This window comes from Nannospalax galili, unplaced genomic scaffold, assembly GCF_000622305.1.
Source record: "Nannospalax galili isolate Female #2095 unplaced genomic scaffold, S.galili_v1.0 scaffold833, whole genome shotgun sequence".
Classification (NCBI taxonomy): Eukaryota; Metazoa; Chordata; class Mammalia; order Rodentia; family Spalacidae; genus Nannospalax; species Nannospalax galili.
Window position 1 is genome coordinate 963,051 of NW_008333374.1, and position 64,446 is coordinate 1,027,496.

General features: G+C 49.4%; 6 protein-coding genes across 9 annotated transcripts in view; 2 read left to right on the forward strand and 4 right to left on the reverse strand.

Moving 5' to 3' along the window:
• The first annotated feature begins 62 nt into the window (after positions 1–62).
• On the forward strand, positions 63–1,099 carry Sdhaf1 (succinate dehydrogenase complex assembly factor 1). The gene has a single exon (XM_017796899.2). The coding sequence runs from the start codon at positions 151–153 to the stop codon at positions 505–507; it is 357 nt and encodes a 118-aa protein (XP_017652388.1). The 5' UTR covers positions 63–150; the 3' UTR covers positions 508–1,099.
• Positions 1,100–3,941: 2,842 nt separating this feature from the next.
• Positions 3,942–9,630, reverse strand: Syne4 (spectrin repeat containing nuclear envelope family member 4). Of its 2 annotated transcripts, none has more exons than XM_008828064.3 (8): positions 9,078–9,630; positions 8,777–8,915; positions 6,932–7,075; positions 6,553–6,747; positions 6,230–6,478; positions 5,153–5,230; positions 4,252–4,310; positions 3,942–4,159 (listed from the first exon to the last, which is right to left on the reverse strand). In XM_008828064.3, exons 1-8 carry the CDS (start codon positions 9,203–9,205, stop codon positions 3,982–3,984), a joined length of 1,170 nt encoding a protein of 389 aa, XP_008826286.1. In that variant the 5' UTR covers positions 9,206–9,630; the 3' UTR covers positions 3,942–3,981. The 2 variants fall into 2 exon arrangements, with proteins under 2 accessions (XP_008826286.1, XP_017652387.1); XM_017796898.2 differs by having other exon boundaries at positions 6,568–6,747; positions 9,078–9,627.
• Positions 9,631–10,160: 530 nt separating this feature from the next.
• Alkbh6 (alkB homolog 6) lies at positions 10,161–15,398 on the reverse strand. 2 transcript variants are annotated; one of them, XM_008828061.3, is made up of 7 exons: positions 15,291–15,398; positions 14,553–14,631; positions 14,189–14,257; positions 12,836–12,896; positions 12,346–12,497; positions 12,008–12,124; positions 10,161–10,577 (listed from the first exon to the last, which is right to left on the reverse strand). In XM_008828061.3, exons 2-7 carry the CDS (start codon positions 14,604–14,606, stop codon positions 10,314–10,316), a joined length of 717 nt encoding a protein of 238 aa, XP_008826283.1. In that variant the 5' UTR covers positions 14,607–14,631; positions 15,291–15,398; the 3' UTR covers positions 10,161–10,313. The 2 variants fall into 2 exon arrangements, with proteins under 2 accessions (XP_008826283.1, XP_029416953.1); XM_029561093.1 differs by lacking the exon at positions 12,346–12,497 and having other exon boundaries at positions 12,008–12,165.
• Positions 15,399–15,793: 395 nt separating this feature from the next.
• Positions 15,794–33,979, reverse strand: Clip3 (CAP-Gly domain containing linker protein 3). Its single transcript, XM_008828066.3, has 14 exons — positions 33,821–33,979; positions 33,296–33,517; positions 28,765–28,904; positions 28,588–28,681; positions 28,230–28,391; positions 27,733–27,851; positions 25,819–26,055; positions 20,998–21,133; positions 20,723–20,851; positions 19,541–19,684; positions 19,346–19,469; positions 19,143–19,207; positions 18,157–18,229; positions 15,794–17,371 (listed from the first exon to the last, which is right to left on the reverse strand). Exons 2-14 carry the CDS (start codon positions 33,459–33,461, stop codon positions 17,317–17,319), a joined length of 1,644 nt encoding a protein of 547 aa, XP_008826288.1. The 5' UTR covers positions 33,462–33,517; positions 33,821–33,979; the 3' UTR covers positions 15,794–17,316.
• Positions 33,980–35,450: 1,471 nt separating this feature from the next.
• Thap8 (THAP domain containing 8) lies at positions 35,451–38,346 on the reverse strand. The gene is given in 5 exon segments (XM_029561099.1): positions 35,451–36,000; positions 37,489–37,873; positions 37,875–37,960; positions 38,195–38,301; positions 38,304–38,346. Coding segments are annotated over 5 exon segments (882 nt in total). The 5' UTR covers positions 38,332–38,346; the 3' UTR covers positions 35,451–35,724.
• Positions 38,347–48,425: 10,079 nt separating this feature from the next.
• Wdr62 (WD repeat domain 62) overlaps positions 48,426–64,446 on the forward strand; it is a 44,169-nt gene continuing 28,148 nt past the window's right edge. For both annotated transcript variants that reach the window (XM_029561094.1, XM_029561095.1), the window contains exons 1-9: positions 48,426–48,605; positions 52,715–52,806; positions 54,286–54,348; positions 56,474–56,531; positions 56,737–56,907; positions 57,718–57,855; positions 58,779–58,961; positions 61,660–61,820; positions 63,814–64,003. In XM_029561094.1, the coding sequence (XP_029416954.1) occupies positions 48,426–48,605; positions 52,715–52,806; positions 54,286–54,348; positions 56,474–56,531; positions 56,737–56,907; positions 57,718–57,855; positions 58,779–58,961; positions 61,660–61,820; positions 63,814–64,003 (1,236 nt within the window). The remainder of the gene's footprint in view (positions 48,606–52,714; positions 52,807–54,285; positions 54,349–56,473; positions 56,532–56,736; positions 56,908–57,717; positions 57,856–58,778; positions 58,962–61,659; positions 61,821–63,813; positions 64,004–64,446) is intronic.

Below are 64,446 nucleotides of genomic sequence, written 5' to 3' on the forward strand. Positions count from 1 at the left end.
TTAAAAGAACCCTGATGTACTGCAGCACCAGCCAATCGGATGCAGCGGCACCGGATGGCAGGGGGCGGAAGCGGCTCTGGCTTCCCTGGTCTGAGCTCCCGGGGGTCCTCTTTCGGCAGGTTTGCTGAGGGTGCCGGTGGCCTCGGGGCCATGAGCAGACACAGCCGGCTACAGAAGCAAGTTCTGAACCTGTACCGTGACCTGCTGCGCGCCGGGCGCGGGAAGCCGGGCGCCGAGGCGCGGGTGCGAGCCGAGTTCCGGCAGCAGGCCAACCTTCCGCGCTCTGATGTGCTGCGCATTGAGTATCTGTACCGCCGGGGACGACGCCAACTGCAGCTGCTGCGTTCCGGCCACACCACGGCTCTGAGTTCCTTCGTGCACCTGCGGGGCCAGCTTGAGCAGCCGAGCGACGCGGCAGCTTCGACTACCCCCCTTGACGATGGGGATGGTCCAAGGAGTTCTCCTGAAGGCACAGGGGCACGCAAGACCCGACCCGTTGGACGGTGACCGAAGAGCCCGCGTGGTGGCTCAAGGGGTCCCACATGACAGTTTGGGGAGGAACAGGAACTCATATGCTAGAAGGTGAGATGTCCTGAGAAACTTGCTCCTTTGGTTAGGGCAATAGCCTTCCTGGAGCTGTGGGCCTGGAGGCGTGGTGAACTCGAGAGATAACTGACTGTTCTGGATATATGATGACAAGGTCAAACACTCCCTGTCTCCATGAGGGCGGCCTGGGGCAACAGCGGCCTGGACCATGCATGGTGTGATGTGCTTGCCCAAAGTCCAGGAGAGCACAGACGCACTTCCTCCTCCCTGTGGACAAATCCCTGCCGAGATACTCTTGACCTCTAAGAACACACTCTACGCCCTGCATTATGAGGGGTTGCCCTTTGCTGTTCGTAAAGCCGAGGAAAGCAGATTTTTTGCTGAGAACATTTAATAAAATGCCCTGCTGAACCCGAGAGAAACCCACAATCCTCTTTGGAAAACGTTTCGGGTCTCTGATCTCAGCTGACCACCTAGGACTCCTCAAGAATCCTACTCGATGGTTCTAGGGCCTTCCCCACACGATTGTTGAATAAAGGGAATAACTTTGAAAGTGTGCTTACATCTTTGTCAGTGGTCTTAAGGATTTTCTGTAGTCAGGATTTTTTGCTTTTTGTTTCCTTTGAGTCAGGGTCTTGCTATGTAGCCTAGGCTGGCCTCAGTGTTGGGATTCTGCCTCAGCCTCCAAACGCTATAGGCATGCACTACTATATCAAGCATGGATAGACTTTTAAATAGGAGGACCAGTATGGGTAAAGGCAGGGTGGAAACAAAAAGGAGGAATGTGGGGTCCCAGCTGAAGCTTGGTGTGCCCCGGAGCTCAAGTCTGTGACACTACTTACATGTGGCTTTTGCCTCTGCTCTCAGCAGGGACTTTAGTCATTTGTTCCTCTCTTGTCCTGTTTTGTTCATTAAGGTGACTTGTGGTTTTGATACTTTGTTGTCGTTTTGAGACATGGACTCAGGTAGCCCAAGCTGACCTCAACCTGGCCATGTAACTGATGCTGGCCTTGAACTGTGAATCCTCCTGCCTCCACTTCTCAAGTGCTATGATTTCAGGTATGGGCTACCATGACAGGACCTAGTTTGTTGTTTGCTACCTTCCTTTGTCTCTTGCAGTAGGGAATGAGCCTAGGGCCTTGTGCTTGCCAAGTAAGTGCTCTACTTACTAGGCTGCACTTCCAGCCCCAAAGTGACTGTTAATCCTGCTCTAGTGCCATCTCAAAAGCCATTGCTCTGAAAGTGGCTGATGAGGTTCTACCCATCCATAACCTTCCACAGCCTCATATCCCACCTCTTCCTCCTGGCTCCATAGATCTGTGCCCTAGTTAGTTCTAGGATGGGACCTTCAGGCAGGGCTGCAGGGAGTGAGTTCCCACGGGGAATGGGCCTTCTGCATCAGATGGGGAGGAGACAATCACACAGTTAGAAGAATGAGATTTACCAGGCAGGATGAGAGAAAGGAATGCTTGGTTTCAGCAAGGAAGTGTACAGACAGGTGGTACTTAAGATCTGCTTAGAGTAATTCACAACTATAATCTCAACATTTAGAAGACTGAGTGGGTTAATTGTGAGTTTGGGACCAGCCTGGGCTACACAGAAAGACTGTGTCTCAAAAAAGAAACTAAAAGAGGTGATGAAATGGTTCAGTGGGTAAAGGTGGTCGCCATCAGGCCCGATGACCTGACTTCAGTCCTCAGGATCCGCACAGTAGAAGAGAGCTGACCACTGCAAGCTGTCTCTGGTTTCCACATGTGTGCTGTTTGTGTTTGCACACAAATACACAAATAAATGTAACTGGAAAAAAAAAAGCCCATAGTGCTAGAATTGTTTTTCTGACGCATTCCCCCACTGCTGGTTTACAATTCTGATTTCCCTGAATGTAGAGTCTTCCAGAATCTACTTCACAGACCTCTTTAGCACCCCTTTCCCCAATTCAAGTAACAGTTTCAATTTCCTTTGGAGATAGTCCCTTCCCGGTGTTTAGTCTTCATGATTCCTGAAGAGCTGACTGTGGTCCCCAGTGAAGTTGGAAATGTGGTCCAAGCCATAGAAACCAGTCTTTGACTCTGGTTGGAACTATAAAGAAGAGTGACCCTAGTCACTGCTAGCTTGGAGGGACATGGGTCTGAGGGGCCATAGTCAAAGGATACTCTGGCCACTACTAGGACAAAAGACAAAAAAGAAAAAAGTGGGAGATGGAGACATCATTTGAGCCCCTGGATTGGGTTGTGCCTGAAGTCCTAGATTTCTGAGTTACCTACACAGTTAAGCTCACATTTCCATGAAAGTCAGTGAGGACTGGACTTGAGTCTCTTGCTCCTGTGTGGCCTCAGCCCTGATTTCCCATCTGTACCTAGTTACAGCAGGTCCTTGTCAGGTGCTTGTGGAAATTAAAGGTGAGTCTGTATTCAGGTTGCATACTGAAAACATTGTGCAGGACTACCTCTGATCGTCAGTCTTATTCTCTTCCCACCTCTTTCCCCACACCTTAGATTTGAGGAGACTAGACTCCAGCTTGGTATTGTCAAAACCCCAGAAATGGGGGGCTGGAGAGCTAGCTCGGCAATTAAGAGCACGTTCTGCTCTTCTAGAGGACCCAAGTTCAGTTCCTAGTACCTACATCAGGAGGCTCACAATTGCCTGATAACTCCAGGGGAATCTGGGGACACATACCCTTAAACCTAGCCTTCTGGAGGTTTGGGCAGAAGGATTTAGAGTTCAAGACTAGCCTGGGTTATACAGGCAGACTTTAGCAGTTAAAAAAAAAAAAAAAAGACAACCCTCAGGAAGGAGGGTCTCGCTGCCCTGAGCTACTGATGGCCCAGTCTGGGCCCCTCATGTAAAATATGGGAACAGCTCCTGAATGGATTAAAGTGGGCCTCGGTGTTGGCAGCTCACCCACAGCACCTGATCTGCCTCACACCTGCCTCTAGCTTCCTGAAGCAACCTGTGCTGTTTTCCTTCTGAGAGACAGTGTTTACAGGAAGGATGGGCTGGGGGTGCTGGGGAGACCACCTCCTGGGGAAATCCTACAACTTCTGCTCTGGGATGGAACAACTTCAAGTGTGTTCCACAAGGTTTCCCAGGATCCCTAGCCGTTTGGCACTCCATTGTACCAGTAGCAGCCACCAGCTCATTCAGTCACCCGGTGATAGCTTTCTTCCTTCCCTGGGTTGCATCCTTATCCCCCTACCACTCTTCCCAGGATCACCCACCCAATCAACACTTGAGCTTTAATCTTTGTATCAGGACCTGGGGCACCCCAACCAAGATGAACCCATTCAATTCTGTGTTCTGTGCTCAGGATAAAGAGGTCTAGAAGGGGCTGTCCAAACATCAGACCTGTTCCCCAGTTTCCAAGTTCCTGAACATACAATATTCTCATTTGTCTTTTGACAGCAGTTATTTATTACATACATTTGGGCTGTGCATTCAGATTGGAGGGAGACCATTGACATAGCTGAGCACCAAGTAGGGCGTCCTGGCCAGTCGGATGTGAGAACAGCAGGGGCCCCCTGATATGGGCAGCAGCAATGTGGCACCCACCAGAAGGAAGAGGAGGAGAAGGAGAAAGATGGTCAGGGGCCACCTGGATGCAGGCGCAGGGACCCTGAGGAAGGACATGCAGTGTTAAATATATGGTGGGCTGCCACCATGAGCCCTCTTTCCCACACCCCCAGCGCCATCTTCCAAGCTTCTCACCTATGATCGACCTCCAGCATCACATCTGGGAGACTGGGAGAATCTTGCCTCTTCTTGTCCTGAGGGTAAACAGCAGTCAGCAGCAGAATGAATGGAAAGGATACTTAGTGGGGACTAGTCTTATTTCTCCTCCTTTCCTGGCACTCCTGAACCCCACATGGATTTGGAATATCTCTAAGTGTGGTGCATGTCTGTGTCTATCCTGTCCTTCATTTATCCCATCCCCCTTTTCCTGATAACACTGAGTCGGGGAGGGGCAGATGGTTTCATTCCTCTTCACTCGACCTTCAGGGCCACGTGAAGCTGACTCCCAACTCCATGATGGAGCATGTGACCTGGACCTGACCAATCAAAGCACTCTAACTAGTAGTGCAGGGTGCAGTTCATGATCCAAGCTGGTCAGGTAGAGTCAAGCCTGGGACTTGGGCTACTTCTAATAGGTCAGGATGAGTAAACCAGAAGGAAGGGACTAGAGCATCTGGGGCTGCTACCTTAGGGAAGAAGAGTCCAACAAAGAGATGGACCTGGTACATTTTAGGTCCTGAATTTAGTGATGCCTAGACTTTTGCATTACAGAGAGAAAAAAACATTTCTTTTTAAAAAAAATAATTTAATTTTATGTGTATAAGTGTTATGCCTGCATGTACGTAAGTGCACCCTTGTTGTGCAATGCCCAAGGAGGACAGAAGAGGCTGTCGGATCCCCTGGAACCAGAGTTACGGACAGTTGTTAGCTGCCATGTGGGTGCTGGGATTTGAACCTGGGTCTTCTGCAAAAATAGTCAGTGTTCTTAACTGCTGAGCCATCTCTCAGCCCCAGAACATTCCTCTTATGTGTGTGTCAGTCAATATGGGTTGGACCTTTATTACTTGACATCAATACCCCACCAATCCTAGCTCACCTGAGGCTTCCGGAGCAAGGGGCGCCTTCTGTAACCCGCTAAATGTTTCCGGTGGCTGAGCCCCAAAGTAAACATGTCCTGTGGGGAGAGAGAAGTATGTGGTTCTTGGAAAACTGGCAGCATGGTTGTAGAAGGGCCTGGAAAGAGGTGCCACAGGGAAGAGATTCTGGGGGACACATTGGAGAGATAGCGAAGGGTAGAAACCAAGAAACCAAGAAGGGAGAGACGTTACTTATTCATTCACTCAACAAATATTTAATGAGTGTCTATTACATGCCAGGTGCAGGAGCAGGAACTGGGGGCATGGTGAGGATGGAAACAGGTAAGATTCTGGTCTCCATGGAGCTTACATAAAAATAACAAAAGTATCCTCTCGGCTGGGTGTGGTGGTGCACGCTTTTAATCCCAGCACTCGGGAGGCAGAGGCAGACTGATCTCTGTGAGTTCAAGCCCACTTGGTCTACATAGTGAGTTCCAGGACAGCTGGGGCTATAGGGTCTCCCTGTCTCAAAAAGACCCGCCCCCCCAAAAAAAGTATCCTCTCAAGTTGTGGTATGTCAGGAATGTGGTAGGAAATGCTTAGTTGGGGTCAGAGCAGCCTCTTGAAGAGATGACATGTAGGACTGGACTAAAGGGAAGAGGTGAGCTGGATTTGCATCTGGGGGCTTCGAGATGGGAGTGAGTGAGGGTGTGTTCGCAGAAGGGTCAGGATTGTGGCTGTGTTACAGAAGAGCAGAGTGTGAGGATAAAGAGAGACAGGAAGGAGTGAAATGGAGGGATTCACGGAGACAAGGAGAGACAGAAGGAGTGAGAGAATCATGGTGACACCTCTGATGGGTATAGCTGGGCATGGGGCTGCATGCCTGTAATCCTAGCATGCCGGAGACTCAGGCAGGAGGATCATGTGCTCAAGGTTCATAGCTTGAACCTGTCTGAAAAAAACAAAAAGAGCTAGACATAGAGGGAGAGACAGAGCTACCAAGGCCTCCTTGAAAGACAAAGACCATGCTAGAAGGCAGAGTGGTACCCTGTGGGTGCCCAGACAAATGAGGAGCACTTGAGGGGGACTGCTCTCACCTCAGGGCCCTGTCCGCTGCCTTGAAGCCCCCTGTGGCCACATAGCTCACAGGGAGATCCTGGTATCCGAGGTATCTTTTGCCTGGAGGGCCCAGGACCCCCAACATCCCCTGCTGGATCCCATTCCAACTCTGCAGGAGTGGGGAGGTTACTGGGTGCCCAAGGCCCCCAGACCCCACCAGGTGCTGGCCCGTCCAAGTCTCCCTCGACTTCCAAGTCCTGGTCCAGGAGGTTTGCCTTCTCAAGTACCTGGAGCAGAGGACAGATATCATGGGAAATAAGGGTTTAGGACCTGGGCTGGAGACTACCAGGGCAGGCCATACCAGGCTGTAGCTGACCAGCTGGGTCTGCAGTTGCCAGAGCCTTCTGAAAATGGTGTCTCGGTGGGTTCCAAGGGCCCTCAGGACCTGCTGCAGAGACGTCCAGGCCCTCGGCTCACTTCGCTGTGCCAGCCCCTCACCAAATGCCAGCAATGCATCCACGCGATCAGCTGCCCCTCGTAGCTCTGCCTGTAGGGCCTGGGACACATGGTTAGACACTTACACATGTGACTGAGATATCGGATCCCCAGAACCTGGAGTTATTCCTGCCTCCATTTCCTAACCAGAGATCAGAATGTGTAGTAAACTGAATTTCCACTCCAGGAAGTTTACACTCATGCCTAGGGCTCTCTGCCCACCCTCCCACATCCTGGCTTCCCACCTGCATCTGGACTATCCTGCTGTAAGCCAGTGTCCAAGGTCCAAGGCTTTGTTCTAGGTCCTGTAGCCGGAGACCTAGCCCCAACAGGCAAAGATGTAGGCTGTCCTGCTCAGCTTGCAGTACCTCCAGGCCAGAAACAGGGTGCTGGGGAATACAGGAGACCAAATCAGGGCCAGTGGGCCAGAATGACAATCTCTCTACTCCCATGCAGGCTTCTGCCTTCTGAATGCTTCTCTGAAGCAATGCACATCTCTGGGCTTGCATGGGGGGCGGTGTTCTACTTGGAGGTTGGAGAGATCAAATTCAAGGTCTTCAAGTTCTCAAGCCTCCTAGAAACCTGGTTAGATGGGTCTGGACAGGGAGGAGTGATGGACTGGGTACTTCAGACAGGAGTAGAGGAGCAGGACCAGTAATGAAATTCTGCTTTCCTCTTTGGTAAAATACTGAAATATGTCAAGCCTAATTGTGGTGATGCACACCTCAATCCCAGTATGGGGGGAGAATGAGGCAGGAAACTTGAAGATTCAAGGCTAGCCTGAGCTACATAGTAAGAGCCTGTCTCAAAAAAAGGGAGTGGGGTGCTGTGGAGATGGCTCCATCAGTAAATGTTTCAAGCAAACATGAGGATCTCAGTTTGGATCCCCAGCATCCGCACAAAAAGCCAAGGATGGTGGCACCTGCCCGTAATCCCAGTGCCAGAGAGGCTAAGGCAGGCAGATTACTGTAGTTCATTCACCAGCCAGTCTAGCCAAATCAGAGAGCCACGTTCAGTGAAAGGTGCTGCCTCAAAAAATAAGGTGGAGGGGATGGAGAGATGGCTCAGCGGTTAAGAGTACTGGCTGCTCATGCAGAGAACCAGGGATGGGTTCCCAGTACCCACATGGCAGCTCACACCATCTGTAACTCCAGTTCCAGAGGATCTGATGCCCTCTTCTGACATCTGCAGGCATTGCAAGACACAGGTGCACTTACATACATGCAGGCAATACACTCAGACACATAAAAACAAAATGTTTTTTAAAACTTAAAGTAATAAGGTGGAGCTGGGTATGATGGTGCTCACCTTTAGTTGGGCCAGCTGCAGCTACAGGGAGACCCTGTCTCAAAAGAAAAAGAGAAAGAAAGAAAAGAAAGGTGGAGGGCTAGAGAGATGGCTCAGTGGTTAAGAGCACTTGTAAGGGACCACATGATGGCTCACAACCTCTAAAACCCCAGTTCCGGGGGATCAGATGCCCTCTTCTGCTCCAAGGGCTCCTGTACACACATGGTGCACAAAAATTCACACATAAAAATTTTTTAAAACTTTTTTTTTGAGGACACTGGAGAGATGGCTCAGTGGTTAAGAGCGCTGTCTGCTCTTGCAGGTTTGACTCCCAGAGCCCACATGATGGCTACCAATTGTAACTCCTGTTCCAGGGGCTCAAACTCTTCTGACTTCCGTGGGCATTGCATGACAAGGTGCACTTAGATATGTGCAAGCAAAATGCTCATACACATAAAATTTTAAAAATAATATTTTTTTTTTATTTTTTTGAACAAAAATAAAGTGGAGAGTGACTGAGGAAGACAACAAACATTGACCTCTGGCCTTCACATGCATGAGCACACATGCATTTGCACCTGCATACACATACACATGCACATGCAAAGTAAAATAAATAATAAACAATAATTGAAACACTTCTATACTGATTAGCAAAGTATCTTTGTAGTGTCCCTCCCTCCAATGATACCCAACACCTTCCCCCAAACATCATGTCATTCCCAGTACTGGAATGAATCAGAAGGCAGATTCTGGGGGTTGGGGGTGGGGTGGGGGTAGCACAAAGGGTGTGGTCAGCTCACCTCACAGTGTTTGCCCACATCTGGGTGCTCATGGGTAGAGGCCACTGGTGGTCTTGGGGGGCTGTACGTAGGCTCAGTGTCCTTCAGCCCACTCTGGATGCACTCAGGAAGATCCAGGGAGACTTGGGCCTGCTGTGGCCTAGAGGTAAAAGATGTTGATGAGGCCCTGGAAGCCCTACCAGAACCCCATCCCAGCTATTTCTCATGTCTCTATGAGACCATACCACAGCACCTACAACACAAAAATAGCCACTGCCACTATCCCTCCTGTGGAACCAAGTTTTAAAGCCCCAGCCCCCACCTGCTTGTCTCTTCTCCAGGCATAGGGCAGATGGTGCGTCCAGCAATGTCCAGCTCCCTTGGAGCTCCAGGGGGATGGCTGAGGGGTTCTGAGGGGAGTCCAAGACTGAGAGGTAGGGACAGAGCCATGGCTGGGGGGCAGGGGACAGTCACATGAGGACGCCCAGTAAGAGCCTGTTTTGTAGCCAGTAGTGTCCCTTGGTCCTTCTCAGCGGGATTCAACCAGGCCTGAAGCTATAGAGAGGCCCAGGGGCCAGCCTAGCTCCACCCCTTCCCAGTGGAACCTGGACCTAGGTAATGTGATACCCTGCTGAGGTGACAGCAGAGACACTTAACTCCTTCCTCCCCAGCTGGACCAATACCTAAACCTCCCAAGTTCACCACATTCCATCTCAAAGATCAAAAACCCCACCCTCCATTCCCTCAAGAACCCTGGATCCTGTTTCCTTTAGGTAGCCATGTTCCTGACCACCAGGGCCTATCCCATTCATGTAGAGTCTCAGGTGCAGGGCTAGAGAGATGGCTCAGCAGTTAAGAACACTGACTGTTCTTGCAGAAGACCTGTTAGCTGTCTGTAACCCCACTTCCAGGGGATCTGACAGCTTCTTATGTTCTCAGTGGGCACTGCACAACTCGGGTGCACTTACCTACATGCAGGCATAACATACACATAAAATAAAAATAATAAAATATATTTTTAAAAACTATAGCCGGGCGTGGTCGCGCACACCTTTAATCCCAGCACTTGGGAGGCAGAGGCAGGTGGATCTTTGTGAGTTCGAGGCCAGCCTGGTCTACATAGTTCCAGGACAGCTGGGGCTACAAGGAGACCCTTTCTCAAAAAAAAAAAAAAAAAAAAAAAAAACAAAAACAAAAACTATAAAGTCTCGGGTGCAATCTGATCCTCCCAGGCAGGAGGATCTCAAGTTCAAGGCCAGTCTGGGTAACTTATGGAGACCTTCTCAACTTACAAAAATAATAAAATAAATAAATATAATAAGGTGGTGGTGGCTGGATATAGTTTAGTGGTACAGTACTGAGAGGGTGGGGGGAGGGGAAAAGGAAGCATCTTCTCGGTCTAATAAACATCTAAAACCAAAGAGATATTTTTGGTTTATTTGGAATGGTGTCCCTTCTCCCATGGTTTCCAGTTACTAAGAAAATCCTGGACAGCTGCCTCTACCCCAGGGTCCCAAGGCAGGAGCCAGGGAACTTGAGCAGGGCCGGGAGCCTGATGTCACTTGCTGAGCAGGAGGCCGGCTCGCAGCACGCGGGGCACGCGGCGGATGGTCAGTGAGACGCGGGTGTCGCGCACCAGGCGGGCTCCGGGCAGAGCAGATCTGCAGGCAGTGGCATTAGGTGGCAGGGAAGTGGCGGTCAGCTCATCCACGTGGGCTGCGGCGATGCCGTGGAGGAGGCGCGTGTAAGCAGTACCCCGGAGCACCAGTAGGCTACGTGGTTCCACCAGCAGGGAAGTGATGGGCTGTGGAGGCGGCCGGGGCTGTGGGGCCGGTGGATGGTCAGTGGACATCAGGAGGTTGGGAGTGGGTAAAAAGTCAGCAGGCTTTAGCAGTCAGGGAAAACAAGTTCTCAGGGACAAAAGAGTCCCTTTGCTTCCGGGGATGGAAACTTCTGATAACTGAGGAGTGGAAATCTACAGGTTCAATGGACAGGAGTGTTGGGAAGGGAAGCCCGGGAGTGGAGGGAGGGGGTCAAGGTCACTTTGGAGGAGGCAGGACTCGGTCACTTTGGAGGAGGCAGGGTCTGCTGGGCAGTCTGAGAGGCAGTCCCCAGGACACCTGTGTAATAGCAGGCTGGGAATCCAGGCCCAGGTACAGAAGGTAGAGGGAGTGGCCTATCACAGGCCTCAGGATGGGAGTGACTGCTAGTCTGAGGCATGCTGGAGCATCTCCTAGGTACATGTAAGGTTAAAGCAGAAACTATAGTCAAGCATGGGGGTGCAGGAAGTCGACTGGGGTGGGAGGGAAGGAAAGGGGGAAGAGAAGAGCTGGGCACAGTCAGGGCTACAAACAACAAACCAGGGGAGACTCTGAACATTGGGGTGTCAGGAATGCATCACTCAAGAGATAGAAGTCAGAGACCGGGCTGTCAGGTATCTGGGGGTGTCCCCAATCCAGTCATGTGATGATGAGTTAAGGAGAATCTGGGGGTCTCTTGCACTGCAGAGCACATGACTGGAGTGGCAGGACATCAGTGTTGGGGTGCCCTATGCTGTGTGAACAGTCAGAACAATTGGGAGCACACTTGGGCACACCTGAGTGAATGACACATTGGGGTGCCTTGAGGATATAAAGAATGTCTGTTGGAGCCGGGCGTGGTAGCGCACGCCTGTAGTCCCAGCACTTGGGAGACAGAGGTAGGTGGATCTCTGTGAGTTCAAGGCCAGCCTGGTCTACATAGTGAGTTCCAGGACAGCTGGGGCTGCAGGGAGACCCTGTCTTAAAAAGACCAAAAAATTAAAATAAAGAATATCTGTTGGAGCCAGACACAGTAGTGCAAGCCTATAATCCCAGTACTTCTGAGGCTGGGGCAAGAAGGCATCAAGTGTGAGGCCAGCCTGGGCTACTTAAATGCTGCCTTAAAATAAATAAATAAATGTTGGTTGGAATACTATATGAGCTCAAGGGACCTGTGGGGTGTCAGAGACATCCATCTACTCAACACAAAAAGGTACTGGGGTATCTGTGTGTATCACAGTAGTTACGGTACCATGTAAGCAGATTGGTTGGGTGTGGGCTGTAACTAGGAAGAAGTGTGGGCATCCAACCAGAGACAAGGGAACATGTCTGGGTATTAGGAATAGCCTGAAGGCAGGCAGGATCAGACTGTCCTGGAGGATGTGGGATGTCAGATGCTAGAATCCACCCTCCCCCAAATGCTTGTCACTTGTGACAGCATCTCAGGACCCACCTGTTCCACAAGGCTATCATCCTCTGGCTGTCGAGGCTCATAGAAGTCAAGGACAGTGTGGGAGCCCAGGCTGATGGTGCTGACAGTTGGGTAGTAAAGTGGTCCATCCTCATGAGGCTGGGGAGGAAGGAGGCACCAGGGCTGGCCAGGACAGAAGCCTACACCCCACCCTCTAGGTTACAGTGGGGCTCCCAAGCTGAGACAAGGAGATGAATCCCTAGATGTATGTGGCTGCTCAGTGAGAATGGGCAAACACAATGGCTACCCTTCCTCATGATGGCTCAGAGGTCTGGGGGGAATTGGTTACCATGGGAGGCGGGGTGAGGGTGTGTGGTTACCATGATGCCCTCCCCAGGCAGATACTGGTTCACGAGGACATGGTTAGCTGGGAGACCCCCAAAAAGGCTGAGGTCAGACACTTTGTCCACGTAGCGCTGGAGCCATGGGGGCAGTCGCTCAGGGACCATCCCCCGGGGATGGGGGAGCCCACCTGGGGAGTGCAATGGAGGACTGAGGGCACCCAACCAAGTAGTCTTGGCACCTGGAGCCCCCACTAGGAATATGGTTCTAGTGGTTGGAAGCACCTCACCCCCTGAGCTTTGAGAGATTGCCCCTGGATCTTTGACTGTTTTCTCTAGAACATTCAGACCTTGGAGACACTCCCAATTACTCAGGAAACCCCTCAGGACTGAACCCTGAATCCTCCTGGTCCTAGAATCCTTTGAACCCTTAGGGATATGCCCTTCCCTATGTTTTGAAACCACTGGACCAGAGCACTGCCCACCCCACACTCCAGAATCATCCATGCCCGCAGCCAGGGAAACTTACCCCAGTTCTGTAGCTTCCTCCCAGATAGCTGGGTCCATTTTGGCTTTGGGGCATTGAAAACCTAGGAGGTGGGGAATGGGGCTTTCAAGACTCACCCACTCAGGCCAACACAAGGGCCTTCACATGGGGTAGAAATGGGTCAATCAGAACTTGTTTAGAGGCGCTGGCAAGGGGGATCACAGCCATTCATATACCCTTGACCAAAGAATGGTCTTCTAGGAAGGTCGTCCTCTCCTACGATGAGCACAACTTCGGGAGGGACACATATAAAGCGGTGAGGGAGCAGCATGTGGACACCTGCCTAAGCCAGCCAGATCAGCTGAGTCAGTCCTGGCAATCAATGGAGTGACAGATGGTCTAGCCAGATGGTCCTCAGCTGGAAATGGATCATTTTAATGGGATTGTTCTCTTGGAATGCTATGGAGACATAAAAAATTACACATACACATACACAACACACACACACACACAAATGTTGGGCATGGTGGCACACGCCTTTGATCCCATTACTTGGGGGGCAGAGGCAGGCGGATCTCTGTGAATTCAAGGCCAGCCTGGTCTACATAGCAAGTTCTAGGTCAGCTGGGGCTACAAGGAGATCCTGTCTCAAAAAAAGACCGAGTATCCCAGGCTGGCTTTGAACTCCGGATCCTCCTGCATCCACCTCCCAAGTGCTGAGATGATGGGCATGTGCCACCACACCCAGCTTGGGAGTATGAGTCCTGTCATTTCCTTGTTCCTGAGGCACTGGGGTTGCACTTGGCTATTCTTGTACAAGGAATATGGTCTCAATAACACCCTTATTTGAAGAATGGACAGAGCTATCTCAGTGCAGGGAATCTGAGCTTCATAACCACCTCCTTGGGCTGGGAGTATGCTTCAGTGGCAGAGTACCTGCCTAGCATGCAAAAAGCCATAAAGCCCTGGATTCCATCCCCGGTACTACACACACACACACACACACACACACACACACACACACACACACATTTGTTTGATTTTTCCTAAGCTGCTATGGAAAGCTTTTCTTTTTTCCTTTCTTTTCTTTTTTCAGACAGGATCACACAATGTAGCCCAGACTGACCTCAAACTCAAGATCATCCTGCCTCAGTCTCTCCAGTGCTGGGATTACAGTTGTGTGCTACCACACTTGGCTGAGAAAGTTCATTCTCATAGGCCCTATAGATGCCTGAAAGAGGAACATGGTGTGTGTGTGTGTGTGTGTGTGTGTGTGTTATGGCACTTTCCTTTCTTCTTGGGTTTTCACAGAAGGTTCAGAACTCTCATATGAGGCTGAGGATTGCAGAGGGGTGGGGAAGTGGAGAAAAACAGAGCAGAGGGCACTGGGGTCACCTGTCGAAGCAAATACTCCTCTTCTTCCTTGGAGATGAAGTCAGGGACATAGTAGATTACAGGTGGTGCCTATAACAGAAAGGCTCCCCTCAAGATATGGTCCTTTGCCCAACATAAGGACCCTATCGTCACTGAGCAACCTCTCCCTCTGGAGAGGGACCCAGGATGTCCTCAGACAGGTCAGGACCTCAAGCCAAGGGGCCTATGACCATTCTAAGGTGGGGTTGGACATAGGACTGGACTCTGAGGGAGAGGGGTCAATACCAACCAGTGGACCCAGGAGTCAGCCTGCTACCCCACCCCACTTTCACCCTTCTGCCCCCCAACTTCCTCTCTTACACCCCCCCTCCCGAGTCCTGACAACCTGTTCCACCCTGAATGGTTCCAATCCTGGGACCCTGGCGTCCTGCTCCTCCATTGACACCAACTCCTTGTATATAGTCCTGTGGGGAGGGATGGACATGAAGTCACTAAGTCTCCTATCTTCATGCTGTGATCCAGCCTTTTATCCCATCAGGGGCTAGAGTCTAACCTCAGCCTTCCTAGGGACCTCAGTCTCTAGAGACTGAGACCTCAGCATCTCAAAAACTACCAATGCCCCATTCAAGGCTTCCAGCCCTGACAGTCCTCCAGACTCTGTCCACCCAGGGCCCACCAAACCGTGCATTTGTCTTCTCAAGCCTCAGGGACTTCTCTGACCCGGCACACAAAACCGTTCTTAAAAGCTCTGCACATCGCTAGAACCCCTTTAATAGACACTCTTCTTGGGGACTCCACTTCTGACATGCAACCGTGAGCACAATTCTCTCAGAGCCCTGAAGAGCTTCCTCTCGCCTCCACCTTTTCAGATCCCCCATTGTGAGCATCTCTGTGTCCCTAATTTGAGCTTTCTCAGACTTGTCCATGCCTACCCTCCACACTCAGGGCCCTGTCGGACTTCCCTTGCCCAGCACCCCTTCATCCAACACCCTATGATCTGAGCTTAATCCTCCCCGGCTGAACTTCTCAAATCTGAGTCTTAGGATTCCACAATCTGAGCCCCCTGGAACTCCCGCTCTGCGCTCCCAGGACCCCCACTTTCAGCTCTCCTTTGGACACTCACCTCTACAGTCCCAGACACGCCCCCCCCAACTGACCGTCCAGTCTCCCCTCCAATTTCCAGCTACAACTCCCCCATCCTCCCGCTCCCAGCCACTTCCGCCCCGTATTGCCGACGCAAGAGGTCTTACACCAACCAGCACGTTCAGAGCACTTAGGGCCCGCCTTCCAGCCAATCACGCTCTTACACACACACACCCCTCCCCCCATCGGCGCCCAGGTAGAGGCTGCGACTCCTGGCCGCTGAGCCAATGGAAGTCCAGGAGGGACGGGTCTGGTTCCTGCCAAACCGACCCGAGCCACAGAGCTGAGTGGAGACGGAGGAGAACAGTGCCGGGGGGGGGGCGGGGGGGCGGGGCGGGGGGAAATATGGGGTGGTTGGACTTCCCCTAGGCCGGCCGTCGGTCCTGTGGCCCTGCCGCAGGGAGGCCACACTGATGATGGCTTTCTTCCTCCATCCATCCCACGGGGTCAGCGCTGTAACCCCCAGTGACTCGACACAGGAAAGCCATAGAAACGTCTTTATTGAAGAGGACAGGGGTCATGCTGAGCTTGGGGACATGCAGTGAAGGGGCAGTCGTGAGCTGTCCTTGGTGGTCAGAACCCCAGGTCCGCTCTGGACCCATGGGGCCATCAGGTTCTCCCTCAGGCTGTTGGTCTGGCCCAAGTGCTGTGAGGTCCTTTGGGGCCAATGACTCTGATTTAGTGTCTTGGACCTGTGACCGGAAGGTAGATTGAAATTGGGACTCCAAGATTTGGGGTCCTGTGGCCCTCCACATATTAGAGATGGAAGCTTTGGGATTTGGGGGTTCCCTTGGGACTGGGCCTCTTAAGAGTTTGGGGTTTTGTAGATCTGTAGAACCATGGAATGAGGGCATTGAAGTCCTCTATTTTTGTCCCAACGATGGGACTTCCTATTTGGGGTCTCCTGGTGCCTGTAAATAGGTTCTGAGGTGTCCTGGGAGCCTGGAATGCACGTCCTGACAGCAGACGCCTCCATCCCAGTCTTAAGGACCTCATGATTGGGGTTTCCTGAGGGTTTGGAATTAGATTTTAAAATGTGGGATTCTGTGGGGATTTGGGGGTTCTGGGATTTGGGGTTCCTGGGATTTTAGATATGATTTTGGGGTCCTGGGATTTAGAAACTCGGGGGTCTTCTAGGGACTGTAGGGCTTGGGAAGTTGGGGATATACATACTCTGGAATTTGGCCTCCCCAGAGTTCCAGAATGGGGTCTCCAAATTTTGGGATTCCCCCCAAAGGGGAAGTCATTACTTTTTTAAAAAATAGAGAATTTTCTGGGAGCCTTGGCCAGCACAGAGACTGTGGGCCATGTGGAGTGGGCTTCATACAAGGCACTGGGGGTTTCTTGAGGGTACAGAGGGCAGGAAGACTTGGAGTCCTGTAATTCACACTTCCAGGACTATTTTGGTGTCTGTAAATTGGAAGTGACGGTGTGCTGGTTAAGTGGGTCTCTTTAGGGGTAAGAACAAGGGGCTCTGTGAATGGAGGGCATCTCAGATTAACGTGTAAGGGCTTTAAGCTGACCTGAGGTCACAACATCTTGAGGAGACTGATGTTAAATGGGAATAGTGACATGGTCGGCTACTCTGGAGGTGTGACCTATGTTTAAGGAGAAAGGAGAGAGAGGGGTCTTCATTCATGGGACTCTGAGCCACTGGTGGGTAACTCAGGAATGTTTTGTTGTGGAGCATTATGGAGAGGGTCACCATCACTTGGGGTGAGGTGGAAATCTGTTTATTGGGGGATCTGTTCTGAGAAGTAGGGGACAGGGACTAGCCTGAAGGTGCTACTCAGGGAAATCTCTTTCAGGGTGACATGGGGTCTGTATCTGGGAGGGTTGTCATGGGGGATATGTTAATAATGGGACCTCAGTAATTGAGGGCTGGCTAACAGGGGTCTCTATTCTGGAGGTGTTACTGGGAATCTCTATCTCAGGGTGGCTGGGGGCTCCTTGTGTCAGGAGATGCTAGAGGGGACTCTGTCTCATTTGCTGGGTAGCCAGGGCCTCTAAGACTGCATCTCTGCCCTCAGCATCCAGGGGAACCAGCAGCAGAAGAGTAACCTGAAAGGGGAAAGCCAGGTCACATGGAGATACAGGTGTGGACACGTCTGCCTCCATCACCCCCCGTTTCTAAGACTGGCACGCTGCCTCTGGCTGGGCCAAGAGGCTTATGTAGGGTGGAGGGCTTCTTCTTTCTTCACCTGCCCCTAAATGCTGAAGTCTCCAGAAGTCAGTGTCAAACCCTATGTCCTAAAGATTGTTTTCTTGGAATGCTTACTAGTCACAATTTTTCCTTTTATTTTTTTTTAATTTTTTAATTTTTTTTTATTTTTTATTTTGCTCTTTTTGAGACAGGGGATAGTCAGGTCATACTCTGGAGGTGTGACCCTTAGCCCCAGCTGACCTGGAACTTGATATGTTGACCAGGCTAGCCTCCATCTCACAAAGACCCACCTGCCTCTGCCTCCCAAGTGCTGGGATTAAAGTCATGTGCCACCATGCCTGGCTTTTCTTGTTTTCTTTTTCAGGTCTCACTATGTAGCCCAGCCTGCCCTCAAACTCGGGGTGATCCATCTGCCTCAGTCTCTCTAGTACTACAATTACAGGTGTGAGCTGCCATACCTGGCTCTCTCTTCTTTTTTCGTTATGGGTTTTGTGAGACATGGTCTCATTATGTAGCCCAGGCTGGAACTCTTGATTCACCGGCCCTCTTAGTGCTGGGATTATAGGCATGCACTACCATATCCAGTTTAGTCACAACCTAGCCCCAACTAGTGCTCTGGACCTCCATATCCAATGGCTTTGTGAATCTCTCTGACATCTGCCAAGACTAGTTGGCCACACACCTGGAGATAGAGTTCTCTGATGCAATGTCCTTCGGGGTCCGGACTGTGGTGAAGGTGCGTTTGGGTTGTGTCACTGGAAAAAAAGGCCAGGACTGAGGTGAAGGAACAACAGACTCAATTGTGTCCTCAATACCCACCCAACTCTGTCATATCTACTGTCCCCAGGAACTACCTGGATTCCTTCATTTCCAATGGCCACCCAGATCTGTTGTCATTAATGCCTGTCAGGTCCCCCTGGAACTAACTACCTGCGTCCCCAACACCCTCTCAGTAAGGTCTAATACCTCCACATTCCGAATGCCTTCTTAGAGCCTTGAGTTGGGTTTTCTAAAGTGGTCTCACTATGTAGCTGAGGTTAATCTTAAATTTGTGATCCTCACCTCAACTCCATGAGTGTTGGTTTTACAGGTGGTTTTTGTTTTTCTCTGAGTGGAGAATGGAACCCATGACCTCATACATGCTAGGCCCTGAGCCACAGCCCTCAGCCCCTCACTGGTGGATTCTAGGCAGGTGCTCTACCACTGAGCCACACCCCCAGCCCCTCACTGGGGGATTCTAGGCAGGTGCTCTATCACTGAGCCACACCCCAGCCCCTCACTGGGGGATTCTAGGCAGGTGCTCTATCACTGAGCCATGCCCCCAGCCCCTCACTGGGGGATTCTAGGCGGGTGCTCTACCACTGAGCCCACCCCCAGCCCTTCACTGGGAGATTCTAGGCAAACACTCTATCACTGAGCCATGCCCCCAGTCGCCTCACTGGTAGATTCTAGGAAGTGCTCTACTACTGAACAGCACTCCTAGCCCTCACAACCTTATTAACTTCCCCATATCCTACCATATCTATCTTCTTTGGGACCCTGTGTCCTATTTTTCTGGGTTCCATGTACTCAATTAAATGCCAGACTGTCACCAACATGTATAAGAACTACAACCCTCTTCCCATCCCCAGACTCACTCTCTTCCCTGCACCCCAGCCCTGAACTCACTTGTCACTTGATGCACTTTTTTGGCTCCAACACTATCTCCAGGGGACTCAGTAGATCCACCAATCCTAGGGAGGCACAGAGAGAAGTCAGAGCCATGAGGGGCCAAGAGCTGAGCCCAGGGGAGCCCAAAGGAAAGAGCAAGAGATGAGGGTCAACCAGGGCTCTGGGTGGCCCTCTGAGTTGAGGGGCAGAACAGGGCTCACCTCTGGATGCGGGATGCTGGTGCAAAGACCCCATGCCGTGGGGCACAGGTGAAGTACCGGACGCCAAAGACAGAGCCATCATGCTTGCCTGTGGGCTGGTCCAGCTCGATGCCATACCAGTAACCTGCAGCAGAGTGTTGTCAGGAGGCCTCAAGGCCCTGCCTGGCCCCCAGCCCAGAGTCCCCCCACCCTCACCTGGAGCAAAGTCGGTCTTCCCGTAGAACCGCACAATCCCCTGCTTCTGGCCTGCGACAAGGACTTGGTCTCCAACTTCAGCCTTGGCCCCCTCACGCTGCTGCAGGCTGCCCAAAGATGGGGAAGAGGGGGATTTCTTCTTTCCTGAAGGTAGAAGATAAAGATAAAAAGTAAGGAGCTGGAGCTGGCCTTTAATCTCGGGAGGCAGAGGCAGGCAGATCTCTGAGCTCAAGGCCAGCCTGGTCTACATAGTGAGTTCCAGGATAGCTGGGGCTACAAAGAGACCCTGTCTCAAAAGAAAAAAAAAAAAAAGGATGGGGGTGGGGACTGGAGAGATGGCTCAGTGGTTAAGAGCACTGGCTGCTCTTGCAGAGGATCTGGGTTCAGTTCCCAGCACCCAAACTCCATTCCAGGGGATCTGACGCCGATATCCTCTTTTGACCTCTGTGGGCATTGCATGACATGGGCATGCCTAACTACATGCAAGCAATACACTCATACACATAAAATAAAAATAATAAGATATAAATGTGCATATACTTGTACCCACAAGTACATATACATACATATATGAACATGTACACACACATACACCACACAGAAAGAAAAAGTAAATAAAATGAAGGCAAATTTGGTTTTGTGTCTCTAGTCACAAAACCAGAGACTTCTGGAACGGGAACCTCTAGAGCAGATTCTTGCCTAAAATTGGAAGAGGTCTTTGGGCCTAAGGAGAAACTAAGTCACAAAAGACAAGGAACCCCAGAGGTCCTTCCAAAAGCTGGGGGGGGGGTGACTGGAGAGATGACTCAGCAGCTAAGAGCACTGACTGTTCTTGCAGAGGACCCGGATTCAATTCCCAGCACCCACATGACAGTTAACTGTTTGTAACTCCAGTTCCAGGGGATCTGACGCCTTCTTCTGACCTCCACGGGCATTGCATGACATGGGTGCACTGACATACATGCAGGCAAGACACTCATACATATAAAATAAAAATAATAAATTTTGTAAAAAGATGGGTTGGGCTAGTACTGAGCCGAAAGAGAAACTGAGTTATGGAAGTAGGAACTCAGAGCTTATCCTCTGAAACTGGAGTTGAGGAAAAACCAACCCACAGAAGCTGAGCTGCCCCATGTTCCCAAGGCTGGCTCCTCCTATCCCTAGGACTACCCCTTCCCTGACCTTTGTGTTCTCTTCGGCCTTTGCCAGTGACACGGGAGAAGTCCATCCGGGGAGTCCGGGGTGTGGAGGTGACAGATGAGGGGGCTGCATCCACTGCCTTGGAGATCTTGGACACAGAAGCAAAGAGACCTGGGGAGGAGGCAGAGCCTGGGCTTTGTATTGCTGTGCCCTTGCCCTTGGCTGTGCTCCCACCCCCACCCCCATTACTCAGAGAGCAGCATCAGAAGGACTGAATGTACCCCCATCCCACCCTCCTGGGCCCAGCAGAGACTGACCCTGCTTGGGAGGGCAGATGAAGTAGCGGACACCCCCAACACTGCCATCGTTCTTGCCCTCAGGTTCATCCAGCTCCACGCCTACCCACTGGCCGCTGGCAAACTCCGTGGTCCCACAGAACCGCAGTGTGCCCGTCTGGGGAGACAAGCAAGATATGGCTTGGACAGAGCCCTTGGGAGGCCATGGTGGGTCACTGACACACAGGCTGCACAGCAGGATAGAGCCAGGCTCAAATCTCAGCTCTGACACCATCGTTTACTGACTAGTGTCTCAGTTTCCTTATCTACCAAATGGGAACAAAGATTATATTCACTTGATAAAGGCTGTTAGTGGGACTGGGGTTTGACTCAATGTCAGAGTGGTTACCTACCATACACAAGGCCTTAGGTTCCATCCCAGGTGCCATAAGCAAAAAAGACTGTTAAAAGAGCTGTCCTATCTAATACAGTAAATAGTCACCAGCCACAGTGATGATTTAAACTAAAAATTGTCAAGTCTGGCAACTCACACCTGCAATCCCAGCACTTAAGAGACTGAGGCAGGAAGACTGTAGCAAGCTCAAGGCCAACCTAGGTTCCAAGCCAGTTCCAGGCCAACCTAGGCTACAGAGTGAGACCCTGTCTCAATTAAAAATATGTTTGAACTAGGGATAGTGGTGCACATTTGGCAGGAGGATTACTACCAAGTTTGATGGCAGTGTGGGGTATACAAAGAAACCGTATCTCAAAAATAAATAAATTTGAAAAAAATGTATTTCCCTTGCCAAATTTCAAGTGCTCATGGCTGTGTCTGCTTTATTGTACAGCACAGACCCAGGACCTGTCTACCATGTCCTGGTCTAATGGGCAGGCTTGTCATGGAGCAGTTATAGCCACCAGAGCAGGTACTAACAGAGCAGCAAGTGGGGGTGTTTACCCACTGTAACTGGTTAGGGGATCTAGAAAACATGGGTGGTAACACACCCAGGTGAATGTCTGGAAGCAAATTTTTGTTGGTTTTTTTCCCCCCTTTTAAAATTAATTAATTAATTTTTGGTCTTTTTGAGACAAGGTCTCCCTGTAGCCCCAGTTGGCCTGGAACTTACTATGTAGGGGCTGGCCTGCTCTCTGCTGGGATTAGTGTGTGCTACCACGCCCAGCCATTTGTTTTATGTGCATGCAATACCCATGAAGGTCAGAAGAGGGCAGTAGAGCCCCTAGAATGAGAATTACAGACAACTGTGGATGCTGGCAACCGAACTTGGGTCCTCTGCAAGAGAACCAGCTGGGTTTTTTTATCTTTTTACTTTTGTTGGGCGTGGTGGCCTTTAATCTCAGCACTCAGGAGGCAAAGGCAGGCAAATCTATGTGAGTTCAAGGCCAGCCTGGTCTACATAGTGAGTTCCAGACCAGCTGGGGAGACCCTGTCTGAAAAAGACAACAAAAGAATTATTATTTTTATTTTTTATGTGTATGAGTGTATTACCTGAATGTATGTAAGTGCATCTGTGTTGTGCAGTGGCTGCAGAAGTCAGAAGAGGGCATCAGATCCCCTGGAACTGGAGTTATGGATGGTTGTTAGCCACCAGGTGGGTGCTGGTGACTGAACCTGGGTCCTCTGCAAGACTAGCCAGTGCTCTAAACCACTGAACCATCTCTCCAGCCCACCTTTTTAAATTAGTTAATTTAAATTTTATGTGTATGAGTGTTATGCCTGCAGGTGTATAAGTGCACCCGTGTCATGCACACTTGTTAGCCACCATGTGGGTGCTGGGATTTGAACCCAGGTCCTCTGCAAGAACAGTCAGTACTCTTAACCACTGAGCAAGCTCTCCAGTCCCCCCCCCCCACACCTTTTTAAAGATGGGGTCTCATGTATTCAAGGCTGACCTGGCCTGGAACTCCAGATGTAGCTCAGGATGACTCTGAACTCCTTATCCTCTTGCCTCAACCTCAACCAAGTGCTAGAATTAAAAGAGTGTGGGACTTTGTCTGGTTTAATTTGAGACATGGTCACAATATGTTGCACAGGCTAGCTTAAAACTATTTTTAAATTTCATTTTATGTGTATGAGTGTTATGTATGTATATATGTAAATGTACTTTGTGCATTCAGTGCTCACAGAGGCCAGAAGAGGGTGTCAGATCCCCTAGAGTTGGAGCTTTAGTCCATTAGCCACCATGTGGGTGCTGGGAACTGAACCCAGGTCCACTACAAGAGTAGCCAGTGCTCTTAACCACTGAGCTATATCTCTCCAGCCCCTGGAACTCTTGATCCTCCTTAGTCTCCCCAGTGCTAGGATTTCTGGCACTGACATCACACCTACCTTAAGGGGTTTGAAGAACACATTTTTTTCTTCTTTTTTTTTTTTTTTTTTTTTTTTTTTTTTTGTCTTTTTGAGGCAGGATTTCCCTGTAGTCCCAGTTGTCCAGGAACTCACTATTTAGACCAGGGTGGCCTCAAACTCAGAGATCCACCTGCCTCTGCCTCCTGAGTGCTAGGATTAAAGGCATGCACCACCATGCCTGGCAACATTTTGTTTTGTTCTGTCCTTGTTTTGTATTTGAGACAGGGCCAGGCTAGCCTCAATCTCACAACAGAGATTCGCCTGCCCCTGCTTCCTGAGTGCTGGGATTAAAGGTGTGCACCAAGCCCAGCTGTATAACATTTTCAATGCAAATAAATAAGATGCAGGGAGTCTGTGATTGTGGTTGCTATAATCCTGAAAGGCTCCCTCACTTCCACCACATTATAGTCCCTTATCTGTTAATTTATTTATTTGAAATGGGGCCTCCATTAGCACAGGCTGACTTCAAACTCAATGGTGCTGAGAATGACCTTGAACTTCAGATCCTCCTGCCTCTGCCCACCCCACCCCACCCCCACCCACCATTGGATTACAGACATGCACTACCACACATGGTCATTTTTCTTCTTTGTAGTGCTGAGGGAGGAACCCAGAGCCTCAAGAACACTAGCTAGGCAAGTGCTCTACCACTGAGCTACAACCCTAGCCCTCACCCCTACCCCTTAGTTTGTCCTCTAGAAAATGGGGTAATTGGCACTGGAGATAAAGCTCAGTGGCCGAGTGCTTGCCTACCATGCATGATGTTCTGGCTCCATCACCAGCAATCAACCCATCAATCAATCAATCAATAAGTGGATTAATGAACAGCACTGATTCTGATTGGTATGAGGGATGGAATGGTGCTTGCATACAAAGAGCATTTAGTAGATACCAGGCTGTTCAAAAGGCCTTGACACTTACAGTAAGCCTCTCTCAACCCCCCTGAGGTGGACACTATCATTACCCCCATTTATAAGTGGAGAAACTGACACCCAAAGATGGAATCACTATCCAGGACTCTTTGCTAATACGTGACAAAGCTAAACCTGGGCAAGCTGGGCCCGAGCTAAGCTGGGTCTCTAACAGCAGTAGTAGTATTCTATGTCTTTTGATAAAGAGCTTCATCTCTTTGAGCCTCTTAGTTTTTTAGGGTGTAAAATGGTAAGAGCCAAGTCATACCCTCAAATCAGCCAATGTGTTTGGTTAGATTGTGTATAGGAAAGCTTTCTGGATGGGATATACTGAACTCTTTAAAAACATCATCATCATCATCATCATCATCATCATTATTGGGGGGTGCACATGCCATGGTGTAGATGTGGAGATTGGAGGACAAATTTGAGGAGTCAATTCTCTCCTTCCATCTTTGCATAGGGATCACCAGACTTGTACTGTAAGCACCTTTACCCACTGGGCCATCCTGCCAGCCCCATGAACTCTTGACTAAGAAACAAAACATGGGACTGAGAGATGGCTCAGCAGTTAAGAGTACTGGCTGCTCTCACAGAGGACCTGGTTTAGTTCCCAGCACCCACATGGCAGCTAGCAATCGTCCTTAATTCCAGTTCTAGGGGATCTCTAATTCCAGTTCTAGGGGATGCCCTCTTCTAGCCTCCTCAGGCATTGCACATACATAGTGCACTTACATATATGTAGGCAAAACACTCATATACATAAAATAAAAATAATAAGAAATAAAAAACCAAAATCCAAATGGGTTGTATCGTTTCTCATTGGATAAGAAACAAAATCCCAGTTCCTTTCAGGAGCCTGCAGGTCTGGTGTGATCCAGCCTCTTCTGGATCCTTTTTCCCATACCTCCTATGCTCTCACACTGTCCCTTCCCGACTCCTGGGTCTTCATACTGCTGTGAGCTACTTTCTCTCTTCATTTGGACATCACCTCCTCAGGGAAGCTTTCCTTGACTACTCCAGCTAAAGTCACCTCTGCCTCCAGCCAGGAACAGTTTCCTAAATGCACTAAAGCACTGAATGGTTTTCACAGCGCTCGCTGCCACTGGAAATGATCCGCACATCATTGTCTTTTTCATTACCAGCAGAGCTCCAAGAGACACCAGGCAAAAGAATGAAAGCTGGGAGGTTTGGATGATGGGAGATTTTCTCTGCCCCTCCCCCTGTACATCTATAGGCACTTTCTGCTTCTCTTCCCTTGGACCATTGATCTTCCAGACAGATGCTCCACCTATACCATCCCAGTAAAGGTCCTGAGCACTCTGAGGGTCTAAGTGGGCCACAAGACCCCCAGGGGAGTATAAGTGTGCAGAGTGATGCTGCACTGGGATGTCTCTGTCAGGGGATGCATCTGTCTCCTCCTCTGGGTCAGAGACCCAGGGGCAGAAAGGAAGCAGCTTGAGAACCACTTAGACATGGACTGACTGGGAGGTAGCAAAGAGGAGGGTCTGTCCACAGTCCATGCACCCAGCTCCTTAGGATGAGGAGGCTGAGTCCTCTCCCACCCCTACCCCAGGCCCTGACCTTCTGACCATCCAGCAGCACGCGGTCTCCCAGGCGCAGGCCCAGTGCACTGAGCATGAGGTTGCCTGGAACGTTGTCATAGTTGGGTAGTGTGACCTTGGGAAGGGTGCAAGATAGTGGCACAGCCTCTTCCAGCAGTGTTCGCAGCTCCTTGGCCACCAGTGCCGCCTCTGCCTTGTCAAGGGACATGTCCATAGGGTCTGGGACCACTTCCGCTGGCACCTGTCCCTTTCGATTCTGGGGGGGGGCATCAAAGAAAAGAGAGGGAATAGGGACTCAGTGAGATAAGCCATACCCCTATGGAGACCACACCACAGGCCCCCAGACTGAGTGAAGCAGGCGTTATCCTAGCTCACACCTTGGGAATAAAAAGGAATAGGGTATTAAGATACAGACACCGGGAGCTAGAGAGATGGCTCAGTGGTTAAGAGCACTGGCTGCTGTTCCAGAGGACCCAGGTTTGGTTCCAGCACCCACAGAGTGGCTAACAACCTTCCAAAACTCCAGTTCCAGGGGACTGTATGCCCTCTTCTGGTCTCTGCTGGCATTGGCATGCAGGCAAAACACTCATATACATGAAAGAAGAATAATTTTTTTAAAAGATACAGGCTGGGCATGGTGGCACATACCCTTAAATCCCAGCATTCAGGAGGCAGAGGCAGGTGGATCTCTGTGAGAGGTCAACCTGGTCCAGGCCAGTTCCAAAGAAACAAATAAGATAGAGGCATGGAGTCTAGCTCTGAGAACCTGGGCCAGAATGTGTTAGTTACGTCACCAATGGTGGGCAGGGGTGGCGCCAATAGAGAACGAGGGCCGACCTGCCAGAGACCTGCCAGACTGCAGGTCACACCTTCAAGGAGGTTATGTTTTCAGAGACCCCCAAGCTATGCTGAGAAGGCGCCACTGTGCCTAGGGTCACAGTTTGAGCTCTGATTCAGTGGGCAAAGAGGAAAGGGAAGGGTCTCAGAGGTGCAGAGCATGTCCCCAGAAGATATTAGGGACAGGAATGCGGCAGAACAAACCGGTATCCAGATAGGAGCTGCTGGAGGGAAGGTCGGGGTCAAAGTTTATACTGAGAAGCTGGGTGGTGGTACATGTCTGTAATCCCAGCACTTGGGAAAGGGGGGACAGGAGAGAAGGATCAGGAGTTCACGGCCAGCATCACCTACATAGTGAATTTGAGGCTAGCCAGGGCTACACGAGAACCTGGCTCAAAAAGAATGGCTTAGCATGGTGGCACTTGTCTTTAATCTCCGCACTTAGGAGGCAGAGGCAGGTGGATCGATGTGAGTTTGAAGCTAGAGCCTGGACTATACATAATGAGCTCCAGGCCAGCCAGTGCTATATAGTGAGACCCTCAAAAAAAAAGGATGCTTTCACTAATGACCTAACTCTAATTTCTTCATACCCTCAAAATGTTGTTTGTACACAGCCACTTTTCAGCCAACCAGGACTAAAAGAGATATTGTCAGGGGCTGGAGAGATGGCTCAGTGGTTGAGAGCACTGACTGCTCTTGCAGAAGACCAGGGTTCGATTCCTAGCACCCACATGACGGCTAAAAACCATTCTTAACTCCAGTTCCAGGGGAACCTGAAACCCTCTTCTGACCTCTGAGACATTGGCATGAGATGGGTGCACTCACATACATGCAGGCAATACACTCATACACACAAAATAAAAATAATAAAATATTTTTAAAAAGAGATGTTGTCTCCCCACACCCTGGACATCAGAAATTCCCATTGTAAAACTGGGCTGGTACAGACTTGTAATGAACACTGACTGTCAGCTGTGGTTTCATTTGTTGAATGTGCAGAGGTTTCTGTAACATTTCAGGAGTGGTCTTTGTCCTCTGCAGAGCCTGTTGAAGGGAAGTACATGGTAAAAGGGAGGAGGGGGCGGGGTGACAGTACCCTCAGTGCTGGGTTGGCACCATGTTCCAGTAAACACTTGGCTGCACCCAGGCACAGGTTGGAGGCAGCGATGTGCAAGGCTGAGCCGTGGTTGAAGTCACTGCACGTGGAGTTCACCACTAAGGAGTGGGCAAGGAAGAGAAGGTTTATGGTGAGCAATCTCTGCACCTTCCGCTCAGAGCCCGGCCCCTTTCTGTAGGCCACGCCCCTCTTGTCTACCCGGCCCTTCCACAGAGTTGCAGCCCACAGACCCCCACACCTCCGGTTCCATCCCATGCCTTCTGCCTCCAGCTTCCCTCTGTCACCTTGGATCCCTTCCCCCTTCCTGGTCAGTCCTTAGTCCTGCCCTTCATTCATCCTCACCCTTTCATCCTGGGTGTCCTCCCCCGCCCTGGACCTGGCACCCACATCCTCACACCCTGGGCACCCTCTTCCCTGTGAAACCTCTCCTCTATCATCCAGGCCCGACCCCTCTCATCCAGGCCTGGCCTCCTCACCCCGAGGCCTTGCTCCCTTCAGCAGCACTCGCACGAGATCTGGCACATCGAAATAGGCAGCGTAGTGAAGCGCGTTCATGTTGGTCCAGCGGCTGCGCAGGGTCACGTCCGCGCCCAGCGCTAGCAGCTGCTGTGAGAGGCGCACGGCCGCCGCGGGGTCCCCTGCGACAGAACCAGGGTCCGCTAGGAAGCCATCCTCCAATGCATGCATCCAGCGCATGGGGAAGGCTCCCCAGGGGCCTTGGGCCACCACTTGGGCTCTTGGGCAGCAGGCCCCAGATAGGATCTTAGGTCCTGAGTCTGGGGGCTTTGAAGGAGTCAGGGCTGGGGGCCTAGGTTTTGGGGTCTGGGCCCTCACCGACTCCGTGGGCCCCAGCCTTGCACGCATAATGGAGTAGTGTCATGTCGGTGAGCCCATCCCGATCGTTCACATGGCAGCCACGACGCAGAATCTGTGAGTACCAGGGGACAAGGAGGATTACCCAAATGAGGGAACCACTTCCCCTCCCTCTTCAGCTTCTTTAAGTGTTCCTACCTCATTGCCAATGACGTCTATCTTGTGTTGGACTTGGGGTACCCATTGGCGGACGATGGCAAACAGCTCTGGGATGGTGGTCTGTGGGTCAAACAGAATCTCCTGGCACGCTGGGTCGTTGGGATCGAAGAAGGTGAAGGCTGGGGTAAGGAGAAGTCCAAAGTCATAGGCAAGCCTAGCCCCCTTTCCATCCTGCCAGAAGGGGGCTCTAGGTCTTTACTTTAAAGAACCTCCAAAGCATGGATTCAAAATGGTGGCACAAGGGCCAAAGTCAACCCATAGGTATTTTCTGGATGGCCAGCCAAGGGTGCAAAATCAAGAGGGCTCACTAAACAAACAAACAAGTATCTGGATATCCAGTATCCTGAGAAATTGGATGGTCAGGCAATTTCTATAAGCAACAAACTCTGCACCTTGAAAAGGGAGTGGTTGGGGTTCTCCACCTGCCTATCTGAACATTCAAGGGTGCTGCTAAGGCCCTGGCCCCCAGTTGTCCTGGCAGACATAGTGAGTTGGGTGTGGTAGCACATGCCTATAATCTCAACACTTGGGAGGAAAAGGCAGGAGAATTAGAAGTTTGAGGCCAACACCAGGAGAGTACCAGGTCAGGCTGATCTACATACAACCCTGTCTCTACAAAGTAGATGCTGGAGTGCTGGAAAGAGTTCAGCTGTTAAGTGTGCTTGTGTTTAGTACTCTTGCAGAGGTCTGGAGTGTTCCCAGCACCCACACTGGGCAGCTCATAACTGCCTGTAACTGAAGAAGATCAGACACCTCTGCCCTCTGTAGACACCCACATTCATGTGCACATACCCATACACAGACATACACATAATTTAAAATTTGTTGTTGTTGATGGTGGTGGATTTCTTTTGCTTTTGTTTTTGTTTGGTCTTTTTTGAGATAGGGTCTCCCTGTAGCCCCAGCTGGCCTGGAACTTGCTATGCAGACCAGACTGGCCTTGAACTCACAGAGATCCACCTGCTTCTGCCTCCCAAGTGCTGGGATAAAAGGTGTGCTCCACCATGCCTGGCAACTTTTTTTTTTTTTAATTAAAAAAACTTTAAGCCTGGAGGTTAAACTTGGGAGTGGAGAGATGGCTCAGTGGTTAAGAGCACTGGCTGTTCTTGCAGAGGACCTGGGTTCAATCAAAGCACCCACATGGCAGCTAACAACCATCCATAATTCCAATTCCTGGGGATTTGACACCCTCTTCTGACCCCAATGGGCACTGCATGACATGGATGCACTTATGTATGTGCAGGCAATATACTCATACACATAAAATAAAAAAAATATTTTTAGAACTTTAAGTCTTTTATTGGTGTATATTCTTTGTATAAAATGATGGTTTCATACAGCATATTAAGAGGAAACAAGTTTAAAAAAAAAAACCTAGATGCTGGGGATTAGCTCAGTGATAGAGTGTTTGCTTAGCATGCTCGCATAAAAAGTAAGGACACAGTTTGGTCAAGTTTCCAGAGGGGGTAATTTTTTTTAAATCAAAATACCAGAAGTCTTAGTTCTTAAGAAAACTGAAAAATTTCAAATTCTGTGTCACCCGTATAAAATGCAGCCATGAATAAACAGGCTCCAACCTGTGGCCAGCCAGGATAGGGCCCGGAGACACTTCTATCTCCCCACATTAGATGCTGGTAAGTGTTCTCTGTGGCACTCAGCAGGAACTCACTATATGGTGAATGGATGAGTAAATGCAGATCAGACCCCACACAGCCCAGAGAAGTGCTCCAAGACAGCGAATCAGGAATCCCTCCTCATCCCCTCGCATCACAGCCTTCCTTGGCTCACAACCCTCCCCTGGCTCCCATCCTATTCAGAATACTGTCCAAAGTCCTCCCCATGGCGCACAAGGCCCTGCACAATCTGGCCCCCTCGCTTCTCTGCCCTCTCCCTCAGTCCCCTCCAGCCACAACGACCTTCTGTCTTTCCAATGTGCCAGGCAAATTCTTGTCTCTTTGCACTTGCTGTTTTCCCAAAGTGGGCGGTCCTCCCTCAGACCTTCACAAAGCTTTGCAAGTCTTGGCTCAGATGTCACCTCCAGAGAGGCCTCCTCACACCAGTCTAAATCAGTACCCCTGCCCTTCTGGATATGCTGCCTAATTTGTCTTATCATAACACATATCCCTACTTAACAGAATGTGTTGGTTCCTTCCTAACATTTTTTCCTCCTTTCTTTCTCTGTGTGTCTGTATCTCTCCCTCTCCTCCTCTCTGCCACTGAACCATACCCCAAGCCCTTCTCTTCCCTCTTTCTTTCTCCTCCATTCTCACTAGTCACTCACACTGACATGTACACACAGTGTTTCTTGCCTGCCTTCCTTATGCCTCTATTCCCACAGCCAGGTATGCCTACTGTATACCTACTGCACACAGCATGCATACAGCATGCAAGGAGGGGCTCACTGGACGCCTGCTGAATTCATGAACTGAACAATATATATCGCCTTCAGCTTTCTCTCTGGCCTAAACCATATTTCCATCCCTTGTTCTACAAGCAGGATTTAGCTAGCCTGGAACTCACAGAGATCTGCCTGTCTCTACCTCCCAAGTGCTGAGATTAAAGGCATGCACCTTACCAGGCTATCCACCTTATTTTTCAGACAGTGTCTCTCAATGAACTTGGCGCTCACTGATTGACTAGACTGGCTGGTCAGTGAACCCCAGGGATCCTCCTGTCTCTGTTCCTCCTCAGCACTGAGATTACAGGTGGATGCAGCCATGCCCAGCTTTTTACGAGGGTGCTGGGGATCTGAACTCAAGTCCTCATGCTTGAACAGCAAGGACTTTATCAACTGAGTCATCTCCCTAGCCCCATATTCTTCTCTTTTTTCCATTAGACTGAAGTTCATCCCTCTGACCCACTTCTGGTGGGTGACACATCCACAGATCCCATTCTTCCCGCCCCACCCCACAGTGCCAACTCTCTAAACCTAATGCCTAGTTTTCTGAACCTCACAGCTGCTGGGAATTCCCAGCCAGCATCTTCTAAAATCTCTCTCCTACATTCAGCTCTGGTGGGCTCCATCTCTGTCTAACCGGAAGCCAGGAAGAGCTTTTAAGACTGTCAATCAAGAGCCGGTGAGATGGTTCAGCTGATAAAGGTACTAGCTTGCCACCAAACTTATTGACTTGAGTTTGATCCTTTGGACTCGCGAGGTAGAAGAGAACCAACCTTTTCAAGTTATCCTCTGACTACACACATTCAATGGCGCTCATGTATGCATAATAAATAAAAATATAATAAAAGACTGTCAAACCTCCTCCTCCTCTTCCTCTTCCTCCTCCTCTTCTTCCTCCTCCTCATCCTCTTCTTTTTTGCTTGTCTCCCTGTAGCCCCAGCTGACCTGGAACTTACTATGTAGACCAGGTTGGCCTCAGTCTCACAGAGATCTACCTGCCTCTGCTGGGATTAAAGGCATATGCCACCATGCCTAATCCCTTCTTTCTGAATACCCTGTACACACACACACACACACACACACACACACACACACACACACACACACGGCTCTCTCCCACTCACATCTAGAATATACACAAAGTCCTTGGTGTGGCTCTTAAGTCACTTCCAGATCTGGCCCAGGTTAATATTTCACCTCCATTCTGATTACTCCCTCAATGCAGTTTTGTGGTCTTTCCTTCTGCCTCAGGTCCTTTGCACTTGCTTTTCTCTGGGTGGAACCCTTTCTCATGCTCACCTATGGCTGGTTGATTGCTCCTCCTTTTTCAGGCCTCAGGCTGAAGGCACCTCATCAGAAAGACCCACCCTTACCACTACTGTCTCATGCTGGACGTGGTCATCTATTATGTCTCTACTTTTCTTTCACAGCATTCATTCCATTCTGAACTCCTATGATTATTTATCTGTTCACACTTTGGTCTCTCAGAGCAGGAATCATGAAGTCTCATCACAGTACAGAACTGGGGGGTCTATGATTAGACACTTTGTTTCTCTGGCCATCCTCAGCTCCTACCTCATACCCTCCTGCCTCAGATCCTTCAGTCCTGTGCTTAATTCTCCTGCAAACTTCTCTCAAGCCCGTCTGGTCCTAGAATCTTCCCCAGATGTTATCTCCTAAGGGCAACCTTGTCTTTAAAAGGTCTTGCAGTATTCTGTTCTTGGTAAGCACAACCTCATCCTGTCCTGTAATTATATATCTGTGTGGCTGTGATTGAAGCCTGGGAGTTCTCTCACAGCAAAGCCTTGGGAGAACCTTGTTCTGTCCTGTGGCCCCATTTCCTAGCATACAGCTAGGTTCATAGTGGCTTCCAAATAATGTTTGTTGAATGACTAAATGACTGAATGATGTGCATGAACAGGAAGCTAGGATTATTCTAATTCTCCAATAGGTGAATATAATTAACGAAGGGGAGAGGTCTAAAGGACTCTGCCTCTAAGACTCCTGTGGACCATCTTCAGCATGCCCTCCACCATCACCACCAACACAACTCGGCCTGAATATCACCAACCCAGGCTCCAGGCCAGATTCCAGGGTAGGGGGAATGGTTACCGTAGTCCTTGGGGAGGGGAGCAGGTGCTGAGGGGTGCACAACAGGCTTCTGCCGGCGCTCCTGGGTGGGGCTGGGGGCTTCAGGGACGGGCTCATCCTCTTCCTCTTCCTCTTCCTCCTCCCCTCGGGGCGGAGGGGCCATTGGGGCAGGATCTGTCTTAGTCATGGTCCTCAGTAGCCCTCAGGGGGCGGGACAGTTGGGGGGCGGCCTTCAGACAAACCCTGGAGACAGAGACCAGCTAGAGAGGGCGCCTCACAATCTCTAGGGTCCAAGCCTTCAGGTCTCAGAACCCCAGGTGGTTCCCGTGTCCCCAATTCTAGATCTCGAGCAACCATAGGGCCACAGGTTACCCATCAGAGGGCCTGGGGATACGTGCCCCGCGCCTGCCACCTCCCTCAGGCCCAGCCCCCATTCTTCTCCTCCTGCGCCAGGCCCCTGGGTCTCCGCCGCCCCCTCCCGGGGTTTGTTTATCTAGGGATGCAGGATGCTTCGCCCCTCCCCTTCTCACCGGCCTCCCATCTTACCTCGGGTGGCGCCGGTTGGAGAGCGAGGCTGGGACTGAGGAGACCGAGGGAGTTATGGGGTGTCGGTGTCGGGGGAAGTGATAGGGGAGGAAAGGGAGACAGAGAGAAGGGGACGAGGCCCAGACGCCAGCAGGGGGATGGGGGTAGAGAGGGAGGGGCACGGGCGGCGCATGCGCCGAGTCAAGGCGCGGGGGAGGAGATGCTGGGAGACAGCTAACCTTGATGGAGACCTGGAGGTAGAGGGAAGGGGCTAGACACCCAGAACCTCGAGAGGAAGGAGAGACCGCCCCCGAGGATGTGACCGGGACTAAAGAGAGATGAAGCAGAGACGAAGGCTGAAAAGAGACGGTTAGCAAAGCAGGTGTCTCCAGCCGACCAGCAAACCAGGGCGGTTCACCGTGGTCCGAGTCCGATGCTGGGTGTTTCCACCCTCTGGAATCGCATTCCTCACTCCTTATGTGCTCGCCCCATATAAGGGATCTCAGAGGGGCGATTTTGTGTCATCCTTATCACTTACCACACACCCAGGACCAGAGAGAGGTTAATGAGCCATTTGCTCATAGGGGCACAGCAAGTAAGTGACGGTTTTGAAGCTTGCAACCAGGCATCCGTCGACCCTGGCTCTTAAGGCCCCGTTGCTGCAGCAGACCTGCCGGTGGATGCCCCCCTCGAGAAATGTGTATCTCTGGAGCCCAGGACCACCTCTGCCTCACACAGAGGCTGGCCTTGCCTGCTCTACCCCCAAATCACCCTGGCCTGGGAGACTGCCTACTCTTCCTTCTAATGGACCAAGTTCCCTAAGATAGTTCCAGAATTTTATCCACTTCCACCTCTCTCCCAGCCTCTATCCAGGCTCATACTTGCTCATCCCATTCCTGGACCATGGCAACAGTCTGCTCTGTTCTCTGCCCTCCACCTGACCTGAATTGGCCCTCTTACATGCAGCCGCAGGGACCACATCAGGACCCTCCTTAACTCTGACACATCTGCTTGTGGGACATTATCCCAGATAACCAGCATGGCACAGCACTTAGGAGGCTGAATAAGAAGGCCTTAAGTTCAAGGCTAGCCTGGAAATACATAGCAAAACCTACCTCAATTCCCCTGCATGGCCATCACCCAAAAAGCTGCCAGTGCTGTCCATCATAGCCCATGATGGGCCTACATGAACCAGCTGGTCCTCTCTCCAGCCTCACCTCTTCTTACTTTGTTCACTCCACTGCAGCCACACCTGCATTCCTGCTGTTACTTCTACACCTACATGGTTCCTCACGCCCCACTGGATATTTTACCCATGTTACGTTTTCAGTGACACCTTCTTTGCTCTCCCTACTAAAATTGTACCTGATCCCCTTTGGTTTTCTCCAGAGCAATACAGCCTTCCTTACACTGACATCCCAGATGTCAGGGCCTCTGTAGAGCTATTCTTGCACTGGGGCACTAGCCCACATGCCCTCTGGGTGAGCTCCCTCCCCCTATCCAGGTGCCATAGACCCCTTCTGTCAATCATAGCTTTTCAGTCTTTAGAGCACTTGTCAGGATCTGAGGTGATCTGGTTTATTAGTTTACTAGTTTGCTTTCTACTCAAGCAGGCATGAGTACAAATCAGGGGTGGTTTTTGGCTGTGTTCACTGCTGTGTCCCGAACCCCACAGCAAGCTTGACACAGTACACCAGGGGCTCTTCAGAACCAGGCACAGCACTCCTTGAACAAGTCACTCTTGTTCTGCTCAGAGCTTGTTGCTCAGACTGCAAAGGTTTGAGCTGGGGATAGCAGAGGTTGGGCACTCCAGGGGATGAGCATCCCAGGAGATGAGGTAACTTAGGCCAAAGTCACAAATAAGGTTCCAGGGGTCCCTCAGAGGGGGGTGGGACCCAGGTGTGGGTAACAGGGCCTGGTAAATGTCAGGTGTGATGATCACTCTTCTTCCATCTTCTATCCCTGTCCCATGACATTGTCCCTCTGATCCTGGTATCCAGGGGCTCAGGCTTGGCATCCAGGGTAGCAGGTACAGGACCTTGGGCAAGGACCATGGTTATACCAGGATCTCCACAGATGATGGTGAAGGTTTGAGATTCCTTGGATCCAAGCAGCTGGGCCATTCCAGGTAAAAAGCAGTAGAAACAGGGAACACAAGGGAGACAGAGGGACACACAAACATACAATGAAAACAGATCAGGCATTCATGGAGAGGACAGCACATAGGAGACCAGGGGATGGGGGGAGGCAGACATGGAGAGACAAGGACACAAAGATGGTAGATGAAGAGATGTGGGGAGATGGGGAGACAGGTGAGGGGACAGCAAGATGAAGACAGCAAGACAGTGAATGTGGAGGAGATGGTGAGATGGGATGAATGAGTGGGTGGAGGGATTAAATGGAGACAGCCAGAGAGAGACACTGTCAGCCCAGGGACCCTGGCAACTCCAGAGAGCCCCAGGCCTCAGTCTGAGCTCTGTCCCAGCCCCACTGTCTTACAGATACCCAAGCCACAGTCTCAAAGCCCCGAGCACAACCACACTGGCAGCTCCTGCTGACTACTATGACCTGGGAAAATGAACTCAGTGCTGCTGTATCTACTGAGCCACCAGAAACAAATAATTTTAAAGCACTGTCAAGACCAAACAATCTTATCTGTGGGGTATGTCCAACATAAGGACTGTCGATTGGAGACACTCCACTAGAGGTATGATGGGGGCCCCTTTCTGAACTCCCTTTCTGTGAGTCTAGGACCTCAAGATCCACCATAGGGTCTTTGTATTTCTTTTTTTTTCCTTTTTTTTTTGTCTTTTTGAAACAGGGTCATCTCCCTGTAGTCCCAGCTGGCATGGAACAGAGATCAGCCTGCCTCTGACTCCCAAGTGCTGAGATTAAAGGTGTGCGCCACCATGACTGGTAATGTATTTCTTGATTCTTATTCTTCTGGTGGTACTAGGGGTTGAACCTAGGGCATGGTAGGCACATGCTTTATCACTGAGGTACAGTCCCAGCCCCCACCATGGGGTCTTAAGCAGAGGAAAGATGTGGTCAAGCTTCTTTTTTATTCTTCCTCCCTCCCAAAACTACAACAACCCAGCAATAAAATACAAGGGCTACTTAGATCTGGAAAGCCTGGAAGGACTTGTGGAGGGGCTATAGACTCAAGCTCTACAGCAGCCCAGTATGGGATTCCCCAACAGGAGACTGGTCCCTCTGGAGCTACATGCCAGGGTTTTGATTCCTGGCTCTGCTGTTTGATGCCTGCCTTTGGGCAAGTTAAGACCCTGTGCCTTAGCTTTTATATCTGGAAAATGAGACAAGAGCACAGCTTTCAGTAAGTTACTGTGTCTGCCACAGAAAGACCTCCCTAAACGTGTCCTAATTATTCATAGGTGGAGCAGCCATCAGTCAGCTCTGACCAATGGGTGCCAGCAACTGGCAGATTTCTGTTGTTTGAGACAGGGTCTCATGTAGCCTAGGCCAGCCTTGAACTTCCTCTGAATCCAGACTGGCCTTGAACTTGCTGTTCCTCCTGCCTCTGCCTTCTAAGTGCTAGGATTACAGGCCCACAGTTTTTTATTGTTTGTTTTGGTGGTGCTGAAATTGGAAACCAGGGTCTGGCCCATGCTAGGCAAGGACTCTACTGCTGAATTTACATCTGCAGCCACTGAAGGCATGGAAAGGCCTTAAAACACTGGACCCTGGTTTATTGCAGATACCCTGAAGGTAAAGCAGGTGCCCTGTGCACCAGTCCCAGCAGCACTCACTAGGCATGGTGGCCCTCTGAGTGCCCGGGCCAGCAGGCTCTCTCTGCACAGCTGCTGTGCCAGCTGTTCCAGAGCCTGCAGCTATGCCTGGTGCTGCTCCTGGTGCCTCTGCAGCCTGAAAACCCGCTGCTGCAGTACCCCAAGGGTGGCCCCCAGCCTGGCTTGTGGGTGCTGGGCCGGGTCTCCAGGCCTCAGGCCTGCAGAAGTAGATGGAGGGGACAAGGGGGTCAGGAGCATGGCGGTTCCAGCCTCAGGGCCTCCAGACGTGGGTCCCAACACCACAAAGTGCACTGGAGGCTGCACAGGCTGGCTCCCAGGGCACAGATGTAGCTTCTTGCTGGGAGGGAAGTAGCAGCGCCATGGGCTTCTTAGTGCTCCTGGTCCTCTGCTGACTCTGGAAGACAGGGGTGGGAGTGAGGCACTAGACCAATTCTCCAAGGGCCATGTATTCCTATAGGTGGAAGAGCTGGGCCCAGTTTCCAAGGGAGACCTCCCTCAGAAGGGGAAGACTGAGGGATAGACTTAAGGAAGGATTTTCTTTGGTGGGTGGAGGGGAGATTGGGGTCCAGACTCCATAGTAATTTCCCAGGTAAGGATCAGCTGCCATAGGGGACCTCCTCCTGCTCACCTTGTCAGGTGATGCCCTGGAGAAGATGGAGGGCATTGCATCTGGCCGCAGGTAGCGAACTCCCCAGCACCACTGGAAGCAGGAGGGTATAAAGTGCACACTGCATGGCAGCTGGGTATCCAGTGCTCACATCCCATGTGGCGCAGCCAGGCCTGCAGCCTGGGACCATCCTTCAGTGGGAACCTGCAGCATGGCAGGGATACTAGTTGAAAGCCACAAGCCCCCATGTATCCTGCCCTGAGGCTACTCCACCCAAGGATTCTGGGCTCTAAGCTCAACCTCCCCACCCCCCAGGCTCACTCTCTCATACTCACATTCTATTTGGGGCTCCACCTGCTAACCTTCTAGCATCAGCCATCTCCCTTCCACTTCTCCTCCCATCTGGCCTCCCCTTCTCCTGGCTAGGTTCTGCTGATGGCTGCCCACTGCCACTCCCCAACCCTCTGTGTGTTCCTGTGCAGGAACCTGAGTTTATAAAACTGGACACATGGCATGTGAGAGAGCCCAGTCAAGTGAAATGTTTCTTCCATATCCATGTAACATGGATTCTTCCATAACCTAGTAGGTACAGGTACATGTGCTGACATAGCAACATTTATCTAGAGTTGGGCATGGTGGCTGACACTTGTAATTCCAGCACTAGGGAGACTGTGTTTGAGTCTAGCCTGGGTTGCATAGCAAGACCTGTCAAAAACTGAGGGGAAAAAATAAAGCCTGGGGATATAGCTCCATTACTAGAATGTTTACCTAGCATAAACAAAGTCCTGAGTTTGATTTCCAGCACTGCATAAGTCAGGCGTGGTCATGCATGCCCAGCACTCTAGAGATGGAGGCAATAGAGTCAGAAGGTCTAGGTCATCCCTGGCTACATAGTAAGTTTGAGACAACCTGGGCTACATGTGACTCTGTCGCAGAAAAATAAAACATTAACCCAAATGAAGGATCTAGATCTCATCTGCAATAAACTATTCAGCAAAAAGCCATTTTAAGACAACTGGAGAAAACAGAAATAAACCACGTATTAGATAAATATAAGAAACTAATTTTGGGCCGGGCATGGTAGTACATGCCTTTAATCCCAGCACTCAGGAGGCAGAGGCAGGTGGATCTCTGTGGGTTCAAGACCAGCCTGGTCTAAATAGTGAGTTCCAGGCCAGCTGTCTCAAAAAGAGGGAAAAAAAAAGAAAGAAAAAAGAAACTAATTTTGTGGGCTCACTGGGTAAAGTGCTTGCTGTGCAATCATAAGGACCTGAATTCAGATCCCCAGCACCCACATAAAAAAAGCTAGGCATGGTAGAGCAAATCTATAGCCCCAGCACTGGGAGGTGGAGAGAAGAGGATCCATGGAGCTCATTGGACAGCCAGTCTAGTAATATATTAGTATAATAGTCTAGTTATGAAATGTTAAGTCCAGGTTCTATGAGAGACCCTGTCTCAAAAATATGAGGTGGAGAGCAATAGAGGAGATCACCTGACATTGACCTCTGGCACCCATACACACATGTATGTGGGGGAGTGAGAGAAATTAATTTTGCTAGGTGTGATCACTGTATTGGGTTATGCTGCTAAAATGGTCTTTGGAATGAGTGTGGTAGTGCACAGCTGTAATCCCAGCACTCAAGAGGCAGAGGCAGGAGGACTGAGAATTTAGTCTCCTTTTCCACATAACTAAGTTCTCACTAGTTCATGCTCTGGCAGCTGCCAGAAACTGTGAGGTATTATATTAAAGGTTTATCCTAAGCAACTTAAGTGGATAGTCTGCATAGCCAGTCATGCACAGGGACCATCTTAATGTTTTCCACACTAACCACACTAATATTACTACTTATTTTGAGACAGGGTCTTCCTGTAGCTCCAGTTGGCCCAGAACTCGCCATGTAGACCAGGTTGGCCTCAGTCTCCCAGAGATTCACCTGCCTCTGCCTCTTGAGTGCTGGGATTAAAGGCATGCATGTAGTACCACGTGTGGCTTTTTTTTTTTTTGAGACAAGGTCTCAATATGTAGCCTGATTGGCCTGGAACTTGCTATGTAGACCAGGCTGGCCTTGAATTCACATAGATCCACTTGCCTCTGCCTCCTGAGTGCTGGCATTAAAGGTGTGTATCACCACATCTACCTGGCCTTTAACATTTTTCTTAAAATTAATCAACTTTAAGCATAAAATAACGGTACATAAAAGAGAAACTACACCACAAATAAAAATAGAAAGCCAATACCAGGTGTGATGGTACATACCTTTAAAAAATTTTTTTTAATTTGTGTGTTTTGCCTGCATGTAAGTTCACCTGTGTATGCAATGCCCTCAGAAGCCAGAAGAGGGTGTCAGATTCCCTGGAACTGGAGTTATATTAAGTTGTTAACTGATATGTGGAGCTGGGAAACAAACCCAGGTCCTCTGCAAGAGCAGCCAGTGCTATTAACCACTGAGCCATCTCTCCAGCCCTGGGAGAGGCAGAGGCAGGCAGATCTCTGTGAGTTTGAGGCCAGCCTGGTCTACAAAGCGAGTTCCAGGTCAATTACAGATACATAGTAAGACCCTTTCTCAAAACAACCCTCCCACCCCAATAAAAGGCATTGTCATGGTTTGAATCTGGAATATAGTCCATCAGCTCATGGGTTATTAGGGGTGGGCCTTTAAGGCCCCTGGTTCCTGTTGATTTCTCTGCTTCCTGGTCTGTAGTCATGTGACTGGCCACAGTGCACATGCTTTGTGCCATGCCTTCCCTATCATGACTACTAAACCTCTCTGAAGCTGTGAGGCAATGAATCTTTCCACCTGTAAGTATATCTGTCAGATGTTTTGTCACAAGATTGCAAAAGTAACCAATGCAAGTATCAAGAACATAAACTAGTCAGCCATGAAAATATCAGAAACTTGCCTGCTCACGCTTATAGGATGCCCAGAATAAAAAAACAAACAAATAAAAAAGTATGCATACATCTGAGTGACAAAGTGTTAGAAAACAAGGAGATGGGCACCTCCAGAAGATAATGTAAAACTAAGACACATCCACAGCAAAGAACACTACACTGTAATACAGATTATATAGGGGAAAAAACAGAATAATAGAGGTACTCTACAAACTGACATGCTACAGTCAAACACCTGTTATGTGAAAATGCAATGTTCCCAATACCACATATCAGCTTTAGTAATTGTGGTCTACAGTCCCCAAAAGATATCGTTGTCTTAATCCTTGGAATCCATGAGTATTATCTTCTAGGACAAAAGATAAGAAGACAAGGATCTTGAAATGGGAAATGACCCTGGGTCATCAGAACTGGCCCTAAACATCACCATAGTTATCCTTAACAGAGGGGCATGTCACTATAGAAAAAAGAGAAGGCAACGTGACCAAAGAGGTGCAGACTTAGAGGTGTGGCCACAAGCCAACGAATGCCTGAGGTTATCAGATTCTGGAAGAGAAGAGGGACAGATTCTCCCCTTTAGCATCTGCTCTTCCTGGACACTTTGATTTTAGTCCCAATAAATCTGATTTGGACTCTGACCTCAGAACTGTGAGAGAATAAATTAAGCTACCAAATTTGTAACAGCAGTCATAAAAAGAAATACTGTGGGGCTGGCGAGATGGCTCAGCAGTTAAGAGAGCTTGCTGCTTGTGGTGGTTTGAATGAGAAATGTCCCCCATAGGCTCAAGTATTTGAACACCTGGTCACAGTTGGTGGTGCTATTTGATGAGGTCATGGAATCTTTAGGAGATGGAGCCTTGCTAGAGGATGCATGTTACTGGGGGTGGGGCTTTGAGAGTTCACAGCCTTTCCCCATTTCCAGCTGGCTCTTGCTTCATGAGTGCCATTGAAAATGTGCATTCTCAGCTTCCTGTTCCTGCCACTTGCTTCCATGCTTCCCTGCCATGATATACTCTCATCCCTCTGCAAGAAAAAAGAAAACAAAAAACAAAACCTTTCTTCCTTAAGCTGCCTTTGTTCGTAATATTAATATATGTGTGTGTGTGTGTGTGTGTATACATATTTTTTTTTTGGTTTTTTGAGACAGGGTCTCCCAGTAGCCCCAGCTGGCCTGGAACTGTGTAGACCAGGCTAGCCTCGAACTCACAGAGATCCGCCTGCCTCTGCCTCCTGAGTGCTGGGATTAAAGGTATGCATCACCATGTCCAGCAGAGGTCCTAATATTTTATCACAGCAGAAACGTAACTAATATACTGCTCTTCCAGAGGACCCAAGTTCATTTCTCATCACCCACATTGGGCATCTCACAAATGTCTATAACTCTAGCTCCAGAGGCTCTAATGCCTGCTTCTGGCCTCTCTGGGCACTGCACACACACGGTATACACACACCCACACATACACTCATCCACACACCTATCCACACAGTTTTTTAAAAAATACTGTAATCAGTGAAGAATAAGAACATACACTCAAGTTTGCTTGTATTTACACAAAGCAACTGCAGAGAGTGACACAGTGACCTACAACTGCAATTCCAGCACTTGGGAGGCAGAGGCAGGAGGACTGCAGGCTCAAGGCCAGCCTGGGTCACATAGCAAGTTCCAGGCCACTTTGGCTACATGGTGAGACCCTGTCTCAAAACATCAAAACAAACGAAAGAAACTATGAGAAGGACATATAAGAAACTAAACAGGGAAGAGGTTAGTGGGATGGAGAGACCGAGGGACCAAGGTGTCTCAGACAAAACCAGAGTGGGAACCACTGGAAAAAGAGTACAGAAGGGCTGACTCAGAGAAGCTGTGGAACACAAAGAGTAGAATCCCAGGCAGACAGTCAGGGACACTGAATGTCACAGTCCTCTGGCCTCCATCTAGGAGCCAAATGTCCTTACCAGCCCCATTCTTCCTAGACACAAACATGAGACCCATTGACGCAGCTTCCTTCCCTTCCTGCGCAGAGCCTGGCAACCAACTACAATACCTACCCTCTTCTATTTCCTTACTAACAAAACCCTAACGAGTCCATTAGCATATTCTGGGAAAAGACTATTTCCCAGTGGAGTCACATAGCCACATTCTGGCCAATAAATGCTTTCCTGATGTGTGGGACATCTGGGATGGTACCTAAATGGGAAAGGACAGAAATCAGAATAGTTCAAAAGGCAAAGAAGGAAAGTCAGAGGTTAAGAGTACATGCTGCTCTTATAGAAGACCCGAGTTCAGTTCCCAGCACCCACATCAATGGCTCAAAACCACCTGTAACTTCAGTTCCACAGGGGATCTGACACCTCTGGCTTCTGCAGGGAACCTGCACTCACATGCATACCTCCTCACATACACATGATTAAATATAAATTTTTTATTTATTTATATTTTATGTGTATGAGTGTTTAGCCTACATGTATGTGCATCTGTGCACGTGATGCCCAGAGAGCCATCATATTCTCTGGAACTGGAGTTATGGATGGTTGTTAGCCACCAGGTGGGTGCTGGAACACAAACCCAGACCCTCTAGAGGAACAGCCAGTGCTCTTAACTACTGAGTCAGCTCTGCATCCCCTAAACATTTTGTTAAAGGAGAGTATCATAAAGAAACCTCTCCACAACTTGGTCTTGTCTTATCCTCTTTTAATCCTCTGCATAGCAACATTTACAATGGACACTGTCTCTAAATACCTACCTTAAGTGGACAGCAAGTGTTCACCTTTTAAATTGATTATTTCAGCCTTGCTGGTCACATTTAGAGGATGGAACAGTATATTCTAAAGGACTTTTAGGTGGTGGAAAGATGGCTCAGCGGTTAAGACCACTGGCTGCTCTTGAAGAGGATCCAGGTTTGATTCCTAGCAACCACGTGGTGGCTAACCACCACCCATAGCTCCACTTCCAGGGGATCCAACGCCTTCTTCTGGTCTCCGTGGGCTTCGAATAACATGAATGTATTTACATATATTCAGGCAATATACTCAAACACATAAAATAAAAATAAATTTAAAAAATCAAAAGCCTTTCCTTCTTTATTAATATAACTTGAGATTCTTCAGGATGGCTAAGTGCTCAGATTGAATATGTTTCCTAGCCTCTTCTGCAGTTGTGGGGAACCAAATAATGACAAAGTTACTACTGAATAGGATTCCTACAAATGCCTTGTGAAGGGAGAAGGCTCACTTTACAGTTGAGAACTTTTTGCTCTTCCTCCCTTTCATGAATGGTAGGGCAGTGTGGCCAAAGCACTAGCAGCCATCTTGGATAGGAGTCACAAGCTAAGGATGATGGCACAGAAGATGCTCACCTTGGATGACGTGGAGCTACCACACCAGTGTTGGTATGCCAACTTTGTAAGAGAAAGCTAAGGACAAAAAGCTAGAGAGATGGCCTAGTGGTTACAAGTGCATTACTGTTCTCAATGGGTATGGTGGCAGGATTCTGGAGGCAGAGGCAGGTAGAGATCAAGCTCAGCCTAGTCTACATAGCAAGTTCTAGGCCAGCTAGGGCTACAGGGAGACCCTGTGTCCAAAAAAAAAAAAAAAAAAAAAACCCCACACAAGTGTATACTGTTCTTACAGAAGATCAGAGTTCCAGATTGTTTCCCAGCACCCACATGAGGCAGCTCACAAGCACCTGTAACTTCAGCTCCAGGGAGATCCAATGTCTCTGGCCTCTGAGGGCATTTGCACTCATATGCATATACCCACATACATGCATATAGTATTAAATAAATCTGGGCTGGAGACATGGCTCAGTGGTTAAGAGCACTGGCTGCTTTTGCAGAGGCCACAGGCTCAGTTCCCAGCACCCAAACAGCAGCTAACAAGCATCTGTAACTCTAGTTCCAGGGGATCCAACACCCTCTTCTGGTGTTTGTAGGCATTACATGCATATAGTGCACTTACATTCATGCAGGTAAAAACATTCCCATAAAATAAATAAATAAATAAATAAATCTTCAACAAAAACTCATGTTTACTCCACAGACAAAATGCTTGCTAAGTTCTTTCTTTAGCTGAAGAATATGAGTGAAAATAGTGGGCCACTAAATATAGAGTTTCCCAGGAGCCACTGGGCAGTTCTGTACTTTCTTTTTTAGTCTTCCCGGAAGACTCAATATTCCAAATAGGGATGGCTTTTTGAGCCTGAGTCCTCAAATAAAATACCATACAGTGGGAACAACAAAGACTTGCAAGGACACAGTGTGAACAAGGACTGTATCTGTGTGGTAGCAAGCCACTGACACTGGGGAGTTTGTCACTACAGCAGAACTTAACCATGTTGATTCTACAGACTTCATAACCTGCTTAAGCCACTATCAATTTAGGACTTTGAGAATGCCAGTGAATGCAATTCCTTACTGATAGGCCCTAGAAGAGAGCCCAAAAGGGCCTCAAAAGGCCTAATGAATGTTCTCTCTGGTGGCCAGGTAGGCTCTTCTCTTTCCTGGAACCCAGGTCTGCTCCGGAGTCTTTGGGAAATGGACCTCCTCTCATTTGTTAAAATTGTTAAATGTAGCCAGGCGTGGTGGCACATGCCTTCAATCCCAGCACTTGGGAGGCAGAGGCAGGTGGATCTCTCTGTGAGTCTGAGGCCAGTCAGGACCTACATTGGTGAGATCCTGTCTCAAAATACAAAACAAAACAAAAACCAAGGGGCTGGAGAGGTTAAGAGTACTGGCTGCTCTTGCAGAGGACCTGGTTTCAGTTCCCAGCACGGGGTATCTCAGAACCCTCTATAACTCCAGTTCCAAGGGATCTGACAAGTTCTCTTCTGGCCTTTAGGGGCACTGTATGTATGTGGTTCACATACATATGTGTAGGCAAAGCATACATAAAATAAAAACACATCTTAAAAAAAAGAAAAACCAAGGCTGGACATGGAGGCCCAGGCCTTTAATCCTAGCACTTGGGAGGCAAAGGCAAGAGCATTTCTGTGAGACTTAAGCCAGCCTGTTCTACATAGCAAGTTCCAGGCCTACCAGGGTTACAGAGAGACCTTGTCTCAAAAACACCAAAACCAAAACCAAATGACAACAAACAAAAAACCCAAACCTCTGACTTTTACGAAGTCATCAGGCCGCTGTGTACAGCTGTTCTCATTAAATGTCAAGCACTTAAAATAGCACCCAGCACATAAATGCTCTTCATGTATATTATTGTTGTAAGGGAGGTCAGAGTGGAAAGATCGGCTACTATAGTGTCTGGTTAAGCGGTGATGAGATGATGGTGAAAAGATGATGTGAGTAGCTGGAAATGTGCTTTCTCCCGTTTCCTAATCCTTTAGTCAGGATTTTTCCATATGGAGCTGTAATTGTGCTGGCAAAGTGTTAGAAACTTTGCTGTGGATGTTGCAGGATGGTGTGTTTTGAAGGACAAGCTAAAGCATGGGTTAATGGCCCACATTTGGGGGCAGTGGTGCTGACAAAAAGAAAGGATTGCTGTGTATTAAGTTCTTCAATGTTTGACCCTTTAAGGAGTCCCCTCCCCTTTTTTTTTGAGACACTGTCTCATATAGCCAAGGCTGATCTAGAACTTGCTACACAGCCAAGGATGGCTTGAGTTCCTGATTCTCCTGCTCAATTAGAATCACAGGCATGCAGCACCATGCCCACCAACATGATAAGATCTGTCAGGGCTTTTGTGTGACAAAATGATATTTCTTTAGGGTGTTGTTTTTTTTTTCCCAGTCTTTTTGAGACAGATTCTTCTTGTAGCACCAGCTGGCTTGGAATTTGCTTTGTAGACAGACTAGCCTTGAACCCAGCCTTCATTTTGGCTTTTTGGGATAGGATGTCCTGTAGCCCAAACTGGCTTTGAATTCACTATGTAACAAAGGATAACCCTGAACTCCTGCCTCCAAGTGCTTGGGATTACAAATACGTGCCAACAGATGTGTGCCCCACCACAGTGATGTGTCAAAGTCCACACCCTGAAGCCAGGGCCTGGTGGCACACGCCTTTAATCCCAGCACTCAGGAGGCAGAGGCAAGCGGATCTCTGTTAGTTCAAAGCCAACCTGGTCTACATAGAGAGTCCAGGCCAGCTGGACCTACAGGGAGACCCTGTCTCAAAAAGACAAAAAAAAAAAACAAAAAAAACCACACACTGATTTTGGTGTAAGGACTCCCATGCTCACCTCTACTCTGCACAAGGGTCCCTCAAAGGAGAGTTGAGGCATGGACTACTCAACTATCTAGAATCAAATTCTTCCCACTTATATTTACTGGACACCCACTATGAGCTAGGCACTGTTCTAGAGACGGAGGACTAATAGAAACCAAGAGACAAAGTTGGTTGTCTTCAGGGTTGACAGGCATTCTAGTGTGGAGACAACACCTCAAACATCTGATAATGCTAAAGGGAAAAACAGAACAGGCGACAGAGGGAGAATTACGTGTCTACACATCCTCCCCCTTCCGCTCCTACTGTAACAGTGAACTACATCATCTACACCGGCACCTTCCCAGGCCTACTTCCTAGGACTTTCCAGCTGGACCAAAACTCCCAGCCCACTAAGCATACTTCATCCTTTGACCCCGCCCTTCCCTGAGACCCGCCTTCAAGCCCCGCCCTGCACGTGCGCTCACTTGTAGAAGCTCACTGGACGGTTGTCAGAGCCCAGTCTGCCGGCAGTGCTGGAGCAGTTCGGAGCCTTGCAGTACTTGGGAATGGTTGTCCAGCCCCCGCTGAGTACTGCCAAGTCAGCTTAGCCCTTGCCAGGCACAGCCAAAACCCGCCCAGAGGGGTTTTGATCACATGATCCCTGAGGGGCGGGGGTGGGGGGAAACGGGCTCTCATCACATGACAGGGAACGCCTAGGACCCCCCCTGCTTACACCCCCGCCCTTGCCACGTGACCGAGGAGGGCCTACAACTGTGCCCACCCTCATAACCCTCTCCACGTTAGAGAGGGGGGGACTGTGGGTCCTGGCGTTTCTGAGCCTGCGCAGAGTCCACTCTTCCGCCCTACGCCTACATCCGGGACACTACCAGGGACTGAAGAGTTGTCCCGGGAGGCAGCAGAAAGCTCAGGCCTTAGGCTCATACCAGTTAGAACCGGTCTGTCAGCTGAAGTCGGTCTGCAAAGCTTTGCGAGCATCTAGTTGGCCCTCTGTGGCTCCACCCACCCTCGCCCCGCCTCCTCGCTCCCATTGGCCAGTGCGCCCGCCCGGCAGCCCAGAGATTGGCCAGACGGGCGGCTGGCCGCGTCCAATGGGCTGTGGCGCCGGCTTTCCCGCGGCCATTCGCTGTTCGAGTAGGTCTCCGGTAGCTACTGTTGAGAAGCGTAACGGTCGCGGGTCCTTGACAGTATGATGGCGGCCTTAGCGGCCGGAGGCTACGCGCGGAATGATACGGCCGAGAAGCTGTTTTCTGTCATGGCGGGAGTTCCGGCGCGGAGAAACCAGTCCTCGCCGCCTCCTGCCCCACCGGTCTGCCTCCGGCGGCGGACGCGACTCGCCGCGGCGCCCGAGGACACGGTGCAGAACCGGGTGAGAGGTGGCTGGCCCTGTTTACCCACCCCCGGGCTGCTCGGGCCAGCCCCGCCCCGCCCCGCATCCTTGCCCCCGCCCCGCGATCTTGGCCACGCCCAGGTTCTTCGTCACGCCCATCTCCCTTTACTCTGTTCCCCCTGCCGGTTTCTCTGTTGGATGCTGAAAACATCTTGGTTTAGTCTCACTTTCAGAACCATTCAGTAACTTTCAGATGTTGCTCCACTTCGTTCCAGTCTTGTTGGTTTTTGTGTGTTGGGTGTTGTTTTTGACACAGGGTCTCCCTATAGTCCCAGCCGGCCTGGAACTTGCTATGTAGACCACACTGGCCTTGATGTCGTAGAGATTCGTCTGCCTCTGCCCCCGCCTCCCTAGTGCTGGGACTAAAGGCTTGCGCCACCACGCCTAGCTTTTGTTATTTTTTTATTAATAGGGTTGGGGACCATACCCTGTAGGCAGAGGGATGGTGTGTTGGCGCTTGCCACCCCTCACCACCCCACCACCCCCCACCCCGGTATTCTAGGGCCCCAATTCTGTTGGCTCCACCCGCATTGGGTCCTTCTTACTTGCTGCACCGCATTCACTTTACTCTCCTTAGCCTGCTTTCTCTTTCCTTTTCCTTCACTAGAGGGGATTTTTACTCTTATAGTTAAACTGATCAAAACTTTGGAGACTGAGAGTAATTATTTGTAAAATCTCAGCAGCACTCCCTGGGAAGGAGGGCATACAGAATAGCTCCATAAATTCTGAGACACGGAAGTTGCTTTAGAAGGAATGTCATTGGCAGAACAATTTTTATATTACATTAATTTGTTTATTGGGGGCAGATACTTCGATGCGTGTGTAGATGTAAGAAGACAACTTGTCAGAGTCAGATGCTTCCTCCTTCCAATGTGTAGGTTTCAGGACTCAACTGTCAACTTTGGTTGCAAGTGCAACCCACTGAGCCATCTCCCTGGCTCCAAAGTAACAGTTCGAAAAATTGTTTTCTCATTGCCTAAACACAAAAATCTTATTTATTTATTTATTTGTCTTTTTGAGACAGGGTCTCCCTGTAGCCCCAGCTGTCCTGGAACTCACTATGTAGACCAGGCTGGCCTTGAACTCACAGAGATCCACCTGCCTCTGCCTCCCGAGTGCTGGGATTAAAGGCATGTGCCACCACGCCTGGCCAGTAAAATATTTTTTAAAATTAAAGATTTGGCCGGGCACACACCTTTAATCCCAGCACTTGGGAGGCAGAGGCAGGGGGGTCTCTGTGGGGTCGAGGGCCCGCCCGTCTACATAGTGAGTTCCAGGCCAGTTGGGACTACAGGGAGACCCTGTCTCAAAAAGACCCCACCAAAAAATTTTACCTACTGTTTTTTATTTTATGTATATTGCCTGCATGTATGTAATTGGACCTGTATCATGCAGTGCCTGAGGAGGTCAGAAGAGGGTGTCACATCCCCTGGAACTGGAGTTAGGACGGTCATTAGCTGCCATATGTGTGCTGGGAGCTGAACCCAGGTCCACTGCAGTCAGTGCTCTTAACCACTGAGCCATCTCTCCAGCCCCCCACAAAAATCATTATAAAATGGAGATGACAACCCTACCATGGGGTTAAAGGGAGACAAAATTGTGACTGGACTCTTCTTAGCACAGACTCTTCTTAGCACAGAGTCTTGATAAAGGGGATGGGTTCGTGGCAGCTGTTGGTGGATCTTTTTCATCCATGGTAGGCTTTTGATGTCTCAGATTATATTCCCCCTGCCACACACACACAGCTGAGTTCTAGGCAAGTGACCTTTCATGTCCTGCCTCTCACCAAGGTTCAGTCATACTGTTCTGCTGTCTGTTTTCCTCAAGTTCCAACTTCTTTTTCTGCCTCTGGGCTCTGTGTTTGATGAGTCTTCTGCCAAGGTGGTTTCCTGTATTTTTCCTGGCTGGCTCCCCATCTTTCAAGTCTCAGCTTGACTATTCCTGCCCAGAAAGGTATTCTTGAATCCCAGGCTAAAAGACCCACTTTAACTCTCTCCCACAGTCCTTGTATGTTCCTGAAAGTGCCTTGTGAGTTCTTAAACTGTGTGTAGAAGAGAATAGCAGTAGCAGATTCAGAGAGGCAGTATAGCATGGTGGTGCAAAACACACCCTTGGACTCAGACTATCTGAGCTTAAATATGAATTCTATTTTTTGTAGCAAGTTAGGCCTTTCCTGTGCCTTAGTTTCTCTATCTGTTAAAAAAAAATAGTGATGGTAGGATCTCTTGTAGCATATTGAGTTTTATATTTTGATTTGATTTTTTTTTTTTTTTTGGTCTTTTTGAGACGGGTCTCCCTGTAGCCCCAGCTGTCCTGAAACGCACTATGTAGACCAGACTGGCCTTGAACTCACAGAGATCCGCCTGCCTCTGTGTTTCTGTTTTTGTTTTTGTCTTGTCTTTTTGAGATAGGTTCTCTCTGTAGCCCCAGCTGACCTGGAACTCACAGAGATCTGCCTGCCTCTGCCTCCCAAGTGCTGGGATCAGAGGCATGTGCCACCATGTCTGACTTTATTATTGTATGTGTCACACCTGGCTTACTTTATCATTTTATGTGTATGAGTGTATTGCCTGCATGTGTGTAAGTGCACCTGTGTTGTGCAGTGACCTTGGAGGTCAGAAGAGGAGGTCAGATCCCTTGGAACTGGAGTTATAGACAGTTGTTAACCATCATGTTGGTGCTAGGAACTAAACTTGGGTCCTCTACAAGAGCAGCCAGTGCTTTTAACTGCCGTGCCATTTCTCCAACCCTCTTGATTTGCTTTTTGAGACAAGGTCTTATGTAGCCCAGGCTGGCCTCAAACTTGGAATCCTCCTGCTTCCTAAGTGCTGGAATTACAGGTATGTGCTGCCTTACCAGCCTCCTCATAGGGTATTTATGAGGATTCTGAGTTCACATAGCTTAAGCCTTCAGAACAATACCTAGAATACCGTAGGTACTCAGCGTTAGTTGAGAACTGTTATTGGAGTAATAATTGGAGTAACGTGGGTTTTGTTTTGTTTTGTTTTTTGTCATTTGGCAGTGCATCGCAGAGACTGTCTGGCATGTGCAAAGACCTAATCTAAAAGATGACCAGTTCTGCTGTAAATCACACTGAAAAAATTGAATATCTAAAACAACATGAGTGCCATTGCTTGGTTGTCCCTGCCAGAATCCTAGCATCACTGTGTCCTGGATGGGTAACCCTCCTGGGCTCTTCCAGATAGAGGATGAGGATGCTGAGGATGATGATGGTAGTGACTGCTATTATAGTCCTATGTGTGCTTTTCAAGTCTGAGGTCAGTGACTTGGCTTGAGGATGGCTTAATGCTGTAGTAATTAGAAAACTAGTATATTTAAAATGTGAATACCCCAGTTCTGCTCATCTGCACTTTTTATTTATTTAAGCAACTAGTACGGTGGCACATACCTTTAATCCCAGCACTTGTGAGGCAGAGGCAGGTGGATCTCTATGAGTTCAAGGCCAGTATGGTCTACTTAGAGAGAACCAGGCCAGCCAGGGCTACCTAGGGAGACCCTATTAAATAAATAAATCTTTTGGCAGCACTGAGGCTCAAACCCAAGACCTTATGAATGCTTAGCAAGTTCTCTACCATTGAGCTGTATATCTAACCTGTTAGAACTTTGAAATGTGACTGTTGTCTTGTTTCTTTACTCCTGACTTTGATGAGGGAATAGTGTCTGTTTTGCTTATTGCTGTATCTACCTTATGTGGCCTGAAGTGCTGGCACAAACCAGTGCCTCGGTTTGCATTCCAGCCTTGCCATTCCCCGCATCAGGATCTTGTGTCTTATCTGTAAATGAAGGCAATTGTAGCACCTAGAGGATCATAAGGACTTAAATCTTTCATCCTGGCAGGTACTTAGACACTCACTCAAAGGCCTTCTCCCTGCTGCCACGTGTTCCTTTCACATTCCTTTACCAACTTATTTAAGCGTGTTTGTCAACGGAATGCTGCAAAAGACATGTGCTAGCTGCTGTGGACAGGGTGACCACAGAGCTCAGATGTGTGTGTGGAATGCTGCAGGAATTGCCCCTGTGGCTGAAGTAGCTGTGCCCTGTGCATCTGACAGGCCTTTTCTTTGCAGGTGACCCTTGAGAAGGTACTTGGCATCACATCTCAGAACAGTAGTGGGCTAACCTGTGACCCTGGTACAGGCCACGTGGCCTATCTAGCAGGGTAAGCACATGGGTAGGCCTGGGCATGTGATCACTGCTTAGGAATTTGGAGCTGAAGTCGTGGATGCAGCTTGCCGGGCCTTGACTTTCCAGTTTCTAGAATGTAGGTGATGCTGCTGCCGTTGAGGGCTATGGACAGGACTCCACAGGCCCATTGATGTCTAGAACAGTACCTAGCAAGAAGTGGGTGCTTTGAACCTTTTATCATGACTGCAGATGTAAGGTGGCAGTAATTATAAGAAACATGTTGAAACCCACACTGGTCAGGCAATCTGGACTCATGTCCAGCTCCAATACATATGCCCTTCTCAAAGCCTCTGCTTCTATCGAGTAATAAACTCCCTTTGGATAGTTAAGAAGACTGACTGAGGGAGATCCAGTTTAGTCCAGAAATACTGTTCAAGCCTGGCATTGTTTAGACAGTGAAAGGAGCCACCCCAGCTAGATAGGGCAGGGTAGACCCACAGGAGCAAATTGGAAAACAGTCCGGGGTTCTTAAATCCAACAGGAATGGATTCATATCCCCACAACCTTACTGACCTGCTGGGTCCCCTGTGCAGAAGACTTCCCTTCTCTGGGCTTCAGTCCTCTATAACAGACCCAAAGAGTCTAGACCTTAATTGGCAGTTGGGAGGATATAAGGAGATTATGGCTATAAAGTCTTTATTAGCCTAGGGCCTGACAGACTAGTTCCCATGAAGGAAGGTTTCTATTTAAGAATATACTGGGGGCTAGAGAGATGGCTCAGCGGTTAAGAACACTGGCTGTTCTTACAGAAGACCCAGGTTCGAATCCCAGCACCCACATGGCAGTTAACAACTGTCCATAACTCCAGTTCCAGGGGATCCAACAGCCTCTTCTGTCCGGGCATCGTACAACATGGGTGTACTTACCTACATGCAGGCAATACACACATACACATAAAATATAAATAATAAAATAGCGGGGTGTGGTGGCGCACGCCTTTAGTCCCAGCACTCGGGAGGCAGAGGCAGGTGGATCTCTGTGAGTTCAAGGCCAGCCTGGTCTACATAGTGAGTTCCAGGACAGCTGGGGCTACAGGGAGACCCTGTCTCAAAAAGACCAAAAAAAAATTAATAATAATAATAAAATATTTTTTTAAAAAAGAATATACTAATAATGTCTAGTGCTCAAGAATTCTTAGTATGAATATCTGGAGTAAGAGGAGACCAGAAAGGACTGGGCGTGTAGCTCAGTGGTAGAGTGTTTTCCTAGCATGTTCAAGGTCCTAGGTTCTATCCCCAGCCAGTCATCCTAATGCTCCGGAGCCTGAGGCAGGAACTTGGTTTAAGGCCAGCCTAGGCCATGTAGTGAGACTTTGTCTCAACTCAAAAAAACAGAAACAAATCTAGAGAGAGAGCCTTATTGACATGTAGGTTTTTCTTTTGTGAGAGAATCCTTAGAGCCAGTGCTCCCCCAATCCCTCCAATTTAGACACATTTTTCCTCTTTCTTCCCAGCTGTGTGGTGGTGATTTTGAACCCCAAGGAGAACAAGCAGCAGCATATCTTTAATACTGCCAGGTAGGCTGGGCCTGGGCATGGGTGGAACTGGAGGACCAGGGTGTTGGGATAAACCACCTCTCCCACAGAGCCTGGAGGTAGTCATGAGCATGTAACTTACTCAGTTAGCCACATTCACCAGGTACTGGGTACTGGTGCTAGGCACTGTTTCTAGGCACTGACAGCACAAGCAGAAAGAAAACAAGAATCTACTCTGTCCAGCCAGTAGCCCAGTGTGGGAGACAGAGTGTAAACCCATCAACATATTACTTGCTGCTTATGATCCATGTCATGGAGGAAATGATTGCCGAGGGTGGGAGGTTTAGGGCAGAGAATGAAGAAAGCCATATCTGAAGACTCAAGGATGGCCCTCCCGATTGAATTTGAGACCTAAAGGAAGTGGCAGGTACCTGTGTGAGGGAACACTGGCAAGAGCTAAGATGAAGAAGCCGGGAGCCTGTAGAGCAGTGGTGGGCCCAAGTGCTGGCTATAGAAGAGCAGGCAGGAAATAGGGATCTGAAACAGGAAGAAGCCAATTCACCTGGGCTTCTTAAGAGCTGCGGGGGGCGGGGCGGGGGGAGTTGGCTGTCATACTGAGTGCACAGAGAAGCCACTGGAGGGCATTCACAGGCTAGTGGTGATGGTAAGTCATCTGTGAGGTTGTCAGACTCACTTAGGTGCCAGGTGGGTGGCACATAAGCCTGTAATCCCAGAATTTTGGGGTGCTGAAACAGGAAGATTGTGAGGTAAGGCTAGCCTAGGCTACATAACAGAGACATTGTCTAAGAAATAATACTAAAACCAAAATAAGACAAACCCCCGTAAAAATGGATTGAAACGGGGAAGAGGGAGGAGAGAAAAAGTTATACAATCTAGGTATGGTGAATCTTGCTTCCAAAAGAGAAGCCAACTAGCCTGGTCATTCAGTCCTTGTTCAGGCTAGTTAAGAGTATCAGAGGGACAGACTAGGCATGGTGGTGCATGCCTTTAATCCCAGAACTCTGGAGTTATAGATAGGTAGATCTCTATGAACTCAAAGCTCAAAGGTAGCCTGGTCTATATAGAAAGTTCCAGGCCAGCCACCATAGCTACATAGTAAGACCCTGTCTCTTAAAAAAAAAAAAGATCAGAGAGGAAGGCTGGGAAGATGGGAAGACAGCTCAGTCTGCAGAGTGCTTGCTGGACAAGCATGAGGACCTGACTTCAATCCCCAAACCCATGTCAGAAGCCATGTGTAGTAACGTGCTCATAATCCCAGCGTTAGGAAGGCAGAGATAGGCAGATTCCTGGGGCTCACTGACCAGCCAGCTCAGTCCAATTGATGAGCCCCTGGTCCCAGTGAGACACCTTGTCTCAAAAACAAAGTGAAGTACTAACTGCTCTTGCAGAGGACCAGGTTCAGTACCCAGCACCCACATGGCAGCTAACAACCATCCATAACTCCAGTTCCAGAGGATCTGATACCCTCTTCTGGTCTCCTCAGGCGTTGCATGATTCAGGCGCACTTACATATACACAAGCAAAGCACTCATACAAATAGATATTTGGAAAAATAAGAAAACAATGTAGACAGCTCCTGAGGAATGACACTCAAGATTGACCTCTGACCTCCACATGCATGTGTGTTCTCTCTCTCTCTCTCTCTCTCTCTCTCTCTCTCTCTCTCTCTCTCTCTCTCTCTCTCTCAGAAGCATTCCAGTGGTTAGGATTTCTAGAACAGCTTGAGGGCTCAGCCGTGGTTCACTCACTATAGGTCATCTCTGTGCCATGCCTGTAGGGTCCTCCCATCAGCACCACTTTAGTTAGGCCAGGTCTTTATGAGTTTCTTTATGAGTTTTATCTGTTTCAGGTTTGCATTACAGGTAGGTGGGATCTTTGGGAGCCCACCCTGCACTGGAGGAAGAAAGCAGTGTCCCCATATTGGGTCTATAGTATTTAGCTTTGGTGCTTAGGGAAGAAGAAGCCTCTGTTTTCTCTCCGTCTCCCTGAGTGCAGTGCTAAGCACACAGGCTACACTGGGTAGGGGAGCTGCTGGCACTCGTTTCTCCTGGCCTCTCCCCAGCTTTGGGAACTACGAGTGTCCAGAATGCTGGGAGCATAGTCACCCTCAGTGCGACCAGTGACTGACTCCCTCTCTTGTCGCCAGGAAGTCTCTGAGTGCGCTAGCCTTCTCCCCAGATGGGAAGTACATAGTAACAGGGGAGGTAAGTCTTGGACTGAGCAGATGGGGAGGGGTTTGGAGCCATTCCCTCTGCTGCCAGCAGACTGGAGAATCCCTAAATTGCTTGTGGCAAATCGGGGAGGTGGCTTTTGGGAACAAGTTGTAGCAATGTCAACTTCAGCTTAAACGGCCCCTCTAGCCATGCCTCGTACAGAGCTCATCTGCAGTAATGGCCTCACTCTCCCCAGAATGGGCACAGGCCAGCCGTGCGCATCTGGGACGTGGAGGAGAAAACTCAGATGGCAGAGATGCTGGGCCACAAATATGGCGTGGCCTGTGTGGCCTTCTCACCCAACATGAAGCACATCGTGTCCATGGGCTACCAACACGACATGGTCCTCAATGTCTGGGACTGGAAGGTGAGAGCCGAGTGGGTATATGGGCAGGCAGCTAGTTGCCAGGCATCCTGAGTCTCAGGTACTGGCAGAGCTACAAAGATAGCTCAGTAAAGTGCTTATTGAGTGCAGATGGTTATTAAGCACCTTCCTGCCTTCTGTTGTACCACACTTGCTGTAAGACTTATCTTCCTGAGGTCACCTCTTAGCAAGGTGGGGTTCTGGCCATCATGTCTTTGTTTCAGGAGGGGAAGGGATGGGAAGCAAAGCACATTGTTTTAGGGTCTATGGCAGAAGTATTAATGCTTATGTTGACCAGCTGTGACCTTGGACAAATGCCTTCCCCTGTTTCAACTCTAAAGTGGCTATGATAGTATACCTCATTGAGTTGTGAACTTCAGCAAGTTGATGTACACTGGAAGGCTGGGCTTCAGCACAGCTGGGGAAGGGATTGACGTTCTGGTTCTGCCCCTAACCTACAATGTGACCTTGAGCACAGTCTGGCGGGGTGGAGGAGACCTCCCTCCTGAGAGGGGCGAGGAGCAGTGCCCAGCAGAGAAGAGCCCTATGTATGGTAGCCACAGATTATGTTGTCCTTACCAGCTGTGACTGTCCCCAACACTGTGTGTGGCTGCAGTGCTTGGACCCTTGAGAGCTCTGAAATTTACTGCCATCTGGGAAGCTCTTCTGGTGATTAGGAATGACCAGAGTCACACACAGGTTTCCTCAGAGATTCATCCACTACAGGGTCCCAGAAAAATGGCAGAGCAGGGAGACCAAGGTACAGTGATGGGGTGGGCACTGCTGCAATCTGCTCTGCATTGATTCTTACAGAAAGACATCGTGGTGGCCTCCAACAAGGTGTCGTGCAGAGTCATTGCCCTCGCCTTCTCTGAAGACAGCAGGTATTTTGTCACCGTTGGGAATCGGCATGTGAGGTTTTGGTTCTTGGAAGTCTCCACAGAAGCAAAGGTGAGTTTCTATCCCTGTTCCATCCAGGCCTGGAGAGTCACTGTCAACAGTACCATGGGTTCCATGTCTACCTTGGACTTGGAGGCAGAGGTCTCAGAGCTCCTCCAGCTTCTCAGGTGTCCAGGTGCTAACAGATAAGCTGAACGCTGCTCCTAGGCCAGAGCTCACTACTAGACCGCTGCCTCCCAGCCCTTCTGCCCAGAAGCATGGCTTCTGTTCTTCCTTCTCCTTTTTTTTTTTTTTTGGTCTTTTTGAGACAGGGTCTCCCTGTAGCCCCAGCTGTTCTGGAACTCACTATGTAGACCAGGCTGGCCTGGAACTCACAGAGATCCTCCTGCCTTTGCCCCCCAAGTGCTGGGATTAAAGGCGTGCACCACCACGCCCGGCCTCCTGCCTATATTTTAAGTATACCATATGCATGCAGTGTCATCGAAGATCAGAAGAGGGCATTGGATCCCCTGGAACTGAAATTACAGATGGTGGTTAGCTACCATGTGGGTGCTGGGAACTGAACCTGAGTCCTCTGCAAGAACAGCCGGTTCTCTGAACCACTGAGCCATTTCTTCAGCCCTCCTTTTTTTTTTTTTAAATATTTATTATTTTTATTTTATGTGTATGAGTGTATTGCCTGCATGTATGTGAGTACACCCGTGTCGTGCAATGCTGCGGAGGTCAGAAGAGGGCTTCGGATTCCCCTGGAACTGGAATTAAGGACAGTTCATAGCCGCCATATGGGTCCTGGGAATTGAACCCGGGTCCTCTGCAAGAGCAGTCAGTGCTCTTAACTGCTGAGCCATCTCTCCAGCCCCAGCCCTCCTCCTTTTTTAGAAGTTCTCCTGTTCAGCTATTTATGAAGGGCCTATTGTGGCCCTGTAGGGCGCTAGGTGGGGAACAGTCTCTAACATGCCCTGCTGTGCTTCCAGGTGACAGGCACAGTGCCCCTGGTAGGGCGCTCAGGCATCCTGGGTGAGCTGCACAACAACATCTTCTGTGGTGTGGCCTGCGGCCGGGGCCGGATGGCAGGCAATACCTTCTGTGTGTCCTACTCGGGCCTCCTCTGCCAGTTCAACGAGAAGAGGATGCTGGAAAAGTGGATCAACCTGAAGGTACCCTCCTGCTTCTCTGCCAGCAGGCATTTGGAGAACTCTTCTTCCCTGGTGTAGACGGGGATGTTCAGCTGCACCCCTGCTGGTGATTTGGGGGTGGTACAGAGAAGGGGGTTGAGGTGTTTTGGGTTTTGTTTTTTGTTTTTTTTGTCTTTCTGAGTCAGGGTCTCCCTGCAGTCCCAGCTGACCTGAACTCACTATGTAGACCAGGCTGGCCTCGAACTCACAGAGATCTGCCTGCCTCTGCCTCCCCAGTGCTGGGATTAAAGGCATGTACCACCACACCCGACAACAAAAAAAAATTTTTAATACTATTTTTATTTTACGTGTATAAGTGTATTGCCTACATGCTGTAAGTGCACCCGTGTCATGCAGTGCCCACAGAGGTCAGAAGAGGACGTTAGATTCCCCTGGAACTGGAGTTATGGATGGTTGTTAGCTACCACGTGGGTGCTGGGAATTGAACCTGGGTCCTCTGCAAGCAGCCAGTGTTCTTAACCGCTTAGCCATCTCTCAGCCCAAATTTGTAAAATTTTAGACTAAATGTCAATGCTTCAATACATTACAGAGGTTTATTTTTTTTAGTACCTGAAAGTCTGAGTCCAAGTTGTCAGCCTGCTCAAGCTCAGTTGCCTTTTGGTAGTAGACAAAAGGCAAGCTTTTTGTTCTTTTCCTGAGTGGCCTCTGTCACTGCCTCTGGAGCTCGCCTTCAAGGTTTAGGACATATGCAAGAATTCCAAGTCTTATCTATGTTTTCTAGGTAGTTAAACATCATTTTTAAAAAAGATTAGTTTTAGGCTGGGCGTGGTGGTGCACGCCTTCAGACCCAGCACTCAGGAGGCAGAGGCAGGCGAATCTCTGTGAGTTCAAGGCCAGCCTGGTCTACATAGTGAGTTCCAGGACAGCTGGGGCTACAGGGAGACCCTGTCTCAAAAAGACCAAAAAAAAAAAAAAAAAAAAGATTAGTTATTTATATGTGTGTGTGTGCTTGTGCATGTGAGTGCAGTGCTCACAGAGACCTGCAGAGGGTGCTGGATTCCCTGATGCCGACATTACCCATGCTTGTGAGCCGCCAATATTAGTGCTGGGAACTGAACTCAAGTCCTCTGAAAGTATGAATGTAAGTTTATGTATGTAGGTGTACCTATGTCATGCAGTGCCTGCAGAGGCAGGAAGAGGGCACTGTATCCCCTGGAACTGGAGGTACAGATGGTTGTTAGCTACCATGTGGGTGTTGGGAACCAAACTCAGGTCCTCTTCAAGAGTGGTCAGTGTTCTTAACTGCTGAGCCATCTCTCCAGATCCTTGATTTTTTTTTTAATACTTTTTTTTTTTCTTTTTGGCTTTTTGAGACAGGGTCTCCCTGTAGCCCCAGTGGTCCTGAAACTCACTATGTAGACCAGGCTGGCCTTGAACTCACAAAGATCTGCCTCTGCCTTCCAAGTGCTAGGATTAAAGGCATGCACCACCACACCTGGCCTTAATACTTTTTTTTTGTCTTTTTGAGACAGGGTCTCCTTGTAGCCCCAGCTGTCCTGGAACTCACTATGTAGACCAGGCTGGCCTTGAACTCACAGAGATCTGCCTGCCTCTCCCTCCTGAGTGTTGGGATTAAAGGCATGTGCCACCACGCCTGGCTATTCTAATACTTTTATTTTTATGTGTATGAGAGCTTCACCTGCATGTGTGTAAGTACATCATATGCATGCACTTCCTGTGAAGAGCAGAAGAAGGAATTGGATCCCCTGAAATTGGTGTTAGGGACAGTTGTTAGCTACCATGTGGGTGCTGGGAATCAAACCTGGGTCTTCTGCAAGGGTAGTTAAGTTCTCTTAACTGCTGATCCATCTTCCTAGCCTGTGTTTCTCTTTTTTTTTTTTTTTTCCAGACATGGTCTCACTATATAGCCCAGGCTGACCTCAAACTAGTGATCCTCTGAATGCAGTCTCCCTAGTGCTGGGATTACAGTTGTGTACTACCACTACTTACAGTCCAGCCAGCACCACATAGTGAAACCCTGTCTCAAAAAACACACAAACAAGGCTGGGCATGGTGATGGATACCTTTAATCTCAGCACTCAGGAAATAGGGGCAGGCAGATCTCTGTGAGTTCAGGACTAGCCTTACCTATAGTGAGTTTTAGGATAGCTGTGCCTTCATAATGAAACCCTACCTCAAAAAAACAAACAAGAAAACAAGGAAGCTTTTGGCAGAGCACCAAATGACTCATAAGTTAAGGCCTCTAGAGAATCCCTCTAATCTGTGCGTAGAATCTGGCTCTTCTGACCCCCCTTGTCTGTGTGTCCTGGTAGGACAAGCAGTCTTTCCTCTATATGGTGAGTTTTTTTTCTAGTCTGCTTTGGCATGTCAGTCTTTATGAAATTGTTTTTAAGTAACTGGAATAAAATTTAAGCCTAAACTTTAGCCCAATTACAAGTGGCCTGCCCAAAGTTGCAGTCTGCTGAACAGATATTTTCCACACACGGTGAAGTTCCTCTGTGAACAGTAATGGCATTTCTGTCCCAGCTCATGGCCCGTCTCCTTCCATGGTGACTATTGCTATATACTGATTTCAAAAATCTGAGCATATAAAAACAAGTGTCTTAGACCCAACACTCTGAGTCTGTCAGTCTCCTGCCTCTGGGCCAAGCCACATGAAACCCCAAGACCAGCTAATCTGTCCCCTCTGTCCCCACAGGTCTCGTTGTCTTCCTGCCTCTCTGTCAGTGAGGAGCTGATCTTCTGCGGATGCACAGATGGGATAGTCCGTATCTTCCAGGCCCACAGCCTGCACTACCTCTCCAACCTGCCCAAGCCGCACTACCTTGGAGTAGATGTAGCACAGGGTCTGGATCCCAGGTACTGTGCTGCCCCCGGGGGGGGGGGCGGGGGGGCTGGGGACCAAGGGTCTGTCCATGCTTCCAGACCCATCCACCTGATTGTCCATCCTGTAAATACTACTGATTGCTCTCAACCCTGGGCATTACTGCAGTGAACAGAGCATAAAAGTCCCACTCTGCTGGAGAGCTCCCTCCTAGGTGGGGAAGAAGTCAGAGGAGTAAACAGTAACTTTAAACAGCAGGAAGTGCTGAAAAGAAGTGTTCAGAGCAGCCATGGTGACAAGGGCGTGTGGACCCCAATAGTTTAGCATTTACTAAGCATCCACTGAGTGCCAGCCCAAGGCTGGAAACAGGAATGGAGGCAGCAGAATCTCTATGCCCAGAATTCTCCTATGCAGTGAGAAGCTTGCTGAAAAGTGGGCAAAAGAAAGGGCAGACAAGCTAGGCGTGGTGGTGCACCCTTAATCCCAGCATTTGGGAGGCAGCGGCAGGCAGATCTCCATGAGTTCAAAGCCAGCCTGGTCTACATAGCAAGTTCCAGGCCAGCTGGGGTACAGGGAGACCCTGTCTCAAAAAAGAACAAGAAAAGAAAAATAGAAAAAGAAGAAATGGCAGACAGCCTAACTCTGTGGTGAAGAAAGCAGGGCTCAGGAGAGTGCTGGGCAGACTGTGTCTATTGAGTGGCTGGTAAAAAGCAGCTGAGTTAACAGCAAGTATAAATTCTTGAAAAGGACACTACACAGGGTATGGCATGTTACAGGAATAGCAAATGACTGTGGGACTGGAGTCTAGCGTGGCGGGGGCATCGTCTAGAGTGCTGATGGAGACTGTTGGAGGAGCCTCTTCTGAGGTTGGTGGGCAGACACTGGGGGTTGCATGATAAGGCCTTGAATGCAGAATCGCTTGACTGCCATATCCTTTGTGGAGGGAAGCGCTAAGCTGTGGCTTGTCCTTTTTGTTGTGAGTCTCTTTTATGGAGAGTGGATGTGGGTACATAACTAGGGTGGCTGACTGCCTAGGGCTGCTGCTTTGTAGATTACTAGCTCCTGAGCAACTTTTCCAAGAGAAAGCCCTCGAGGGGTGACCAGAGATCTTGAAGGAAAGAGGACAGCTGAGCTAGCTGTAGGCTATGGCCAGGTGCAGTAGCCAGGCTGCCCAGCTACTCCACCCACTGTTGTGTGCTATGTGGTCTCAGGCTGGTCACTGTGCCTCACCCAACCTCATCTGTAAAACAATACCCGCCTCTCCTGGTGGTTATGAGAATTCAGTGGCTCACAGCAAGTACTAAGTGATCTGTAGCCTTTATAGGGACACCCCAGACCCCACGACAGCTCCTCAGCCCCTTGTCAAGGCGGTTTAGATCAGGTGTTAGTGAGACAGAACAGAAGAGGGGAGGCCTGAGATACATGCCCATTTTTCCTCTGGATAGATATGGACAGGAGCTTTGAATGGAATGGGGACAGAAATGTTAGTAAGAGTCAAACTCAAAATGCCTTCAGAAGAGTCTTGGTTTTATACTTGATTTTGTAAACCTGTGTGTCTATAGAGACTTGGCACCCAGTGATGGCTGCTACTTTCTGGCTCCAGTGGTGGCCAATTTTCCCTTAAATTTGTGTTTGAACTTCCCATTGGTGTGTAAATTCCAGATAGCAGATGCTGCTAATAATCTCACCATTGATGACCATCAGGTGTGTGGTCCTCGTGCAGCCTACAGGGTGAGTCAGGTTAACCTACAGTGGGTGCCACCATTGCTTCCTATAACCAGTCAGGCTCTTTTCGTGTCTAATGTAGCAATAAGATAACAAATGTAGTCATTACCATGAAAAAGAGTGTGTTCTTGGGCCAGTTCAGACACTTTCAGTTTACAGACTGTAGTAGAAGCAAAAAAATGAAAAGACAGAAGTGGAGTTGGAGCAAGAGAAATGGCACACAGGGAACAGCCTGTGTCACCAGAGGTGGCTGAGGCTCACAGTGGCATTGATGGGTACTGATGACCCATATGGCTTTGTTAGCTTCCTCTTCCACAGAAAAGCAGAAGCAGTCTACCCAGATACAGTGGCGCTGACTTTTGACCCCATCCACCAGAGGTTGTCCTGTGTTTACAAGGACCACAGCATCTATATCTGGGATGTCAAGGACATCAACAAAGTTAACAAGATGTGGTCAGAGCTCTTCCACAGTTCTTTCGTCTGGAATGTGGAGGTAAGACTCCCAGGGTTGGAGAGACGGTTCAGCGGTTAAGACCACTGGCTATTCTTGCAGAAGACCCGGATTCAAATCCCAGCACCCATATGGCAGCTAACAGGGATCTATAACTAGTTCCAGGGGATTCAACACTCTCTTCTGTCCTCTTTGGGTACAACAGGACATGGGTGCACTTACATGCAAGCAAAATACTCATATGCATACAATTTCATTTAAAAAGATTCTCGGGCTGGAGAGATGGCTCAGCGGTTAAGAGCACTGACTGCTCTTGCAGAGGACCCGGATTTGATTCCCAGGACCCACATGGCAACTACAAACCGCCCTTAACTCCAGTTCCAGGGGAATCTGAAGCCCTCTTTTGACCTCCATGTCATTGTGTGACACGGGTGCACTCACATACATGCAGGCAATACACTCATACACATAAAATAAAAATAATA

Coding starts and splice junctions, on each gene's coding strand:
- Sdhaf1 (XM_017796899.2), top strand. CDS start 151: ATGAGCAGACACAGCCGGCTACAGAAGCAAGTTCTGAACCTGTACCGT.
- Syne4 (XM_008828064.3), bottom strand. CDS start 9,205: ATGGCTCTGTCCCTACCTCTCAGTCTTGGACTCCCCTCAGAACCCCTC. Junction 5,231..6,229: donor GCAGCGGACAGGGCCCTGAG/GTGAGAGCAGTC, acceptor CTCTCCCCACAG/GACATGTTTACTTTGGGGCT. Junction 4,160..4,251: donor ATGCTGGAGGTCGATCATAG/GTGAGAAGCTTG, acceptor GTCCTTCCTCAG/GGTCCCTGCGCCTGCATCCA.
- Alkbh6 (XM_008828061.3), bottom strand. CDS start 14,606: ATGGAGGAGCAGGACGCCAGGGTCCCAGGATTGGAACCATTCAGGGTG. Junction 12,125..12,345: donor TGCCTGGGGAGGGCATCATG/GTAACCACACAC, acceptor CTTCCTCCCCAG/CCTCATGAGGATGGACCACT. Junction 10,578..12,007: donor ATGATAGCCTTGTGGAACAG/GTGGGTCCTGAG, acceptor CCGGCCCCACAG/CCCCGGCCGCCTCCACAGCC.
- Clip3 (XM_008828066.3), bottom strand. CDS start 33,461: ATGACTAAGACAGATCCTGCCCCAATGGCCCCTCCGCCCCGAGGGGAG. Junction 28,682..28,764: donor TAGACGTCATTGGCAATGAG/GTAGGAACACTT, acceptor TGGTACTCACAG/ATTCTGCGTCGTGGCTGCCA. Junction 19,470..19,540: donor GAAGACCGACTTTGCTCCAG/GTGAGGGTGGGG, acceptor ACTCTGCTGCAG/GTTACTGGTATGGCATCGAG.